Genomic DNA, 72,089 nt, shown 5'->3' with positions numbered 1-72,089 from the left:
GGGGGGGACCGAATTTGGAGGACTGATTTGAAGTTTAGCCATTTAAATGAAACGGCGCGTTTTACCCAAAACGACGCTGTTTCATATATATATAAAAAAAAAAAAGGAGGAAGATCAGAACGGTGTCGTTTTGAAAGACACTGTTCATCTTCCTCCTTCCCCCCGTTTTAGCAGAACAGAAGACAAAAAATTTTTGAAAAAACCTCCCGCGTCTCTCTCCTCGCCCCCACCACCACCACCGAAAGCATCAATGGCCGACCAGCCGTTGCGTGATTGAAGGCGCACTAACCATGGTCCCCCACCTGTTCTGCCCCTATAAATAAGAGAAGAAAACCGAAGAAGAAAAGAAGAAAAACCCGAGAGACCCGAAGAGAGAAAGAGAGAGAGAGCGACCCGAAGAGAGAGAGAAGAACAGAAACAAACCGAGAAGAGGAAACCGAAACAAAAAAAGAAACCAAAACCGAACCGAGAATAGGCAGCCACGGAGAAAGAAAAAAAACGAAGGAGAAGGGAGGAAGAAGAATTTTTCGCCACTGTTAGAAACAGCAGCAACGCCGCCCGGAGCCGCCGTCCCCGAGCCACGCCACCGTAGCCCCGCCAGCAAACCACCGTCTCCGCCGCGCCAGGTACGCTTCTCTTCCCCCCCTGCACATTTTTCTTGTTGTTTTATATATTTTGTCCCCTGCATGCAGAGGCGTTTTGCATGCAGGGGACGGGGGGGAAAATAATGCCCCCCCCGTTTTCTTTTTATTTATCTGGGCCAGATGGTGTCTGGCCCAGAAATATGTAGGACGGGCCAGAGGGATCTGGCCCAATCCGACGGTCTGGGCCGGCTCCGGCCCAGACCGAGGTTAATTAGTACCTGTTGGGCCGAGGTCGGCCCAACGACTGTTGGGGCTGGGTCCGACCCAGTTTAGTTGGGCCGGCCCACCCCCTTTTAATATATAAATATATTATAATTATATTATATTATTATTATTATATGTGTGTATATATGTTATATATATAAAAAAAATATTTTGAAAAATCTTAAAAAAGTATTGTGATTTTTCTGCATATTTTTGTCAACGTGTTTTAATGTTGGTTTGTATTTTTATACTGTAAAGATACAAAACCAGTGTTAAAAATACCCGGTTTTCGTCAAAACATCAAAGATTTTTCAGAATAAAAAATGTTTTTGCTTTCAAAAAAATTTCTAAAAAGTCCCTAAAATGTTGTTGATTTTTTTTGCATATTTTTAGCAAAGTGGATTAATATTGGGTTGTATTTTTATACCGTAAGGATATAAGCTCAGTATTAAAGTATCCGATTTTCGTCAAAGCATAAAAAAATAATATTTTCCAAATTTTTTTTTTTTAAAATACGGCCTAGTCTCTCCAATATGTATATATATTTAAATATTATAACATCATATTTTCGCACAACAAAGAAAATTTTCAAAAACAATATATGTATTAACATGCATGTTGGCTTTAATAACCAGTTTATTCAAGCCATGAGAACTAGGCCAATATTTCAAAAATTCAAAAAAAATCTTTTTGTTTTCTTTTAGTATTTGGGATTACGAATTTATACGTAAAACGTATTCCTAAATATTATTAATAAAGTTTGGTATAGACGTTAGAACGGTTAGGATTTTACCCGATAAGATAAAAGACCTTCTTACTGAGGAGGATTTTTCTTGAACCATAGACAGACCAACGACTAGAAGTACAATAACACTTTAGTTTTTTTATCAGACAATAAAACAATGCAGCTTACCTTAGGTAAGGCGTATTTGGGGTGCTAATATCTTCGCTTTACGCAACCAGTCTCCGTACCCGATCTCTGAGACCAGTTAGGTTCCTAGTGACCAAAATACTAGGTGGCGACTCCAAAGAACCAAACCAAAAAAAAATTCGCCAGTCGAACCCGCAATTGAAATTTAATTTTTTAGGGGTGCGACACTATCTTTCTGTTATGGTTCCTATATTGTAGCTGAATTTCCTGTAATGCAGTTTATAATTCCTAACTTATAGGAACTCCTTTACTGTACAAATACCAGACCTAAGGTCTGTGTTTTATTCATTCAATCAATATACGATATTCTTCTATCTCTTTCATGGTATCAGAGCAGAGTTAAGATCCTAATTCATCTTGATCCTTCACTATTCTTCGCTACATTCAAAACACCTGTGTAGCACCTTCTGCAATCATCATGTCCATAGAAGAAACATCCACAACAATCAACACAGGCCTGGGAAATCAAATGGTCGTCCCTGCAACTTCTGCAGATCTCTCAAAAACAAACATCTCGAATCCCTATTTCACTCATCACTCAGACCATCCGGGCTTGATTTTGGTCTCCAAACCTCTGAACGGAGATAACTACTCCACTTGGAAAAGGGCTATGACTTTAGCCTTGAACTCCAAGAACAAGTTAGGCTTTGTTAACAATTCAATCAAAGCCCCTTCAGAAGAAATTGATCCCGAAGGCTATGCAACATGGTCTCGATGTAACGATATGGTCCACTCATGGATCGTGAATGCTCTCAGTCCAAAAATTTCAAACAGCGTGATCTATTATTCCACAGCTCGTGAGGTTTGGGAAGATCTCGGTGAACGTTTCTCTCAAAGCAATGCCCCTCGCATCTTTGAAATCCAGAGAGACATTGCTTATCTCAAACAAGAACAACTGTCTGTCTCTTCCTATTACACAAGATTGAAAGGTTTATGGGATGAATTAGCTTCCTACGATAATGCAGTACATGGGGCACAACAGGATCAACAAAAATTAATGCAATTTTTGATGGGGCTGAATGATTCTTACAGTGCTATTCGCGGACAGATCCTCCTTATGAATCCTCTTCCCTCAATTCGGCAGGCGTATTCTTCCGTTTCCCAGGAAGAGAAACAGCGCATCCTCAGTTCATCGTACACCACCATTGAACCCAGTAACAGCGCAGCTATGGCTGTTCGAGGAAGACCCAATCCAGGCAGAAATGACCGATTCAACCGTTCATACGGTTCGCAAGAGAGGCAGATGGACAACTTCAGGCAAGACAGGCGACGACAGGGCACAGTCGTAGGTAGAGGACGACCCATTTGCTCCCACTGTGGAGAAATGGGGCATTGGGTCCAGACATGTTACGAATTAAATGGGTACCCAGTGGGCCATCAGAAGACAAAATTTCAGCCGGGCTCACGCGGCTTCCACAACAGGGCCAAGCCTGCAGCGCATAACGTGGCCGAGAATCCTTGGGCCAGGCCTGCAGCCAATAGTGTTGCCGAGAGCTCTTCCAGAGTTGATGGAAATCAGTTTATTGGGATTTCAGAAAACCAATTAAAACAACTTTTGTCCCTTGTTAGTAAGAAAGATGACTCTACATCCCAGACAAATGCTGTGAACAAATCAGGTTTGTCTAAAATCACTTCCCGCAATTGGATCATTGATAGCGGGGCGACGAATCATATTTCTTCGTCATCTAAATTATTCCGCAAAAATAAAAGTTCTTCATTGCATTCAGTAATACTGCCCAGTGGAGATAAAGTAAAGATTGTCGCGAAAGGATCACTACTTTTAAACTCTGTCTATTATCTACATAATGTGCTTTGTGTTCCTACTTTCAAAGTTGATCTGATATCAGTTAGTCGTTTGACGAGAAGCCTGAATTGCTCAATAACGTTTTTCCCTTATTGGTGTATTTTACAGGATCTGGCTACGAGGAGGATGATTGGTTTGGGTAAACAAAAAGACGGTTTATACTATCTGACGGCACTTGTGACGGATAAAACTGTAAACACCACCTCAACAGCCACAAAACTGCCGACCTGCAACATTACCATCTCATCCACCGATCTCTGGCATCATCGCTTAGGCCATGCATCATCTCCTTGTTTAAATTTTATTGCCAAGAATTTTCTAAATTTTTCAATTCGGTCAAACAATGCTTGTCATATATGTCCTTTGGCAAAGCAGAGTCGTTTACCTTTCAGTCCTAGTACTATCTCTTCAATAAAACCTTTTGAAATAATTCATTGCGATATTTGGGGTCGTTATCGACACTCTTCTCTTACTGGTGCTCATTATTTCCTTACCATTGTGGATGTTTTTTCTCGTTTCACATGGATTTTTTTAATGCGACATAAAAATGAAGCACCTTCACTTTTAAAAAAATTCTTCAGTTTTGTTCGGACTCAATTTGACTCTCACATTAAAACTTTTCGAAGTGATAACGGTGGAGAATTTATTTCTCTACGTTCTTTTTTTCAAGATCATGGAGTCGTATTTCAACATTCTTGTGTTTACACGCCTCAACAAAATAGGGTTGTGGAACGTAAACATCGTCATATTTTACAAGTGGCTCGCGCTTTAAAATTTCAAGCACATCTCCCCACACCTTTTTGGGGAGAATGCGCCCTTACTGCCGTCCACATAATCAATCGATTGCCCTCTCTGGTCCTTTCTCTAAAGACTCCTTTTGAACTTCTTTTCTCCAAACAACCATCTTTTTCTCATCTTCGCGTTTTTGGTTGTTTAACTTATGCTACTAATGTCCGCATTTCTCATAAATTTGATCATCGTTCCATTCCATCCATTTTCATTGGTTATCCCGTTGGACAAAAAGCATACAAATTATTTGATTTGGCAAATAAAATTTTTTTTACTAGCCGCGATGTCAGATTTCATGAAACCACCTTTCCCTATGCATCTATACAGCCCATTACCCCACCAGACGCAGGCCCACCCAATATCACACCCGAAACTGGCCCAATTCCCATTATGGCCCATGACATCCCTTAGCCCAATCCCACACCTTCCCCGTCAAATGCTCCACCTTTACCAAATCCCCAACCAGCCTCTCCTTTCCCAAAGACATCACACCCGTCTTCTCCACGTCACGAATCACCGTCCCCTTCGTCACTCCCACAGCCATCTCCTTCAGCTCAACCATTTGAAACCACTCCCATCCCTACTCCACAAGCTACACCCACTCCTGCCCCTATTCCTCTCCGTCGTTCACATCGCCAGACCGTTCCACCGATCCGCCTCAAGGATTTCGTCTGCAACAACGTTTACACTGACCAATCACCCTTTTTGTCGCTGGGTCCAACTAAAGGTACTCGCCATCCTTTGTCTAATCACCTCTCATATCACCGATACATGCCACATTACAAATCATTTGTTGCTCAAATTGGCTCCATCACTGAACCTAATTCCTATTCAGAGGCAGTTATTCATTCTGAGTGGCGGCAGGCCATGGCTTCTGAGTTACAGGCTCTGCAAGCTAACGGCACATGGACTCTTACTACACTTCCCAACGGTAAAATTCCCATTGGCTGTCGATGGGTTTATAAGGTCAAGCTCCGATCAGATGGGTCAATTGAACGACACAAGGCACGGTTGGTCGCCAAGGGCTTCACCCAACTGGAAGGTATAGACTATCAGGACACATTTTTCCCCACTGCCAAGATAATTTCAGTGCGCTGCTTGCTTGCCTTAGCTGCAGCCCGTGGGTGGTCTTTGCATCAAATGAACGTGCATAACGCCTTTCTTCATGGCGATTTGGCAGAGGAGATCTACATGTCTCCACCGCCTGGTCTACAGCGACAGGGGGAGAGTAATCTGGTGTGCCGTCTGCATAAGTCGCTGTACGGGTTGAAACAGGCGTCTAGACAGTGGTTTGCAAAATTCTCAGAGGCTATTTGTTCTGCTGGCTTTGTTCAATCTCGAGCCGATTACTCCTTGTTCACCAAAACACGAGGCAAGCTCTTTACTGCACTTTTGATATATGTGGATGACATTTTAATTACTGGAAATGATCATGATAGCATTGTTGACACTAAGAAATTCCTGCATAGCCAATTTAATCTTAAAGACCTTGGTAATCTTAAGTATTTTCTTGGTATTGAAGTTTCTGCATCCAAGAAAGGTATTTTTATCTGTCAGTGTAAATATGCTCTAGAAATTATTAAGGATGTTGGTTTGTTAGGGGCTGCCCCAATTAAAACTCCTATGGAAAAAGGCTTAAAGTTATCAAACCAGGGTGTTGTGTTGAAAGAACCGAGTAGGTATAGAAGATTGGTTGGTAGATTGATTTATCTGATAGTTTCGAGGCCAGATATAACATATGCAGTGCATGTTTTGAGTAGATTTATGCATGAGCCCAGAAAGCCTCACATGGAAGCAGCACTTCGGGTTGTCCGATATTTGAAAGGTGCACCGGGTCAAGGTCTATTTTTCTCGTCAAATAATGACTTCAGGTTGAGGGCTTATTGTGACTCGGATTGGGCAGGTTGCCCACTTACTAGGAGATCCACCACCGGTTATTGTGTGTTTCTTGGACCGTCATTAATATCCTGGAGGTCAAAATGACAGAAAACAGTTTCCCTTTCTTCCGCCGAAGCTGAATATCGCGCAATGATAGGAGCCTGCTATGAGTTGACATGGCTGCGTCAACTGTTGAGAGACTTGGGTCTAATACATCATGAAGCAGCTCTATTGTTTTGCGATAACAAGGCTGCTTTGCATATAGCAGCCAACCCAGTCTTCCATGAGCGGACTAGGCACATTGAGATGGATTGCCATTTCATTAGAGACAAGATTCAAGATGGTTTAGTGATCACGAGATATGTGAATTCCACACATCAGCTAGCAGATATCTTAACCAAGTCTTTGGGAAAGGAAAGCTTCGTCCCTATGATCCGCAAGTTGGGAGTCCAGGACATTCACTCTCCAACTTGAGGGGGAGTGTTAGCGAACATTATCTTTATATGGAAACAGATAATTAGTACATATTATCTTTCTGTTATAGTAATTATCTTTCTGTTATAGTCATACTATCTTTCTGTTATGGTTCCTATATTGTAGCTGAATTTCCTGTAATGCAGTTTATAATTCCTAACTTATAGGAACTCCTTTACTGTACAAATACCAGACTTAAGGTCTGTGTTTTATTCATTCAATCAATATACGATATTCTTCTATCTCTTTCATATCCAGAAGTTGTCTAGTTGATGCTTGGAAGGGAAAACCGGTATGTATCAAGTCTCTTTATAGTTATCTCTCTCGTTTTCAATTGATAACAACTAAATTCATGTATTTTCACAGTTTCTTCCAAAATTGAAAATTCTTGATCTTCGTCACTCTCGTGATCTCATTAGAACCCCAGACTTCTCGGGTCTCCCAGCCCTTGAAAAGCTAATACTTGAAGACTGCATCCGTTTGGTTCAAATTCACGAATCTATTGGTGATTTACAAAGATTATTGATTTTAAATCTAAGAAATTGTACAAGTCTTATGGAGCTTCCAGAAGAAATGAGTAGATTGAATTCACTTCAAGTCTTATGCAGGTACTGTTTCAAGATCTCAACAATTTGTTGTATCAACACAGCCTCGTGGTCCGCCTACAAATCATTTAAATCCTGATAGGGGAGCCCCACATGAACGGCCAAAATGTCAGATCTGTGATAAGCATAATCACATTGCTTTGGATTGCTTCCAACGTTTCAACTTTTCTTTCCAAGGCAGGCGGCCATCTTCTGAGTTAACAGCCATGGCTGCTGAAGCCAACAACACTTTTGAGCAGCAAACTTGGTATGCTGACAGCGGTGCCAATGCTCACATTACTGCCAATGCAGCAAACTTGACAACCCTTCAACCATATGATGATCATGACACTGTCGAAGTAGGCAATGGTTCAAGTTTGATCATAAAAAATACTGGATTCTCTACTCTACATACAAATCACAATTCTTTTCAGTTAAATAAAGTGTTTCACTGTCCTCAAGCTGCAACCAATCTATTATCCATTAACCAGCTTTGTCTTGATAATGACTGTTATTTTATTCTAACTGGAATGGATTTTTGTGTGAAGGAGAACAAAACCAACAGACTACTGCTTCACGGGCTGGTTGAGGATGGACTTTATCCAATCAAAGGAACCAAGAATTTCATCAATAAATTCCGTTTTCTAACATCCAAGTTAGGAACAAAAGCCACCAGTGATCAATGGCATGATCGCCTAGGACACCCTGCTATTAATATACTAGAATATTTATCTGCTTCCCTGCAAATAAAGAAACCAGTACCCAGGTCTAGTATTTGTTGCCCTTGTCAACTAGGAAAAGCAAAAAAATTACCTTTTCCCGATTCCACCAGACAGTCCACTCGACCTATAGCTTTAATTCACACTGATGTTTGGGTATCTCCTATCACTTCAGTTGGCGGTTGTCGCTATTATGTTTTGTTTATTGATGACTTTAGTCGTTTTACGTGGATGTATCCAATGCGTTTCAAAAGTGATGTTCTTTCAATTTTTCAAAAGTATAAAACTCTTGTCGAAAATTTATTTTCATGTTCCATTCAACAATTACAATCTGATAATGACGGAGAATATCTATCCAAAGAGTTTAAAATATTTTTAGAAAACAATGGCATCTTTCATCGATTAACATGTCCTTATACATCCCCACAAAATGGTGTTGCTGAACGTAAACATAGACATATTCAAGAAATGGGGTTAACTCTTTTAGCCAAAGCAGGTCTTCCTAATTGTTACTGGGTAGATTCCTTCCTGACATCAGTCTACTTGATCAATCGCCTACCCACCAAAGTTCTTAAAATGCTAGCACCATATTTTATCCTTCATAAAACTATGCCTAGCTATTCTGAACTTCGAACTTTTGGGTGTGCCTGTTATCCTTATCTGAGGCCATATGAAAAACATAAATTAGCTTTTCGCAGTAAACAGTGTATTTTGATAGGATATTCTAATCAACAAAAAGGATATCGTTGCTTAGAATATAGCACGAGTCACGTTTTTATTTCAAGACATGTAGTTTTTGGTGAAAACACATTTCCTGGATTAAACATGAGTTCTTCCACGACCAGCCCCACGACCAGTAACTCTCTTGGTATGTCTTCTCCACCTTTAATCTTTTCATTACAATCAATTAATCAAGACTTCAATATTCTTCCCATTGCTTCATGTTCGGAATTATCAACAGCCACTACACTCGTAACCTCTCCTTTGCCAATAAATGATTCCTGTCCAAATAATTCTACAATAGAAACTGCACCTATACCTTCTCTTCTGCCACCTGATGATTCAGCCACTACACCTATACCTTCTCTTCTGCCACTTGATGCTTCTCATACACATAATCCTATACCACATAGAGAAATTGTCACCCGGTCCAAGACAGGTAAACTCAAAGCCAAAGAATTTCCTGGTTTCAAAACATTCCTTGTTACACACCACCCTTTGTGTGTCTTCTCCAGTATTATGATTGAATCTGAACCTACCTGTTTTACAAAGGCAGTGACTAAACCAGAATGGCGGGCAGCAATGGGTTGTGAATTTGATGCATTGATGGCTAATGGGACATGGTCTCTTTGTCCACGGCCGCTAAACAAACGTGTTGTTCGTAACAAGTGGGTTTATAAGATTAAAAGGCATCCTGATGGCCGTATCGAACGCTACAAGGCAAGGCTTGTCGCTAAGGGGTTTGATCAAATTTCTGGAATTGATTACTATGACACTTTCTCTCCAGTTGTTAAACCTACTACCATACAGTTAGTTTTGGCTCTTGATGTCTCTTTAAAATGGAATGTTAAACAGTTGGATGTTTCAAATGCCTTTCTGCATGGCATTTTAGATGAAGAAGTATATATGGAACAACCAAAAGGCTATGAAGATGATAATTTTCCACAGCATGTATGTCGCCTGCATAAATCACTCTATGGTCTTAAACAAGCTCCTAGAGCTTGGTTTCAACGACTCTCACAACAATTGGTTGAGTATGGTTTTACAGAATCAAAAATGGATTATTCCTTATTTACATACATTACTGCCACTACACGCATGTTTGTATTATTGTATGTTGATGATATTATTGTCACAGGATCTAACCCCCAAGCAATTCATCACTTTATTGACTCACTGAAAACTGAGTTTCAAGTTAAAGATTTGGGTGAATTGAGCTACTTCCTTGGAATTCAAGCACTCCGAAATCACGAAGGATTACATCTGCGACAAGCTAAATACATCACTGATTTACTACACAGCACAGATATGGTTGGTGCAAAACCTTTGAACTGTCCATCCTCTTCAGGACCAAAGCTGTCATCTGTTATTGGTACTTTGTTACCTGATCCCACTGACTATCGAAGAGTTGTCGGTGCTCTTCAATATTGCACCATCACCAGACCAGATATTGCGTATTCAGTCAACCAGTTATGCCAATTTATGCACTGTCCTCGTGATGTCCACTGGAAAGCTGTGAAACGTGTACTACGCTACCTGAAGGGCACTATTGATGTTGGTCTTTATTATGTTCCAGGAGATATCAAACTAAATGCTTATTGTGATTCCGATTGGGCAGGAGATCCAGATAACAGACGCAGCACCACTGGTTATGGAGTATTCTTAGGCACAAATCTCATTTCCTAGAGTAGTAAAAATCAAGGGGTTGTCTCTAGATCCAGCACTGAGGTTGAATACAGAAGCATGGCTCATACAACTGCTGAGTTGTATTGGCTTCGTATGAGTTTTCATGTTTTGAAAATCACGTTGCTTGCAGCACCGAATTTATGGTGTGACAACATAGGTGCAATTGCCTTGGCTTCTAATCCTGTTTTCCATGCACGAACGAAACACATAGAGATTGATTATCATTTCATTAGGGAGAAGGTGATTAATCGTGATATCCATGTTAAACACATTTCCACAAAAGATAAGATTGCAGATGTTTTTACAAAAGGTCACTCTGCCACTCGTTTTACACTTCTGCGAGGCAACCTGTTTGTGTGTATTCTCCCCAACAGTTTGAGAGGGGGTGTTAGAGTATTGACAACTACTGCCAACAGATCAGGAGAGAATATCTCCACAGTTGCCACAGGATCAGGATTGTCATCAGATGAGGAGAGTAATTCAAATACTCTGCAGGATACTAGCTAGCTTTAAAATTCAAATCTCTAGTTTATCCTCCTTTAAATATTCAAATGTTTGTTTAGAATACAAATCTATGTAAACCTATATATACACGTGAGAATAAGAAAGATGTAATCAAGTAAAAGCAATTCTACTTTAATATACATATCTGCAAAATTCTACTCTGCTTCCTTTATTTATTCCTTTATGTTGTCGATGTTGAACTCTCGACATCAATCCTGCAACTCTGTTTTTTTTAAGATAAAGGATCTTGGTCTACTCGGAGCCCTGACTTTTGCAAAAAATTGTTAAAGGAATACAGTGATACCAACCACGAAGCAAAATATTTGAGAAAAAAGAGAGAAACAGAAATGATGTTAATAGCCATCAACTTCTCCTCTTAATTAGATTTTTCTAACTTAGTGCTTACTTGAGGATGTCAATAGACATCAACTTGTGGAGTTTATTTTCTAACTTTTTTCTTACTTCACCATGTCAATAGCCATCAATTCCTGGCACCAAAATTTTCCGATATTGACTTAATAAAATTTACTGAAAAATATTGACTCAATAAAATTTAATTAATATGAACAAATTCAACTTGTGATTTGATTTACATGATAGAACTTCATCCGATATCTACCGTGTTAATTCCAAGAAGTTTTCAGGTTTTTTTAATAAAATAATATTATTTTAATAAAAATAATTAACCCGATAATTAACTATTTCAAATTATTTTTATAATGGTGATGACGTGAGTATTTCAGTGTGTCCACACGGTCCAGCTATCCAAATAAAGGCGATTGGTGTCCAATGGTTGCATGAAGAGGAAGGAAATGATTAATCAAATAAAGAAACTTTTTCTTTTCTTTTCTTTTCGGGGTTTGATGATTTGTGTTGAGGAATGAAAATTTGGGTTGTTTATCTATTTATTAATTAGGGGTTAGTTTTGATTGTTGATTTTAAGTGGAAACTGAAATTACTGATAAAGTTACATAAAAAGAAAATGCTTTATTATTGCTTCATAGAAACTGTGTTGTGAATATGTGATGCTAGACCACAACAACAGGCAGGTTAAGAGCAATGCATGGTTCTATTCATAGCCCTCTAAGCCTGATTTAGTATAAAAACAATCATGACAAAAATAAAAGAGGCCATGACCCATATCATACCCAGTAAAACAAATTTGTAACCCAACTTTTACGAAACTAAATAATCGTAAGAATTTGAATTGAGAGCAGGATAAAAAATGAATAATTTACTGTGTTTCTTTTCAGATCAGTTCAAGCTGTGACTCAAATAAAGATGCAAGCACGAAATCAAAATATATACATTCCTTTCAGTGCTAAGAATAAAAACCCAATTAAAGCAAGCACAAACAACAAATGTATAGTGCATATTGTATAGAATTGATTTTAGAGCATTCAAAACAGCAACTGAGACATCTAGGGTTACTGGGCAAATCATTTTTTCTATATTATTCTAGACAACTAAAGTGAAAAATACAATAAATTAAATAGATGATAAAGCTAGGCAAAATACGAGCAGCCATTAGTTAGTTAATTAATTAATTAAAAAGGAAAACACAAAATTAAAACTCACTATGATAGAACTGATTCAACAGAAGAGTAGTGGAGACTGTGGAGTATCATGTGATCTTGCTTAAAAGAAGATAAAAGGGCAACTGGATAGTGGATATGTTATGAAAAACATCGATATGTTTTTGAGAAGTTTGATTGGTTTTAAAGTTCAATTGATTGGTGTGTCAGGTTGTTTTGGATCTTTATGTTTTTAAGTCTAAGGAGAGGGAGAGGTTGAGAGGCGATAGGGGGCGCGAGCTGGTAGCTAGGGTTACTAGGCAAATCAAGCGAACAGTCTATGTGTTTCTAAGTGACGATGGAAATACAAACTGTTTTGGATCTCTGTTTTTCTATTTTCTAACTCTAAGGAGACCGGAGAGCAAGGGGCGTGAGGGGGCAAGTGCTTTGGTATTAGGGTTAGCGGAGAGGCAAGAGGCAAAATTTTCTATTTATACTATAATATCTTTTTTTTAACTGATTCGGTTTGGTTTGGGTTAACCAGTTTCTGCATTGCAAAACCAAAAACCAAACCAAACCAAGATTTTTTTAAAATATTCTAATTAATTTAATCAGTGTTTTTTCGATTCGATTTTTTCCATTAATGTTTTTTCGGTTTTCAACAGATTCAAATGATGCAACAAGAATTACAGGCCCTAGTAAACTTTCCAAGTCAGATATGAAGAGCCTTTATCCTCCACGTGCCTTTTTATTACTGGTGGGTGAAGTAAGAAGAACCGTGTGAGTTGATGGGAGGGATTATGTGTTGTGTGTGTCTCTAATGTCCCTTTTGGTAATTATACCACAGCGACTTCTAAGGCTGACTTTATAGCATCTCCAACGTAATATTATTTTAGTTTTTTTATGTTTATTTTACATATTTTTTAAAAAATATTAAATAAAATGTTTTTTCTTTTCCACAAATATTATTTTTACATATCTTTTTAAAAACATCAAAACCAACAAAATAAGACCACAAAAAAATAAACCAATTAAATATAACCATATAAAAAAAACATAACATCAAACTTATTAAAAAAATAAAACATTATATTTATACTATTTAAAATATTATTTTATCAATTAAACTCTTCAAAATAACATTTTCTCCGGGAGATGGTCTTACAAGTAAAGATTACAGGTACTCTCTCTCTCTTATCTCTTTTAGAATCACTTAAATTAATTCACTGTTAGAAACTAATTATTGATGATCTCATCAACCAATTTCGTTGGTTCAGCATAGAGATTTATCATATGTATAGATATTTTTCTGAAAGGGCATGGAGGATTTGATTGCAGGGAATTAACTTGAAAACTGTTTTAAAGATAAAGTTAGATAATAATACATGAACGCTTCAACTTATTGGTGTGCTGTCGATCTTGAAAACTGTTTTATTTTGTTCAGATCTTTGAAAAGTCTTATCTTTGCTAGACTCGAAATGGCTGCTAGGAAATATCAAGAATCCTACTCTTCACGGTTTCCTAATTGTAAATATCAAGTGTTCTTGAGTTTTAGAGGTGAAGACACCCGCAAGAACTTTACCGATCACCTCTACACGGCCCTGGTTCAAGCAGGGATTCACACATTTAGAGATGATAATGAAATTCGGAGAGGAGAGAATATAGATTTCGAGCTCCAGAAGGCAATACAACAATAAAAAATATCGATAATCGTGTTCTCCAAAGACTATGCTTCGTCGAGATGGTGCCTCGATGAACTTGTAATGATCATGGAACGTAAGAGGAATGCTGACTGCATAGTTTTGCCAGTATTCTATGATGTGGATCCATCCCAAGTCGGACGTCAAACAGGGAGCTTCTCTGCAGCATTTGTGGAACATGAAAAGAGCTTCAACGAGGAGATGGAGCAGGTGAATGGGTGGAGGATTGCTTTAAAGGAAGCGGCTGATTTAGCTGGAATGGTTCTAGGAGATGGGTAAGTTGTATCTCTTTATGAAACAATACATAGCATAAGACTAGAATGCTGGTTGTGAACTCTTAATTTCTTTCAGTTAAGTGTACTGATAAGAAAACATGTAACAAAAACAAAAAAAAAAAAAACTCATGATTTCTTCATTGTTTTTTTTTCCATTCATGATTTTGTTTAAACTATCAAATCATCGACACACAACCTGCTTTAATTTCATAGCTAAATGTTGTTTATTTCTATTGCTTATAGAGAGACTACTAATTATCGTACATTGTATTTTACTTTTTGATGTAGGTACGAGGCACCGTTTGTCCAATCTATTGTGGAGAAGGTCTTAAAGAATTTGGATCAAAAAATGTTTCATGTACCCCCTCATTTCATTGGAAGAGATCCTCTAGTACAAGATATCAACTCATGGTTGCAAGATGGATCCCATGGTGCTGCCATTGCTTTACTCTATGGAATTGGTGGAGTTGGAAAGACAACCATAGCTAAGAGTGTCTTTAACCAGAACTTTTATAAATTTGAAGGAAAGAGCTTTCTATCAAATTTTAGGTCAAAGGATATAGTTTGCCTACAGAGGCAACTTCTTTTCGACATCCTAAACAAGACTGTTGAGATAAATGATTCTGATGAAGGAATTCTGAAGATTAAGGATGCATTATGTTGCAGAAGAACTCTTATTGTTCTGGATGATGTGGACAAAAGGGACCAATTCAACAAAATCATTGGCATGCAAATTTGGCTTTGTAAAGGAAGTAAAATCATTGTAACAACCAGAAATAAGGGTCTGTTTTCAGCTAATGATATTGAGGGGGTCCGGTGCAAAGTTGAACCGCTAGATGATGAAAAATCACTTGAGCTTTTCAGTTGGAATGCCTTTGGACAAGCTGACCCTGTTGATGGTTTTGTAGAAGACTCTTGGAGAATAGTACATCATTGTAATGGACTTCCATTAGCTCTTGGAGTTATTGGCTCTTCATTGTCTGGAAAAGAAAGAGAGATATGGGAAAGCGCATTACAACAAATGAAAGTGATTCCTAATTTTGAAGTTCATAAGGTTCTTCGAATAAGTTACGACTTTCTTGATGGTGATTATCCGAAGAACTTATTCCTTGATATCGCATGTTTCTTCAATGGAATGGATGTGGATGATGCGGTTAGGATACTGGATGGGCTCCATAAAGGTGCAAGATTTGGGATTGATAATCTCATCGATAGATGTCTTGTTGAAATCAACTATGATCAAAGGTTGTGGATGCATCAACTAGTAAGAGATATGGGTAGGGAAATTGCTCGCCAAGAATCACCCAAATGTCAAAGAATATGGCATCATGGGGATGCTTTTACAGTTTTGAAAGGAACTAGTGTAAGTAGCTGAATTTTTTTAAATGTCTACTTAAATGGTTTGTGGTGCCTTGACATATTCATTCATCTGCTTTCCTTTCTCATGTACTTTTAATATTATTATGCAGGATGCTGAAAAATTACGTGGCCTTAGCATTGATATGCATGCATTAATGGAAGATCATTATGCAGAAGTTGTTTGTACTGATTCAATGGTCGTTTGTCGCAAGCGCCGCAGGCTTAACTTCTTTCAACAATGGCTTTCCAATTTTTCCAATGGGGGAAAATTACAAACTGGCCAAACAAGTTTGTTTCCCATCCTCAGCACGGATGCTTTTAGAAAGATGCCAGATGTAAAATTTCTCCAACTAAACTACACTAATTTTCATGGAAGTTTTGAGCACTTTCCCAAGAATTTGATATGGTTATGTTGGCATGGATTGTCTTGGAGCTCCATACCAAATCACGTATGCTTGGAGAAGCTGGTGGTTCTTGATCTATCCAGAAGTTGTCTAGTTGATGCTTGGAAGGGAAAACCGGTATGTATCAAGTCTCTTTATAGTTATCTCTCTCGTTTTCAATTGATAACAACTAAATTCATGTATTTTCACAGTGTCTTCCAAAATTGAAAATTCTTGATCTTCGTCACTCTCGTGATCTCATTCGGCCTCCAGTAGCAGCGGCCGGCTCGCCGAACGCCGGCAGAATCGCCAACAGCAGCAACCCACAAGCCAGCAGACCCAGCCACCACCTCTCAGCTTCTTCACCCGACCGAGAGCCAGCCGTCCATAGATCCACCGGCCACCGACAGTTGCAGACCGGACAAAACCCGAAGAGCCAGCAGCGCCGTCCACACCCCCTCGGCCGGCTACCAACAACAACGGAGAAGCAGCTCCACAGATCGGCCATCAGCCGCCCAATCTACCTTCTCCACCCAACAAATGAAGCCGCCCACCACCGCCGCTGCCACCTGACAACCCCCCTTGACCACCGCTAGATCTGCCATCGGCAGAAGCAAAAAAAACAAGCCGGGAGGAGCCGAGGACATAAGTTTTTGAGCAGATCTAAAAATAACAAAATAAAATCGACTGGTGTGCGTTTCTTTTCTTGCTCTGCCAGTCGCCGGTGTTTTAGGAAGACACAGGAGAAGAAGGCGGTCTGAAGCCTCCATGTTTCTCGTTCTTTTGCGTGGGAAGACGTGCCGCCACTGTTCTTGCTGTCCATTGGCTTCACAAAATTGGTCCCAGCACTGTTATGGAGTTTTTGAAGGGGTTATTTTGTAATTTTCAAATTGTTTAATGTAATATTTGTTTATTTTGAATTTTTTATTTGTATTTTGTAATGTGATGTACAAAAAGAACAAAAAAGAAAAGAAAAGAAAGAGAATAATAATAATAATAATAATAATAATAATAATAAAAGAGATGTTTGTGTGTGCTTGTATTTTTCTATGTATGTTATATGATAAAAAAAAAAAAAGGATTGAATGTTTTAATTTATATGCACAAATATCTAAAGGACATATAAAAATCATGTTGTATTTTTTCATGAAAATGTAGAACATGTATCTACATATATTCTGAGAATTAATAACTGATTTATCAACGCTTTAGAATTGAGCTAAAATTTTATTTTTAAAATCACATCAAGTTCTTGAAAGTGAATGTGTGGTGTGTATTTTGTTGATGAATGTTTTTTTTTATTATGATAAAATTGCAAGAATAAAGAAGAATTTAATATTCTGATTTGCTCACGGATAAAGAATTATGAAGCTACACGTAAGTTGTATTTTCTAAAATTCGATGAATGAACCGAATTTTAAAACTTCTTTAACACATCAAGTCTACGAAGCAGCTTACCTCAGGTAGGGTGCGTTAGGGGTGCTAATACCTTCCCTAACCACAACCAGTCCCTTACCCGTGAATCTCTGATGAGACCAGTACACCCGGGTTTCCTAGTAGCCTTCAATGAAATACTAGGTGGCGACTTCAACGAACCAATCAAAGCAAAACAAGAAACGAGAGATGAAAAAGTCGCCGAGCCCGATGCCGTGCGGATTTTCCGACGTGTGACATCCCTCACGGAGAAGGTGCTGCCGGAGCCCCTAGCCCCTCTGATTTATTTTTCTTCCTCTCCCCAGCGGCTCACCCCCCATCCAAACAGAAACTAGACCCGACCATCTCCTTTACTGGTCGTCCCTCTCTCCCTCTCGGCCAGCACCCTCTCTTTGCCAAAGACAAACCGAACCTACTCCCTTCCCTTGACAAAAAAAACCAAAACTGGCCGCCCCCTTTGCTTGATTTTTTGACCCCCAAACAGCAGCCACCTGATCCCTGTCATCTTATCCAACTCGTTTCTCCTCTTCTTCACTGCCGCCACACCCCTCACAAAACCACAACTTCCCAGCCCCTACACACCCAGCTCCTTCACTCATCTCCTGAACCGGCCTCCATTTTCCCTTCATCTCTCTGTCGGTTGCAGCCAAAGCAGAACAACCCTGGTCTCTTTCCTCTCAGCGCCATCCTTCTCCTTTCTCGACCGACCCAGCCAGCAGCGGCAGTCTCTGCCCACAACCAAAGAACCCAGCGGCGTCGTCCCCCTCCATCCAAGTTGTTCCCTTCCATCGGCCTCCCTCCCCAGCCATCTCACAGATCTCCAACCAACCGGCCAGCAGTAGCGTCTTCTTCCTCGCCAAGCACCGGCCGAGCCATCACCCTCCTCTGTTTGCCTCAATAGTAGCCCGAAGCTACACAACCGCCGGATCTGTTAACTGCAAAAGAAAAAATCAACGAACCAAAAGAAAGAGAGAAGCCAGAAGAGAGCAAATCTAAAAGGGGAGGAAGAACTGAAACTTTGCTTGCATTTTTTCTTCTTTTTGCAGATGATGGTGGTTGTCACCGCCGGCAGGAAAAAGGAAGGGGAGAAGAGGCTGAGCCAGATCCCACTGTTTCTAGTTGCTTGCAGCGGCGCGTGAACCCATGCGCCGCTAGTGGCGGTGGCGCGTGAGGAGACGCGCAGCCACTGTTCATACGATTGCAGATGGCTTTCCCTGCAATTTTTGGAGTTTTAGGGACCATTTTGTAATTTTTTAAAATTATGTAATGTAATTTTTGTTTAGTGTTGAATTTTTTTATATAATTTGTAATGTGGATGTACAAAAAGAAAAGAACAAAACAAAAAAAAGAAAAAGAAAACAAAAAAAAGAAGAAAAGTATAGTGAAAGTAAATGTGTGGTGTGTATTTTGCTTATGAATGTTTTTTTTATGATAAAATTCCAAGAATAAAGAAGAATTTAATATTTTGATTTGCTCACGGATAAAGAATTATGAACTTACATGTAAGTTGTATTTTCTAAAATTCGATGAATGAATTGAATTTTAAAACTTCTTTAACATATCAAGTCCACGAAGCAGCTTACCTTAGGTAGGGTACGTTAGGGGTGCTAATACCTTCCCTAACCACAACCAGTTCCTTACCCGTGAATCTTTGACGAGACCAGTATACCCGGGTTTCCTATTAGCCCTCAATTAAATACTAGGTGACGACTCCAACGAACCAATCAAAGCAAAACAAGAAAGAAACAAAAAAGTCGCCAAGCCCGATGTCGCGCAGATTTTCTGACGTGCGACAAGATCAAAAGTCCAGGTCAGTGTCAGAATGTTCCTATTTACGATGGGAAATCAATTAATTCATATTGACTTCTACATTTTAATGTTAAATGGTGTTGATGCTATTTTGGGAGTGACTTGGCTACAAACATTGGGTCCCATCCTATGGGATTTCAAAGCCAAATCCATGGTTTTTAAACAGAATGGCAGAGTTATGGAATTACAGGGAACTGATAGCCTCATTCTACTCCAACTGTATAACTTCAAGCTGCAGAAATGGAATCACCTTTTGAAACGGACCTTGACAATCTTTTGACTAAATTTGATGCTATATTTCAAGAACCATAGGGCCTTCCTCCCGCAAGATCCTATGATCATCACATCAATTTGGAGCCAGGAACACATCTTGTCATGATGTGTCCATACAGATATCCTCATGCACAGAAAGATGAAATCGAAAGGCAGTGCAAAGATATGTTAAAGCGGGGCATCATAAGGCCTAATCAATCTCCTTATTCCTCACCGGTCCTTCTGGTCACTAAAGCAGATAACACATGGCGATTCTACATAGATTATAGAGCCTTGAATTCTAAAACCATCAAGGATAAATTTCCTATACCAGTGATTGATGAGCTATTGGAGGAATTGCACGGTGCAAAAAAATTCACAAAACTGGATTTGCGCTTAGGGTATCATCAAATCAGAATGTATCCGACAAACATAGAAAAGACAACATTTCGCACTCATCACGACCGCTTTGAGTTCTTGGTGATGCCTTTCAGCCTCACCAACACACCTAGCACGTTCCAAGCTTTGATGAATGAGGTATTCCAGCTATACCTATGAAAGTTCATTCTTGTGTTTTTTATGATATTATTGTCTGTAGTCACTCCTAGTAGATCATTTAGCACACTTGCGGCTTGTCTTTGATATCCTTGCTACTCACCAATTATTTCTCAAGCGATCCAAGTGTTGCATTGCTCAACACCAAGTCTCCTATCTTGGCCATATTATATCAGGAGAAGGGGTTGCTGTAGACAAAAGAAAAATTGTCGCCATGATTGACTGGCCAAAGCCGACCACTGTGAAAGGTTTAAGAGGTTTTTTAGGCCTCACAGGCTATTACCGGAAATTTGTTCATAATCATGGCACAATTGTTGGTCCCCTTACATCCATATTATGTAGAGATTCATTCAAATGGACATAGGATGCAACTCAAGAATTTGAGCATTTAAAAATTGCTATGACCTACACTCTTGTCTTGGCACTACTCGACTTCACCACCCTGGTCATTTTAGAATGTGATGCATCCGATACAAGAATGGGAGCTGTGTTACAACAAAATGGGTAGCTAATTGCATACTTCAACAGACCTCTGGCAATTCGTTATAAAATTCTTCCGGCTTATGAAAAAGAGCTCATTGGCTTAGCTAAAGTTGTTCGACATTGGAGAGCATATTTGTGGGGGTGTCACGTTCTCATCCGGATAGATCATTATAGTCTCAAGTTCTTACTGGACTAATGGATCATCACTTCACCCCAGCAACACTGGTTAAGTAAACTCATAGGTTTTGATTTTGCAGTAGAATATCATGCAGGTAAACATAATAAAGTGGTTGATGCTTTATCTCGTTGCTTGGAGGACCAACCAAGTCTTACTTTCATTTCCATGCCGCTCTTACCTCTTTTCAATTCTATGCATGGAGCCTCAGAATTCAGAATAATTACAACTGTTGCTGTGTAATATACAACAAGGTGAAGCTGTTGGACCATGGGAATACAAGGATGGTCTGATTTTCTTTAAACGACGAGTTTATTTGCTGCACACTTCTCCTCTTGTTCCATCCATTATTTCAGCTCTCCACGATAGTGGCCATGAGGGCTATCAGAAGACACTCCATTGTGTTGCACATGATTTGTATTGGCAAGGGATGAAGACTTCTATTCAGACTTTTGTGTGTCAATGTATTGTCTGCCAAAAACTCAAAACTAAACATTTGCATCCTGCAGGACTTCTCCAGCCTTTTCCTGTTCCACTTCAAATATGGTCAGATATCTCTATGGATTTCATTGAAGGCCTACCTCCCTCCCAAGGGAAGTCGGTTTTATTGGTTGTGGTAGACCGTTTTTCAAAGTATGCACATCTCCTTCCCCTTGCTCATCCATATACTACGGTGAGTGTCGCTTGTTTGTTCTTTGACAATATTTTCAAACTTCATGGCTTGCCGGAGACTATTGTGTGTGATTGTGACGTCACATTCACAAGTTTGTTTTGGACTGAATTGTTTCACTTTAGTGGAATCAAATTGGCTTTTAACTTAGCTTATCATCCTTAGAGTGATGGTCAAACCAAGGTTGTCAACCGCACTATCGAGATGTATATGCGTTGCTTTACCAGTGACCGTCCTCGCCACTGGTTTCAATGGCTGTCTTGGGTAGAGTACTGTTACAACACTACGTAATATTTACCAACGCCAGAGTTGGAAATATCCGTAGTTGAATATTCACTGGCGCCAGAGTCAGGAATATTGTACACAAGAAATCATAGTATAAACCAATAAACATGTTAGCAATTAATAACAAAGATCAGCAATGCAGCCTATCTTAGGTAGGACGTTTAAGGGGTGATAATATCTTCCTTTTTACGTAACCAGTCTCGGATCATAGAATCTCTGTTGACCAGTTAGGGTTCCTAGTGACCATAATACTAGGTGGCGACTCCTTAAACAAAGACAATTCCCCATTAAAGAACGGGATGCCAGAAATCTGTTCTTTCCAAAGATTTAATAATTTTTAAGGCCGCCGCGATGTCGGGTGCGACAACACACATTTGTAATATCTCTTCTAGACATGCTGAATACAGTAAGAGCAAACATGAGTGCCGAGGAAAAGGAAAAAACAAATGAAGACGCAACTTAACACAATGATCTCCTCGTATGGGCCAAAATCAGTTCAAATTAAAGAGACAGTACTGAGAGGACAATGGTGCTCATGGCAAGAGAAGCCAAAATCACTAAACTGATTAACCAATCAAGACGGTCATGAAACAATTTGATAACTTCTCTGTTACTGTCTCATGGTGGCATGATGCAGTCCCCTAAAAAATCTTTTTTTTATTGGCTTAGCCATACACTTTACATATTCCTAGCGATTCACATGACATTAACAAATGATATAAGTTTTGGATAAGAATCTACAACATGCTAAAACATCCTTGTTAATGATCCTTTACTCCGACATCATCTAGGATTCCTTGAACAATGAGATAGTAAAAACTTAACTCTTTCCCCTCATTTTGCTAGGTGCTTGGCATACTGGGTAGTGGGTAGCTATTTCCTGGTGATTCCTCCGAACAGGTAGACAAAAAGTAATCCAATTGGCTCAGGCAATGATCAACATGATACAGAGAACTTTCAACTTATATACCTGGTTGCAGCAGGATCATGGTCTTGTTTTCTACTTGTGTCTGCAATGACTACCACTTTCTTATCCAGTTCAAATCCATCACTCTGAATAATGAGAAAGCCTATTTTATCAAGGACACCATACATTCGGTAAATACCACCCATAAAAGCTCATGCCAGTTAGCTCACAAATATGCAACAAATATGTCTTTTCAGTATTGACTCATGCAGAAATAAATTATGAGTGATTTTTTTTCCACCATTGGTAATCAATCAAATCTATAATCTATGCAACTTTCCTCGTCCAGAAGCGAGTAATCTTATACATGTTCTGTAACTCATCGTCTAGTTGATTGACTGATCTGTGGCTCTAGAACAAGATTTGCACTTAATAAAATTAGGATGATTTTGAAGCTATTGGGTTTATACCAAGACTACAAGATTTATACTTAATAAAATTTGCATATTTCACAATATATAAAAGTTTGGGCACATCAATTTTTTAGTATCTTAGACTGAGAGATTTCATTATGAATTTTGTAATATATAAATTTTCTTTTAGTCTATTCCCTTTCAATAACATGCTTTTAGTTTATTCAATAATACTATGACCTCACTTAACTCTAACTTGATAATAAACACTTATGCAATTACCTATAATTTACACAAATAAGTTGTGTGCCCATTCCATATGTGTGCTTTTACTGTAAGTTATAAACTACTAAATTCACTTTCTTGGTTATTGTTAGGATTGCAAGATGTGTGCTTTTGCAAATAGTTTAGGCTTCCAGATGGGCATCCTTGTGTGCTTGTAAATGCTGGTAACAAGTGCTGATAAAATACGTACAAATATTTATCCGAAATAGCCTGGGGAGTTGATTTCTGGGAAATAACTTGAAAAAATGCTTTGACGAAGAAGTAACATGATAATATATAAATACTTCAGCTAATTGGTGTGTTACAGAATCTTGAATTATCGACAGTTGATCTTTGAAATTGTTTTCTTTGCTAGATTCAAAATGGCTAATGGGAAACATCAAGAACCCTCGTCTTCACGGTCTTCTCGTTGCAAATATCAAGTGTTCTTGGGTTTCAGGGGCAAGGACACCCACAAGAACTTTACTGATCGCTCTTCACAGCCCTTGTTCAAGCAGGGATTCACACATTTAGAGACGATGATGAAATTAGGAGTGGAGAAAATATCAAGTCAGCTCCGACAGACAATACAACAATAAAAGAATTGTGGAGGAATCTTGGAGAATAGTACGTCATTGTAATGGACTTCCATTAGCCCTTTGTGCTATTGGTTCTTCATTATTTGGTAAAAGTAGGAAAGTATGGGAAATCGCATTACATGAAATGGAAGTGATTCCAAATTGTCAAGTTCAAAATGTTCTTGCAAAAAGTTCCAACTCTCCTGATGATGATTATCAAAAGAACTTATTCCTTGATATTGCTTGTTTATTTAATGAAATGGATAGAGATCATGCAATTAGGACACTTGATGGGCTTGGTATAGGTGGACGATTTAGGATTGACTATCTCATCAACTGATGTCTCGTAGAAATTGTTAAAATAAAAAATGATAAAAAGTTATAAATGCATCAACTCGTAAGAGATATGGGAAGGGAAATTACTCGTCAAAGTTGAGAATAATGGAATGTGTTGGGTTGTGCCTTAGCCAACCTTGCTATTTATATAGAGGCAGCATAACACTGCAGTAACTGTAATAATTACAACATCCTATATTAGAATCCTATTCTGATAGATACATGAGTAACTGTAATGATTACAACATCCTATATTAAAATCCTATTCGATAATATGCCCCCTCAAACTGATGAATCTCCTAATTTCACGAAACCGCGATAGAGAAAACAAATTGGACAGTGGCCTGTTTAATAACTGGATTGAAGGTTTCAGAATAATCAATACATTCCTGCTGGGTAAAACCTCTAGCAACAAGGCGCGCTTTATAGCGCTCAATACTACCATCAACACGACGTTTGATCTGATATACCCATCTACTACCAACAACATTCATCGAAGGATGAAATGGAACCAAAGACCAAGTGCGATTTTCGTGTAAAGCGGTGATCTCATCACACATAGCATTATGCCAAACTGCATACCGGTCAGCATCAGAGAATGCAAAAGGCTCAGAAGAGGGAGAATACAGTACCCGTGTGGAGGTAGAAGTAGTGGCAGCCGAAGCAACCAGATTAGCTGTTTTTGGTTGCCGCGGTCTAAGAGTCATAGGATGTCTGTTGTGTGTTGATGGAGATGCAGGGGAAGACGGTTGTAGCGAGGAGACTTGTGGAAGCTGATAATAAGACAAATCAACCATAAGTTGCAGACCAGCAGGAGAGGATGATAAAGAAGCAGCCTCAAGCACAGGACTGTCAGTAGAGGAGGGGCTGGAAGTATAGATTGTAGCTGAGTGCTGGCCAGGGAGGGAGAAGCAGAGAAGGGGCTAGAAAGTGCCCCAAGACCATGAGGAGAGGAGACCAATTGACGATCTGAACCTGCATCATAAGGGTTAGATAAACAAGCATGGGATGATGGCCAAGGGATGGGTGGAGGTTGTGGTCAGGTGGCTGTTTGGAGTGTTGTGGGCTCTTTGGGTGGCTAGTGAAAGTAGGTGGCGGTGGGTGGTTTAGCAAATTTGGGAGGGTGACAGTAGCGGGTGGGGTGGGGATTGTGGTGGAGACCTTTGCAATCTGTTCAAAATGATCAAATGGAAACACATGTTCATGGAAGCGGACATGACGGGAAATATAAATACGGTGAGATGCAATATCAAGACATCAATAACCAAGATGCGAGGAACTATATCCAAAAAACACACATGGAGAGGAACAAAAATCCAATTTATGTTTATTATATGGACGTAGAAAAGGAAAATAGAGACACCCAAAGGTACGTAAAAAATGATAATCAGGAGACCGTTGAAATAAACAATCAAACGGAGAGCGATGGGCAAGAATAGGAGTAGGCATGCGATTTATAAAATAAACAGAGGTTTCAAAAGCATAATTCCAAAATCGAAAAGGTGCTTTACATTGCCCTAAAAGAGTAAGACCTGTTTCCACAATATGCCTATGACGACGCTCTATTGTTCCATTTTGTTCACGAGTGTGGGGACAAATCAGACGATGATGAATACCAATGGTCTGAAAAAATATGGATAGTTTTCGGTATTCACTACCCCAATCAGTTTGAATAGATTTTATTTTTAATGAAAATTGACGTTTGACAAGAGTCTGAAATTGATGAAAAACAGAGTAAACATCAGACTTGGCAACGAGAGGATAATACTGTCGCACCCCCAAAAAATCAGACGCGCGGCATCGGCTGGCGACTTAAATCTCGTATGTTGCGTTCGTTGCTTGAATTGGTTCGTTGGAGTCGCCACCTAGTAATTTATTGAGGGCTACTAGGAAACCTGATGTACTGGTCTTGTTAGAGATTCGCGGGTACGGGACTGGTTGTGGTTAGGGAAGGTATTAGCACCCCTAACGCACCCTACCTGAGGTAAGCTGCTTCGTGGCTTTGATGTGTTAAAGAAGTTTTAATAATTGTCTTTTCATCGGAAATTAGAAATATCACTTACGTATAAGTTAATAAATTCTTAACCGTGATCCGATCAAAATATTAAATTCTTCTTTAATATATTTGCAATTTTATCCTGAAAAAATAAAATAAATAAAATAACAAATTCATAAAACAAATACAAACACACACATACACTTTCACTATTTTTATTTTTTGTTTCTTTTTTCTTTTCTTTTCTTTTCTTTTCTTTTTCTTTTACATCCATATTTACAAAATACAAATTACAAAAACAAAAAACTAAACAAAATATTACATTAAACCCTTTGGAAATTACAAAATGGTCCCTAAACAATCCATAACAGTACTGGGAAACCCTTCAGGAACAGTTCTGGGCTGCTGAACAGTAGCGGCACGTGGACCCCACGCACCGCCGTGACTGGCGGCGCGTGGGCCCCGAAAATCAGGCAGCGTGAGGGGGCTGTAATGCTTCCTCCTCTCTTCGGTCTCTTCACCTGCAAATCCAAAAAAAAACACACAGCAAGGGCAGTCGATTTTAAGTCTTTCTTAGTTTTTCAAATCTGTTTTTTGTTCTTTCTTTCTCCGCCGTCTTCGATCTGCTCCTCTTTCTCTTCTTCTTCGTTGCAGATCAGTCCGTGGGTTTCTTCTTCTCCTCTGCTTCAGGATGGCAGATCGGATGTGTGGGTGTGTCTCGGTCAACGGCTGCGCAGTTGCTGGCTGAAGAAGCGCCGCTGGTCTGTGGCTGTTGCAGTGTTCCAGCTGGTCTTGAGTTGGCTGCTGTGGGGAAAGAGACGGAGGGAGTGAAGGCCGCTGGGTCTCTAGTGATGGCAGCGCCGTTGTTCTGGCCGCTGCTATTGGAAGCCGAATGGAGGGGGACCGTGAGAGGGTCTGAAAAACAGAGGAAGAGGAGGGCGGTGGCTGCTGTCCTGATCGCCGCTGGGGAGCCGAATGGAGGAGATCGGGAAGTGGGGAGGCGATCTGAAGTGGGGTGCTCGTTTAGGTGCTGGAAAATGTGTTCTGGGCGATGGGTGTTTGGCAGGGCTGTGTTGATGAATGGAGAGGAAGCTCTGGTGAGGAACCGATTGTGAGAGGGAGATAATGAAATGGGGAGGCTGAAGGTTGGTTCAAGGGACGCCGGTCTGCTTGGGGAGTGGCTGAAGGAAGAAGGAACCGAATCAGGCAGGCCGGTTCATGAGCTGTAGGGGGGCGGTGCTGGTTGAGAAATGGGAGAAGATTGAATCAGAAGCTGCTGGGGGAAAGGAGGGAGAACCGGCTGTGGTGGCTGGAAAAGGTGAAAAAATCTAGGGAACAGCGTGGGTAGAAGCTGAGGGGAAGGGCTGTTTGGCTTTGGTTTCTGGCCGGCGGCTGTAGCAAAAAAAAATTAAAAACCAGGGGGAAGGGGGGCTGCAGGCTTGGTAGAGATAGGTTTAGGGTTAGGTTATTTTTTTTGTATTTTCTGATATTTCAAAATTGCCCCCCCTTTGCAAGTGTTAGAAACCAGTATTTATAGGCAAAAAATATTACCAAGTTTTTCAACATTGGTCCCTTAACTTTCTTTTTTTTTGTAAAATTTGATTTTTCTTGTTTTTTTGTAATTTTTTGAAAATGAGCAATATCAACGTCGACTCGATGCGGAAAATCAATGATTTTAAAAACGACGCGTGAAAAGTCGAACGCGTTTGAAAGACCCTTAAAAAATTAAATTCTTTTTTAGACGACGTTGAAAATGCTAAAATGACGAAAATATATTAAAAAACATATTTTTGATTTTCTTTGCTTTTCTCAATTTTTTTGGATTTTTTGAAAATATATCAAAACATGGGTCAAAAATTGGGTAGCAACAGATGCCCCCTCTTTACAATGCTTACGAAGCAAAACTCCTCAAAATTTTGCATAGTAAGCTTTGTAAAGAAAACAAAAGGAAAATGATTTCATTATCTTGGGCGACTTGCCCACACACTCACACTAATCTATTTTCACGGGCGACCTGCCCACACATACTCACCCTAGTCTATTTTCACGGGCGACCGACCCACACTCTCCCAATAGTCTATTTTCACGGGCGACCTGCCCACACATTGGGTTTACCTGAGATCCCATCTGGCGACCTCATTCAACTGGAACGAAATATGCGTAACTCGGTTAACCTGAAATCCCATCTGGCGACCTCATTCTGGAGCTAAACTGTGTGTAACTCGGTTAACCTGAAATCCCATCTGGCGATTCCCTTTAACCAAAGCTACATGAGATCCCATCTGGCGACCTCATTCAATGGAACGAAATATGTGTAACTCGGTTAACCTGAAATCCCATCTGGCGATTCCCTTTAACCAAAGCTACATGAGATCCCATCTGGCGACCTCATTCTGGTCTCATTGTACGGGTGACGAACCCTAGTGCTGGTCTCATTGTACGGGTGACGAACCCTAGTGCTGGTCTCATTGTACGGGTGACGAACCCTATGTTGGTCTCATTGTACGGGTGACGAACCCTAGTGCTGGTCTCATTGTACGGGTGACGAACCCTAGTGCTGGTCTCATTGTACGGGTGACGAACCCTATGTTGAAAGAATATGAAAAGGTGGTCTCATTGTGATGGGCGACCTACCCAAATAGAAAAATGTGATGTGCGGTCTCATTATAATGGGTGACCTACCCAAATGGAAAAAATATGATGAAGTGTGGTCTCATTACAATGGGTGACCTACCCAGATGGAAAAAATATGATGAAGTGCGGTCTCATTGTCATGGGTGACCTACCCGAAAATGGAAAAAATATGAAGTGGGGTCTCATTATAATGGGTGACCTACCCAGATGGAAAAAATATGATGAACGGTCTCGTTGTGATGGGCAACCTACCCAAATAGAAAGAATATGAAGTGCGGTCTCATTGTAATGGGTGACCTACCCAAAAATGGAAAAAATATGAAATGTGGTCTCATTGTAATGGGTGACCAACCCGGATGGAAAAAATATGATGAACGGTCTCGTTATGATGGGCGACCTACCCAGATGGAAAAAATATGATATGACAAGTGTGAAAAATAGGACTTACCTGGCGAAGTCCTGAGGGGATGATAGAAGAAGGGCTGGAAAACTTGGTGCTTCCTGATAAGTCCCGATCATAGGATTTGAAAACTCGGTGTTTCCTGACTGCGAGGGTTGAAAACTCGAGGCTTCCCGATTGCAAGGTTGATCTTGTCATTTCTTTGGGATTTTCCTAATGTTAGGGTTCATCCCATTGTCCTTTTATTCCATGATCGAAACCGATTCTTTATTATCATCACCACCATGCTTCTTTCTTTTTCCAATATCTTGCTGGACCTCCTTAAGGATTTTCCTGTAACAATTCAAAAATATATGCAAATTTTTTTTTTGTTTTTTTGTTTTTTTGTTTTTTTGTTTTTTTTTTTTTTAGGTTAGATGACATGCATGCATCCTTACCTGTTTTGAAATATAGGTCCCCCCTCTTTGATGCTCCATCGTCATAGGGTGCCTTTGTTTTCATTCCAAAGCTTTCCTTGCTCTTTCGATGCATTGACTCATTCATGTGCAAGCCATCCACTCAGCTGTAAATGTAGTGCCCAACCTGGGCTGTCTTCGACAATTACTGCTTGCATCGTTCATCAAGCTTGACCCTGCCCCCCAGTGTGGTACTGCTTGATTCATCATGAAGGATTTTCTCCGGGCTTCTTCTGAGAATTATCCTCTGATTGATTGTGTGCATCATGCCAATACCCATCACAATTGTTAATCAGTCATGAACTTGCCTCTATTTGAAACAGTACTCTTTAAGTACATGTTATCATCAGCCTTCTTGGAACTCATTCAGTCATCCAATCATGCATCTTATAGCTTGCAGTACAAAGGCTCATGGTTGTATGCTCAGTGCTCTTCTCATAGACTCCTTTCAACTCTTCTAATCAGAATGTGAAAAGAAATGCCTCGGCCTCATCAATGATGCTACTTCTATCACCCATACTCATGCGGTGAAGTGCTCATCTAGCTTCAAAACAAATTGTCCCACACAGTCAGTCTTCGGGGTGGGTGCCTTTCTGACATTCATTCAATGCAGTTGTGTGGTAATGTCTGTCGATAACCATGTTTCAAAGGATGACAATATAAGATTGTCCTTCAAGTGCATCATTGTTCCACAGTCAGTCTTGGTGGTGTGCATATGTTCGATGTTCATTCAAATGCACTCACCCGATAACATCTGTCAGGAGTCATAGCCATGTTTCAGAGGGTGACCCAAGATGGAGATATGAAAATATCCTTCAAGTGCAGCGTTGCTCATCAATTGCTGCTGAAGTTCACTGAATCATGGATTGTCTTTGAGCAACATTGCCCCAGCAATGATATGAATGCTCGTTCATCAGTTTATACTCAATGATGTTTTCCTTTGTCATTGTCAGATGATAATCATAACTTTCCGGGACTTTGATGACTCATCATCTGATTCTTTCTTTGCCCCCAGCTGATCTGGATACTGTTTGTTTCCCTTCTTAAGGTCCACTGTATTGCCCCCAGCTGCTCAACTTTTCAAGGAGTGTCGAGGACTTCAATGTCATTTCTATCAACGATTTTGCATACTCAATCAATGTTCTTCTGTGTTTGATAATCTTCCTTGTTCTGGAATCAACTCTCATATTTCAAAAATCATGTCTATTCAAAGTCTAGTTTGTTGAAATGAAATCAGAGATGTCCTTTTTTGGAAATCTTTTGAAAATCAAGCTTTTTGATTGTTTACTGTTCAGCAGCCCAGAACTGTTCCTGAAGGGTTTCCCAGTACTGTTATGGATTGTTTAGGGACCATTTTGTAATTTCCAAAGGGTTTAATGTAATATTTGTTTAGTTTTTTGTTTTTGTAATTTGTATTTTGTAAATATGGATGTAAAAGAAAAGAAAAGAAAAGAAAAGAAAAGAAAAAGAAAAGAAACAAAAATAAAAATAGTGAAAGTGTATGTGTGTGTTTGTATTTGTTTTATGAATTTGTTATTTTATTTATTTTATTTTTTCAGGATAAAATTGCAAATATATTAAAGAAGAATTTAATATTTTGATCGGATCACGGTTAAGAATTTATTAACTTATACGTAAGTGATATTTCTAATTTCCGATGAAAAGACAATTATTAAAACTTCTTTAACACATCAAAGCCACGAAGCAGCTTACCTCAGGTAGGGTGCGTTAGGGGTGCTAATACCTTCCCTAACCACAACCAGTCCCGTACCCGCGAATCTCTAACAAGACCAGTACATCAGGTTTCCTAGTAGCCCTCAATAAATTACTAGGTGGCGACTCCAACGAACCAATTCAAGCAACGAACGCAACATACGAGATTTAAGTCGCCAGCCGATGCCGCGCGTCTGATTTTTTGGGGGTGCGACAGAATGGCGACTCCGCTGGGGAGCCGAATGGAGGAGATCGGGAAGTGGGGAGGCGATCTGAAGTGGGGTGCTCGTTTAGGTGCTGGAAAATGTGTTCTGGGCGATGGGTGTTTGGCAGGGCTGTGTTGATGAATGGAGAGGAAGCTCTGGTGAGGAACCGATTGTGAGAGGGAGATAATGAAATGGGGAGGCTGAAGGTTGGTTCAAGGGACGCCGGTCTGCTTGGGGAGTGGCTGAAGGAAGAAGGAACCGAATCAGGCAGGCCGGTTCATGAGCTGTAGGGGGGCGGTGCTGGTTGAGAAATGGGGAGAAGATTGAATCAGAAGCTGCTGGGGGGAAAGGAGGGGAGAACCGGCTGTGGTGGCTGGAAAAGGTGAAAAATCTAGGGGAACAGCGTGGGTAGAAGCTGAGGGAAGGGCTGTTTGGCTTTGGTTTCTGGCCGGCGGCTGTAGCAAAAAAAATTAAAAACCAGGGGGGAAGGGGGGCTGCAGGCTTGGTAGAGATAGGTTTAGGGTTAGGTTATTTTTTTTGTATTTTCTGATATTTCAAAATTGCCCCCCCTTTGCAAGTGTTAGAAACCAGTATTTATAGGCAAAAAATATTACCAAGTTTTCAACATTGGTCCCTTAACTTTCTTTTTTTTGTAAAATTTGATTTTTCTTGTTTTTTTGTAATTTTTTGAAAATGAGCAATATCAACGTCGACTCGATGCGGAAAATCAATGATTTTAAAAACGACGCGTGAAAAGTCGAACGCGTTTGAAAGACCCTTAAAAAATTAAATTCTTTTTTAGACGACGTTGAAAATGCTAAAATGACGAAAATATATTAAAAAACATATTTTTGATTTTCTTTGCTTTTCTCAATTTTTTTGGATTTTTTGAAAATATATCAAAACATGGGTCAAAAATTGGGTAGCAACAAATACCATACATATTTAGTATAAGCATCAACAAAGATAACAAAATAACGATAGCCATCTAAAGAAAAAAGAGGAGCAGGGCCCCATACATCACTAAAAATTAATTCAAGTGGAGCAGAAGTTTTGTGACTCGTAGGTCCTAAAGACAAACACGATGATTTTCCTAAAGGACAACTTTGAGATTGAAAATTAAGACATTTATTGTTACAAATGATCTTATTTTTTGAGATTAACAATTGAAAAATACGTGAAGTAGGATGACCTAGTTGACGATGCCATAAATCGGTAGAGGCAGAAGTGCAAGGAGACCAATAGGCTTGAGGAACTGATGTGACAGAAGACTTGGTCAGGGCATAGAGACCATATTTACTCTAACCTGAGAGAAGGACTTCATGGGTATTGAAATCCTTGACATAAAACACACGAGGGTGAAATTCAAAATAAACACTATTATCAAGACAAAATTTCTGAACAGAGAGCAGAGGTTTTATGATTGCAGGAACATGAAAAACATTAGATAAGGTGAAAGAACGATGTGGTGTATATATTTTTGTATGACCAAGATGAGATATAGGAAGGCCCTTACCATCACTGATTAGTACTTAAAAGTGCATGTTTATCAAGGTTTTATATCATCATTTTGCACTTGAAGTATCAATAACTCCTTAACTAAAGTATGTTTTATAATAACAAGTTTGATATTATAAGATACCTTAATTTATGGTAAATGCTCATTTTAAATGCAGGACTATCACATAAATAAAAGGATTGATTGATGAGTTTAAGCATTGAAAGTTAAAGGACAAAGAGATGGCCAAACTTAGAAAAGAGATGTCGGTGCAGGCCAAACCGGAACATTGCTCGGTAATTGGATCATATCTGGAGCTCTAGATTTCGGATTTAGGTCCACTTTATATGGATGGAAAGGTAAGACAAAATCCTACAACTTTCATGAGGAGCCCAAGATTTGAAAAGGTCGTTTTGAAGTCCAAATTGAAGGAACAACGAAGAAGTCCGAAGCTGTCCTGCAGCCCAAACACTATTTAGTGTTCAGCCCATATCTTGAGTTCTAGAAGTCCAAATGACCTCATCTTTTTTTTGTTGGAAAGCTGAGACAATTTCCTAGAACATTCTTGAGGATTCTGGGCAAATTATGATGTTAGCAATGACGTCTTGATCAGACAAGAAGATAAGGATTGTTATATAGTCAAGATGTGGCCACCCACTCATCAATTAGTCAACAAATCAATAGTTCCAAATTTTGGCCTATAAAAGGAGGCACTTACCATGTATTGAGGCATCTTGGTTTCCAGATCAAGATCATGCTCTTGCTTTCTCTCTTTGTATTGCTTATGTTTTTCTTTCATTAATATCAAGTTTATGCACTTCATTTCCTTTCTTTTACTTAGTTAACTTCTTTCTCATTTATGTTATTATCTTGTCTATTTATGTTTCTTTCTTTCATTATGTCTAGCTAAGTTAATTATGTCAAGGTGAAAAGGGTACACTAATGGTGTAAGAATAAGTATAATATAAACTTAACATGGACCTTAACGTTGGATACTAACATGTTTTATATTTGTTATCTTGTTCACTTTTAATACTTTGCTTGTTAAATAGTTAATCTAGATTTATGTTGTATAACACTTGGTACAACAAATACTTGGTACTTTCATAGCCCATACTGTATGGTATAACCGACACCTGAGCTATGAAAGGGACTTGATTTGTTGTTAACATAAGTTATAATCATGAATGCCTGCCAACATTTACAAGTATTAGCTTTATTCGAATAAGATAACTAATGTAATCATGTTAACAATTTATAATCTGATTGGAACCTCTTTTATGTGTGGTTTCCAATTGAGTAATAAGAGTTTATATTATACTTGTTTGAAGTACCATTAGTGGATCCTCTAACCTTGACATTCGTTTATATCATTGTTTAATCCTTACATTAATCTTCCAACTCAAAGTTCTCATTAATTTCTTCATCTTCTGTTATTATTATTATTATCATTGTTATTATTATTATTATTTATATTCTGTTTATATTATATAATATATATCTTTGATCTTTTCATAAAGTCAGTATATAGGCTGGAAACCTGTGACCCGATCTTTAGATCATTCTCAGGTATAACAACGCCACGTACTGAGTATTATTATTGTTGTTGTTGTTGTTGTTGTTGTTGTTGTTGTCTTGTTATTTATAATTTATACAATTAACCTCTCTGTGGTTCGACCCCGGTCTTGCCGGGTTATTTATTACTTCGACACTCCTGCACTTGGGAAGAGACATCAAGCTTTTGGTCGTGTCAAGTTTTTGGCGCCGTTGCCGGGGAAGTAAATTCTTGTATAAATTATAATATTTAATTTATTTTCTCTTTTTCACTTTTCATTTTATCTATTTTTGTTTCCTTTGTTTTGTTTTGTTTCTTTTTCTTCTATTTTTCTTTCTTGCTTTTATTCTCTTCTTACACGTGCATGAGAGTTTGGTCACGTACATTAAGTGGTAGACTTTGTAGGGTATCCTCATCATTTTCAGAAAATATGGCCGAAGAAGATAATCAATCACTTCATAATGAGAATAATGAGAATAACCGTATGAGAACACTTAGAGACCACATGAATCCCACAAGAACAAGTGCACCCTCATGTATAGTTTTCCCTCCTGATGCATCTCATTTTAATTTTAAGCCAGGCATTATTCAACTTTTACCATCTTTTCATGGCTTAGACTTAGAAAATCCATACTTGCATTTAAGGGAATTTGAGGAGGTCTGTAATACCTATAATGACTCAAATTGTAGCATGAACACCATTCGATTAAAGCTTTTTCCTTTTTCATTAAAAGATAAAGCTAAAAACATGGCTACAAAATTTGAGACCAGGATCCATTCGTGCTTGGGATGATATGCAACAACAATTTTTTAAAGAAGTTTTTTTCCATCTCACAGAACAAACTCTTTCAAAAGACAAATCATCACTTTCACTCAAAAGCCAGGAGAAACATTTTACCAATGTTGGGATAGGTATCGAGATTTGCTTAATACTTGCCCACATCATGGTTTTTGAAACATGGAGATTGGTTTCACATTTTTATGAGGGTTTAACACCTATAGATAGGCAAATGGTTGAATTGATGTGCAATGAAACTTTTGAAGATAAAGACCCTAATGAAGCAATGGAGTACCTAGACTTGCTAGCTGAAAATACTCAAAATTGGGACACCACAGGTACTTATGAGGCACCAGGTAAAACTCAACCTCATACATCTAGTGGGGGTATGCACAACCTTAGGGAAGATCATGACCTCCAAGCCAAGTTTGCATCTTTAGCTAGAAAAGTCGAGGCACTAGAATTAAAAAAGAGTGGTCAATTAAAATCTGTTCAAGACATTGTGTGTCAAATCTGTGAAATAAATGAGCATGCAACCAATGATTGTCCAACTTTGCCTTCTTTCAAGGAATGCCTCCATGAACAAGCTCATGCTTTAAACAGTTTCCAAAGACCCAACCATAACCCATACTCACAAACATATAACCCTGGTTGGAGAAATCACCCAAATTTTAGTTGGAAGAGTGATAGCAACAATGCACAAACTTCACATCCACCGTTTCAAGCACCTCATAATTTTCAAAATTCTCATGGATATGCACCTCCTTATGCTCCACCTCCTAGAAAAAATTTTGAGGAAACATTGCATGCATTTATTGAAAAGCAGGAGACAATCAACACTCAACTTGCTCAAAGCATGACAGATTTTAAAGATGCTCTTGCAAAATTAACATCTGCTCTCAGTTTCCAAGAGAAAGGTAAGTTTCCATCCCAACCACAACAAAATCCAAAAGGGCAATACAATGCAAATGCCAGTAGTTCTGGAAGCCAACACATGGATCAAGTCAAATCAGTCATCACTCTTCGTAGTGGTAAGGTTATTGAAAAACCTATTCTTGAACCTTGTGAGAAAGATGATGAGTCTATCTCTGAGGGTAAGGAAGGGGTTGAACCTGAACATTGCAAAGAAAAGGCTGATTCCCCGCCAGCACTTCCATTTCCTCATGCCATGATCAAACAAAGGAAAGTTAGTCACAACTCTGAAATCTTTGAAATTTTCAAACAGGTAAGGATCAATATACCTTTGTTGGATGCTATTAAACAGGTTCCTTCCTATGCTAAATTTTTGAAAGATCTGTGCACTGTGAAGAGAAAATTGAATGTGAAAAAGAAAGCATTTTTAGCCGAACAAGTAAGTGCCATTCTTCAGAACAATAATGCTTTGAAATATAAAGACCCTGGTTGTCCTATAATTTCTTGCTTTATTGGAGAACATAAAATTGAAAGAGCCTTACTTGATCTTGGAGCTAGTGTGAATTTACTTCCATATTCAGTTTTTCAGAGTCTCAATCTAGGTGAGTTAAAACCAACCTCTGTAACTCTTTTACTCGCCGATAGATCTGTAAAAGTGCCTAGAGGAATAATTGAAGATGTGTTGGTACAAGTTGATAAATTCATTTATCCTGTGGATTTTGTTGTCTTGGACACGCAACCTGTTGAAGCATGTAATTCAATTCCTGTCATTTTAGGACGTCCATTTCTTGCCACTTCTAATGCATTGATTAATTGTAGGAATTGACTGATGAAGCTATCATTTGGAAACATGACATTGGAGATGAATATTTTCAACATTTACAAGCAACCTGGAGATGATAATGATTTACAGGAAGTGGACTTTATTGAAAAATTAGTTCATGATCAATTTCAAACCACTTCTAGTGAAACTGAGATTGATGAATCTGATGATTTGCAAATGGTCTACTTTCAGGAATCAAAGGCATGCAATTGGAGACCACAAATTGAAGAATTGCCACCACGATCAATTGAGCCCATACCTTCAAGTGTTCAACCACCAAAACCTGAATTGAAGCCGTTACCATTTAATCTCAAATACTCATTTTTGGGAGAAAATGAAACTTTTCCGGTAATAATCTCTTCCAAACTTAATGCGCATCAAGAAGGTAAGTTATTACAGACTCTGAAAATGCACAAAAATGCATTAGGATGGACCATAGCTGACATAAAAGGAATTAGCCCTTTGATTTGCACACACAGGATTTATTTGGAGGAAAATGCTAAACCCTCTAGAGAAATGCAACGAAGGCTTAATCCTAATATGAAAGAAGTAGTGAAAAATGAAGTCATTAAGCTTCTAGATAATGGAATCATTTATCCTATTTCTGATAGCAAATGGGCAAGTCCTACCCAAGTTTGTACCCAAAAAGTCTGGAGTCACTGTGATAACAAATGAGAAAAATGAGTTAATTCCAACTAGGACTGTTACGGGTTGGCGCATGTGCATTGACTATAGGAAACTTAATTCAATGACTAGAAAAGATCATTTCCCTTTACCTTTCATGGACCAAATCCTAGAAAAGAGTTGCAGGTCATGAATTTTATTGTTTCCTAGATGGTTATTCAGGTTACAATCAAATTGAAATTGCATTGGAAGATCAAGAGAAGACTACTTTCACATGTCCATTTGGTACTTTTGCATATCGAAGGATGCCTTTTGGATTATGTAATGCAACCAGCCACGTTTCAAAGATGCATGCTTAGCATATTCAGTGATATGGTTGAACGTTTTCTTGAAATTTTTATGGATGATTTTTCTGTTTTTGGTGATTCATTTGATGATTGTTTGACTAACTTAGAAAAGGTTTTGAGCAGGTGTGAAGAGAAGAATCTTGTACTGAATTGGGAAAAATGTCACTTTATGGTAACAAACGGCATTGTACTTGGTCACATTGTTTCATCGAAAGGAATTGAGGTTGACAAATCTAAAATCGAGTTAATTGCCAACTTACCAACACCAAAATCTGTTAAAGATGTTAGATCATTCTTAGGACATGTTGGTTTTTACAGAAGGTTCATCAAAGATTTTAGTGTAATATCTAAGCCCTTGAGTAACCTTCTAACAAAGGATAATATTTTTGAATGGACTGAACATTGTGAGGAAGCCTTTGTTAAACTTAAAAACTTGCTTACTTCTGCTCCTGTCATTCAACCTTCTGATTGGTCATTACCTTTTGAAATAATGTGTGACGCTAGTGATTATGCCGTGGGTGCTGTCTTGGGACAAAGGAAAGATAAGAAACCTTATGTGATTTACTATGCAAGTAAAACTTTAAATAGTGCTCAAATGAATTACACTACCACTGAAAAAGAATTACTTGCAGTAGTATTTGCATGTGACAAGTTCAGATCTTATCTTGTTGGCTCACCTGTTATTGTTTTTAGTGATCATGCAGCATTGAAATATCTTCTCTCTAAGAAAGATTCTAAGGCTAGATTGGTGCGGTGGATTTTGTTACTTCAAGAATTTGATATCACAATCAAAGACAAGAAAGGCACCGAAAATGTTGTCGCGGATCATTTGTCAAGATTGACAACCGATTCGAGATCTGACATTACACCAATCGATGACTACTTTCCTGATGAATCTTTATTTTCTGTCTCTACGATGCCTTGGTTTGCTAATATTTGTTAATTTTCTTGTTTCAGGACAATTGCCAGCTCATTGGAGTACCCAAGACAAAAGAAAGTTCTTGAACGAAGTAAAGAACTTTTATTGGGATGACCCTTATTTATTCAAATATTGTCCTGATCAAATATTTCGAAGATGCATTCCTGACAATGAGGTAAGTAGTGTCATTAAATTTTGTCATTCTGAGGCATGTGGGGGTCATTTCTCATCAAGAAAGACAACTGCAAAAAATCTTACAAAGTGGATTCTATTGGCCCACCATGTTCAAAGACTCACATGCATTCTGTAAGATTTGTGAAAATTGTCAAAAGTTGGGATCTATTTCGAAACGTCACATGATGCCTTTAAATCCTATTCTTGTCATTGAGATCTTTGATTGTTGGGGTATAGATTTCATGGGTCCATTTCCTCCATCATTTGGTTTCTTGTACATATTGGTCGCAGTAGATTATGTTTCAAAATGGATAGAGGCAATTCCAAGTCGAACCAATGATCACAAAATAGTGATAAAGTTTTTGAAAGAAAACATTTTAAGTCGATTTGGAATCCCTCGAGCCATGATAAGTGACGGTGGAACACACTTTTGCAACAAGCCATTTGAGTCTTTAATGAAGAAATATGGAATCACACATAAAGTTGCCACCCCTTATCACCCTCAGACAAGTGGACAAGTAGAGCTTGCTAATAGGGAGATCAAACAGATCTTGGAGAAAACAGTGAACCCTAATAGGAAAGACTGGTCTTTAAGACTTAATGATGCACTTTGGGCTTATCGAACTGCTTATAAAACATCATTAGGTATGTCACCTTATAGACTAGTCTATGGAAAACCTTGTCACTTGCCTGTGGAAATTGAACATAAAGCTTATTGGGCTATTAAAGCTTTCAATTCAAGCCTTGATGATGCTAGTCAGCTGCGAAAATTGCAAATAAATGAGCTTGAGGAAATAAGAAATGATGCATATGACAATTCAAAAATTCATAAAGCAAGAATTAAAGAGTTTCATGACAAGAAAATACTGAGAAAAACATTCAATGTTGGTCAAAAAGTCTTGCTTTATAATTCTCGACTCCATTTATTTCCTGGAAAACTAAGAACAAGATGGAGCGGTCCTTTTATTGTGAAACATGTGTATCCATATGGGGCCTGTGATATTGAGAATCCAAAGAATGGCAATGTTTTCAAGGTAAATGGGCATCGTTTGAAAGTTTATTTTGACAATTTTTCGGTTGAAAATGACTCTATTGAATTGAGTGATCCTGTATATAAAGATTGATTCTTTTTCTCACATTGTTTTGTGTTTTGTTGTTTTGCTAGTCTCTCTTTCACCCCGGTCAAATGGCGGATAACGGTACTCCGTGACTTAAGTCGGTTCTTTCAGTTTCCCAAATAACTGATATCTGTATATGTTTGTATAATTCTTAGCTCTTTCTTCCTTCTTTGAATCGCTTCTCTAATTCTCTTTTGAAAATGGACACCACTCTTGAAAAGTTGAAAAGGTATTTTCCCGCTTTGCCTCCACATGCGATTAATAAAATTTACCGTGCTAGGTGTGCAAGATTGAGGTTGTTAATGAATCATGGAATTCCTGAAGATATCCGTTGGTTAATTGAAGCAAAGGTTCGATTATCAGGTGAGTCATCCAATTCTTTCATTTCACACATGCCTGGAACAGGTAAAAGCACTTTTGCAAAGAAACGTCGTGCAAAACGACTGAAAGTCTGTCATCGATGTGCCAGATGGACTTGTAATATGACATGTCGTTCTTTAGGAATGGTATCTGTAAACCGTGAAGATAAAATACAATTCATTAAGGATGGCCTGAGTAAGGGGTCTTTAGATAATCTTTTATTGACCCTTGAGACGCATCCTAGTGGAGATGTGCATCGTGTAATTCATGATTTATGGCCACAATTCCATAAAGAACATGATCGACTTAGTCTTGGGAATCTGACTAAAAAAGACCCTGTTTGCCAGTTTTTAAGAAAACTGGATGGGAAGCCTATCCCCGACCCATAGAGGGCGTTTAAGCCGTTCTTGGACGTAAAACCAAGGGAAGATGTGAGCCACAATCACAACTACCTGTACATACACATGCTTTTTCAAAATAAATAATTAATACAGAGAGAGAGAGAGAGAGTTTGTGAGACTACAGCTGGCCTACATATAGGTGGTATGATTGCATTTTCAATTTTCATCTATAAATTCTTCTCTTCCTTCCCTTCATTTCTACTCATCCCATACATTCATCAAATATAGAAGTGTGTAGAAATGGCAGGTTCCTCAAGTCATCACATAAAAAATATTTGTGTTTTCGGTGGATCCAGTCCTGGGAAAGAAAAAGAGTTTTTAGAATCAGCAAATCATCTTGGTCGGGTACTAGCTAAGAGAAAGATTCATTTAGTGTATGGGGGAGGTAGCCTTGGGTTAATGGGAGGTGTGTCAATGGCTGCATTTTTTGGAGGCAGTCAAGTTTTGGGGGTTGTCCCCAAAGCTTTAGCAAATGGGGACATCATTGGAAAAACAATTGGAGAAGAACTACAGGTCCCAACAATGTCTGATCGACTGAATACCATGTTTAACCATGCTGATGCCTTCATTGCCTTACCAGGTGGTCTGGGCACATTGGAAGAGATCTTTCATATTTCATCTTGGGCCCAACTGCACATTCACCATAAACCTATAGGTTTGTTAAATGTTAATGGTTTTTATGATAAGTTGTTGTCTTTCCTTGATCAAGCTGTGGAACAGGAATTTCTAACATCTTCGACACGACGAATCATAATCTCTGCTGCTACTGCTGAACAATTGATTGACCAACTACAATCTTTCATCCCTGTCATTGATCCCTGCATGAGTCGTCTAGATTGGTCAACTAAGGAAAGCCGTAAAAAGCTTAGATTAGATTTGAGCCTTCATCTGTGAAACCTTGTGTCTTTTGGTTTTATTAATAGCATATTATTTTGTTTTGTTACTTCTTATGTTTGTTTAAGTGTGTTTCAGGTTTGTCATTGTTCGCTGTTTCAGGTGATGTCTTCTATACTCTATCTTTCTACCTTCGAACATTGAGGACAATGTCTCGTTTTGGTTGGGGGGAGAGGGTAGTAGTTTAAAAAAAAAAAAATACTAACTTGCTAACTGTTTTTGCTATTATTAAAACCATTTGACAAAAATTGTTATTAGGATGGCAGAGTATGGAATCAATTTTATTGACTCTAGAGACGCATCTTAGTAAGTTTCATTACCAAGGTCTATCATAATACTTCTTGAAATATTCAGGTTTACAAACTCTCACATTGTTATCACTTGATTCTACTTCTATACTCATTTAACAAGTATTATTAAACCTTCATTTTCACACACACACTTTAACATATGATTGTGGGTTGCGCATTGGATTATTACATTAATTATGTTCTTTTGTTGAAGGTAACAACTAAGGGAAAAGGATAGTATATAATTTGCAAAGAAAAAAAAATAAAAAAAAGATAGTATTGATGATAATAAAACGTGGATAAGTTTGGTTTCGTAGCCTCCATAACCTAAGCAATTAAGCCCGAAGGGGTGTTTTAACACCTAATACCCTAAAGTCAACTGACTTGGGAGCTATTGGCCCAAAGCTTGTTACATGGGTTAAAGAGAAAAGCTTAAGGGAATCAAACATTGCACTATCTACGTATCAGTATCTGCAACCCGAGTTGTTAAGCTCGTAGGGGTGTCTCAACACCTAATGCCCTAAGACCAACTGGTCTGGGAGTCATTAGCCTAAAACTCGTTACATGGGTTAAAGATACATTGTGTTTTAAGTTGTATGTGTATATAAATAAAAAGAAAATAAAAAGAAAAAAAAAAGAAGAAGAAGAAAAAAATCCCAACCCAAGGAAGTTCACCTTAAACATTTGAACATAATATTGTTTTCTTCCAACAAAAGCCCCATCATCTATGTTTTCATTGAGCACACAAAAAGAAGGTTTATTAATATCTTGTTTAAGAAGTATGAAGCAGGAATATAAATTTAATGAGAGTTTGTTTATCTGGATAGATTAATGGAAGTTGAATGATGAATGCCTTGCTTTGTGGAACTTGCAAATTGTTTCTCTATTTTAACGCTTTAGATTACTAGGGACTAGTAATAAGCTGGTTGGGGGGTGTGATTAGTACTTAAAAGTGCATGTTTATCAAGGTTTTATATCATCATTTTGCACTTGAAGTATCAATAACTCCTTAACTAAAGTATGTTTTATAATAACAAGTTTGATATTATAAGATACCTTAATTTATGGTAAATGCTCATTTTAAATGCAGGACTATCACATAAATAAAAGGATTGATTGATGAGTTTAAGCATTGAAAGTTAAAGGACAAAGAGATGGCCAAACTTAGAAAAGAGATGTCGGTGCAGTCCAAACCGGAACATTGCTCGGTAATTGGATCATATCTGGAGCTCTAGATTTCTGATTTAGGTCCACTTTATATGGATGGAAAAGTAAGACAAAATCCTACAACTTTCATGAGGAGCCCAAGATTTGAAAAGGTCGTTTTGAAGTCCAAATTGAAGGAACAACGAAGAAGTCCGAAGCTGTCCTGCAGCCCAAACACTATTTAGTGTTCAGCCCATATCTTGAGTTCTAGAAGTCCAAATGACCTCATCTTTTTTTTGTTGGAAATCTGAGACAATTTCCTAGAATATTCTTGAGGATTTTGGGCAAATTATGATGTTAGCAATGACGTCTTGATCAGACAAGAAGATAAGGATTGTTATCTAGTCAAGATGTGGCCACCCACTCATAAATTAGTCAACAAATCAATAGTTCCAAATTTTGGCCTATAAAAGGAGGCACTTACCATGTATTGAGGCATCTTGGTTTCCAGATCAAGATCATGCTCTTGCTTTCTCTCTTTGTATTGCTTATGTTTTTCTTTCATTAATATCAAGTTTATGCACTTCATTTCCTTTCTTTTACTTAGTTAACTTCTTTCTCATTTATGTTCTTATCTTGTCTATTTATGTTTCTTTCTTTCATTATGTCTAGCTAAGTTAATTATGTCAAGGTGAAAAGGGTACACTAATGGTGTAAGAATAAGTATAATATAAACTTAACATGGACCTTAACGTTGGATACTAACATGTTTTATATTTGTTATCTTGTTCACTTTTAATACTTTGCTTGTTAAATGGTTAATCTAGATTTATGTTGTATAACACTTGGTACAACAAATACTTGGTACTTTCATAGCCCATACTGTATGGTATAACCGACACCTGAGCTATGAAAGGGACTTGATTTGTTGTTAACATAAGTTATAATCATGAATGCCTGCCAACATTTACAAGTATTAGCTTTATTCGAATAAGATAACTAATGTAATCATGTTAACAATTTATAATCTGATTGGAACCTCTTTTATGTGTGGTTTCCAATTGAGTAATAAGAGTTTATATTATACTTGTTTGAAGTACCATTAGTGGATCCTCTAACCTTGACATTCGTTTATATCATTGTTTAATCCTTACATTAATCTTCCAACTCAAAGTTCTCATTAATTTCTTCATCTTCTGTTATTATTATTATTATCATTGTTATTATTATTATTATTTATATTCTGTTTATATTATATAATATATATCTTTGATCTTTTCATAAAGTCAGTATATAGGCTGGAAACCTGTGACCCGATCTTTAGATCATTCTCAGGTATAACAACGCCACGTACTGAGTATTATTATTGTTGTTGTTGTTGTTGTTTGTTGTTGTTGTTGTTTTGTTGTCTTGTTATTTATAATTTATACAATTAACCTCTCTGTGGTTCGACCCCGGTCTTGCCGGGTTATTTATTACTTCGACACTCCTGCACTTGGGAAGAGACATCAAGCTTTTGGTCGTGTCAATCACCAACATGCAAATTATCATTACCAAGATACGATTCTGAAGCGGTCAAGGTGGCAAGATGAGGTGTGATGTGTTGATTGGCACCGGTATCTGGAAACCAATCAACATAACCTGTTGAGGAGAGATTGTGCTGCACTAGGTTGGCAGTAGGTTGTTGGCCATAACCTCGCTGCTGGAATTGAGGGCAATGGGGAGCTGTATGGCCAAAATTCTGACACAGTTGGCAGCGTGGATTCTACCCCCTATTGCGCTGTCAAGAGCCTTGCCTATTGTCACCGAAGGATGAGTTTTGGAAGCTGCGGTGATCAGGTCTAGAGCCGGCAAAACGGTTGCCTTTGCTGTTGGACTGGTTGGGATGCCAGCCACCGTTGAAGCGGCCCCTGCTACGGTCAGAATTGCCAAAAGTCTGGCGCTGTGCAACAAGAGCAGAAGATGGAATGCTAGTGTGGGCAGCAGAGGAGCATGTATGGTAGCAGAAGATTTGTGAAGAAATTCATGTGTGAGGAGATGGCTGTGAAGATCTGCATATGATAAAGGTTCAACCTTGGTAATAAGACTGGTAACTAAGTCTTTAAACTCTCCCCGAAGACCACGAAACATATATAAATTGAAATCTTCAAGCGAAACTGGCCGACCAGCAACGACTAATTCATCAAATAAGGCCTTCGCTTTTTGCATAAATTGAGTTACTGATTCATCACCCTGTCAAAGATCCTGAAGAGAGCCATGAAGTTGCATAATATAAATAATTGGTGTTTGTTAATTTGAGGGAGATGACTTGATGAGTGTGAGAAAGGGAGATCATGCTTGCGGCAGTAGAGGCAGCAGACGTGGGCTGCAAGAGGAGGCGTTCACCAGCCATGGCAGAGGAGAATCCAGGTTGTGACGCAAAAGAGGAAAGCAGAGGAGGCGCTGCAAGAGAAGAGGGTTGCACTGTCGGAGAAGAAGAAAGCTGGACTGCTGGTGCTGCAGAATTTAAAGATGTATGTGGCGGCTATTCCATTGAAGAAGGGAGGCTGGGAGGCTGTGAAAAAAATAGGTTTAATTTATTTTAGGGTTTTGTGGCTCTGATACCAAGTTGAGAATAATGGAATGTGTTGGGTTGTGCCTTAGCCAACCTTCCTATTTATATAGAGGCAGCAGAACACTGCAGTAACTGTAATGATTACAACATCCTATATTAGAATCCTATTCTGATAGATACATGAGTAACTGTAATGATTACAACATTCTATATTAGAATCCTATTCTATAACAGTCAAGAATCACCCGAATGTCAAAGAATATGGCATCACATGGAAGCTTTTACAATTTTGAAAGAAACAAGTGTAAGAGTAACTGGTTTTGTTTTCCTATCTACATGGTATTTAGGTGTCTTAAAATGTTCATGCTTTTAATTTCTTTTCTCATTTACTTTCAATATTTTGGAAGCATGATGCTGAAAAATTGTGTGGCCTTACCTTGTATATGCATGAATCAGTACAGAATTTGTTTGTACTTGATTCAATGTTTCGCCTGCAACCGCTGCAAGCTTAACCTCTTTTAACAATGTTTTCTTCCTACACTCCTCTCTCAATAGTGGATTTCCAAGTTTTTCTTGGGGGAAGAAGTACAAATTGACAGAACAAGTTTACTTCTTATCCTCAGCACGTATGCATTCAGAAAGATGCAAAATGTAAAATTTCTCCAGCTAAGTTATACAAGTTCTATGGAAGTTATGAGCACTTTTCCAAGAATTTGATGTAATTATGTTGGCATGGATTCCCTTTGATCTGTCATATTGGACATCGCGGCGATCGTGTAAAAATTAAATCTCAAAGGAAAAAGAACAGACATTTAGTATCTTGTTTTTTTTATGAGGAATGGTTTTGCTTGAGGAGTTGTCATCTAATATTATGGTCACTAGAAACCCTAACTGGTCAACAAAGATTATATAGTATAGGACTGGTTACGTGAAAGAGAAGATATTATAACCCCTTAAATGTCTTGCCTATGATAGACTGCATTGCTGATTTTATCTTAAATTGTTAAAAATTTGTTGGTTTATGCTTTGATGGTTTGCTTGTAATCTTCCTTACTCTAGTGTCTATGAATAATTAACTACGAATATTTTCAACTTTGGCTTTAGTAAATATTACGTAGCTAGAAAATAATAATAACAAAATATAACAAAATAAATTTAAATAAATATTTTTATTCATGACTCTAATACAGTAAATACACCAATAAAACAAATTTATTTTTTATGCATGCATGCATGCATATATTTATTTTATTTTATTTTACTTGTTTTCATTTTTTATTTTTTTTATCTTTATTTTTTTGGGTTAGGTCTAGCTCAGCTTGTGACCAGGCAGCCCAGAGCGAGTGACCAGGCAGTTTTTACCCGCAAGCATGCGTGAATAGTTCACGCACGCTTGCTACAGTTACCATGTAATTAAATCTCTAATACACAGGGTTGGTGAATTATTTTGTAAAATTGGACACTTACCTAGGAGTAGGATGAAGGCGATGGCATGTTGTTCCTCCTTTTGTTTACTTTTCCTCTGGTTCTTTCTTTTCTTTTGCTTTCTCTCGGTGCAACCTTTGCCTATGTTTGTTTTCCTCTGTTTTTTTTAGTCTCCCCGTATATGCTCTGTTCTTCTATGCGGATTCTATGTTTCCTACTTTCATTCCCTCTCCTCTGTTCGACTGTTTTTTTTCTTTGTCCTCCCAGTGTTTCTACCTCTGTTTCCTTCTCGAGTTCTTTTGGTTTTCCTTAGTCCCCTGGTTTGTTCCCTTTTCCAGTTCTTCCCTCTGTATTTTTTGGTCTTCTCAAGCAATAACAGCAGTGGCTGCTGAAAATGGAGCTTTTGGAGCTGCCACCAAAGAAGAAGACAAGGGCGTCCCTTTAGTTTTTCACTGATGTTCGTTCTTTCTCTCTGTTTTTCTCTTCAATCTCTTCTCTGTCATCCCTTGTTTCTCTCTTCTGTTTTTTTTTTTATATATTCTTCTTTACGTTTCTCCTTCCCCCAGTTCTTTCTCTGTCATCCCTTTAGCTTTTGGAGCTTTTGGAGCTGCCACCAAAGAAGAAGACAAGGGCGTCCCTTTAGTTCTTTCTCTTCTGTCTTTCTCTGGCTTTTTATATAGCCAGAGAATGCCATGCAGTCGACTCTAAATAATGAGGCGACCGACCGTTGTTATTGCAGGAGTAATTGGGATCGTGGGGAGTCTGTTTCTGGTTTGGTTCGCTGAAGAAGATGAACAGTGTTGATGGCCATTTTCGTTTTGGTCTGATGTTTTGAAAGCTTTGTAAGCAAGCCCCCTGGATAAACTTTAATTGGACTCCTACATCTCAACGCCATTTGCAAATGGGTTCTTGGATTTTAATTTCTTGCAATTTTAACTAGAATCAACCCTAAACTTTTCATTAATTAACTAATTTGAAGTTCATTTAAGTCCCAAACTTATCAATTCCTCAATTAAATTCTTAATTTGGTTAATAAAACTAATACAAAGTTTAATTAAATCCTAAAACTTGTACTTGCTGTTAATCCAAATTTTAATTCATTCTTTATTTATTTTATCTTTTTTCAAGGAAAATAATAATAATAAATTAAAATAAAAGGGTTGGTTTTTACATGATCCAAACCAAAGCACTTCTGCTTAGAGAAGCTTGTGGCTCTTTATCTAATCCAGAACCAGTCTAATTGTTGCTTGGAAAGGCAAACCGTTATGTATCTAGTCTCTTTTATTTTCAATGGACAGCAACCGATTTCAAGTGCTTTCACAGTCTCTTCCAAAATTTAAAATTCTTGATCTCCGTTGTTCATTTTATAAGTTCTGCTTTATTTAAACTCTACGTTTTTGTTCTTGTATATCTAGAAAATTTTCCCTTTGCTCATTTTATAAATTCTGCTTTGATGGAACAGATACAACTTTAGGGCAACAGATTCAACATTGTCCTTGAATATGATGAAAATGAGATGTTAATGTGGTTTCACGAGGAGGAAGAACAGGAGTGGCTACTTTAGAAAGAGTTTGTAGAGTACTTGTCATTCAAAATATCCAGTGGATATGTGGCTTTGATCTATTCATATGGTTTTCTGTTATGTCATTATGCAATCCTTATCGTCTGGGTTTCTTACCCCTTAATTTTTCGATAGAATTTTTGGCCGAAATGATGTGAATTGTTGGGATGACTTGTCTTAAAATTACAATCCACCCTTTCTCTCTCAATTTTAAAACCATGCCCATGTATTGGGCCCAGTTGTACACATTCCGACTTTCTGCACGGAAAATTCCTCACGCGGAAACGTTCCATACCATAGAAAGAGAGTGGACTTGTAGGGATGACTTGTCTTAAAATTACAATCCACCCTTTCTCTCTCAATATTAAAACCATTCGCCCATGTCTTGAACCGGTAGGAACTTGAGTGTATTTGTTTTTGAGGTAGTTTTTATAGTTATAGTTTGAAAAATATAAATTTTAAAAAAGTATGATTAATTAAAGTTAGTTGAATTTAGATATGTGTTTGGTAAAAATTATGATTGAAGTTTATGGAAGAAAAAAAGATACAACAAGAATTACAGGCCCTAGTAAACTTTCCAACTCAGATATGGAGAGCCTTATCCTCCACGTGCCTTTTTCTTACTGGTGGGTGAAGAAAGAAGAACCGTGTGAGTTGATGGGAGGGATTATGTGTTGTGTGTGTGTCTAATGTCCCTTTTGGTAATTATACCACAGCGACTTCTAAGGCTGACTTTATAGCATCTCCAACGTAATATTATTTTAGTTTTTTTTTATGTTTATTTTACATATTTTAGAAAAATATTAAATAAAATGTTTTTTCTTTTCCACAAATATTATTTTTACATATCTTTTAAAAACATCAAAACCAACAAAAATAAAGCCACAAAAAAATAAACCAATTAAATAAAAACGATTGGTGTCCAAATAAAGGCGATTGGTGTCCAATGGTTGCATGAAGAGGAAGGAAATGATTAATCAAACAAAGAAACTTTTTTTTTTCTTTTCTTTTCAGGGTTTGAAGATTTGTGTTGAGGAATGAAAATTTGGATTGTTTATCTATTTATTAATTAGGGGTTAGTTTTGATTGTTGATTTTAAGTGGAAACTAAAATTACTGATAAAGTTACATAAAAAGAAAATGCTTTATTATTGCTTCATAGAAACTGTGTTGTTAATATGTGATGCTAGACCACAACAACAAGCAGGTTAAGAGCAATGCATGGTTCTATTCATAGCCCTCTAAGCCTGATTTAGTATAAAAACAGTCATGACAAAAATAAAAGAGGCCATGACCCACATCATACCCAGTAAAACAAATTTATAACCCAACTTTTGCGAAACTAAATAATTGTAAGAATTTGAATTGAGAGCAGGATAAAAAATGAATAATTTACTGTGTTTCTTTTCAGATCAGTTCAAGCTGTGACTCAAATAAAGATGCAAGCACTAAATCAAACTATATACATTCCTTTCAGTGCTCAAGAATAAAAACCCAATTAAAGCGAGCACAAACAACAAATGTATAGTGCATACTGTATAGAATTGATTTTAGAGCATTCAAAACAGCAACTAAGACATATAGGGTTACTGGGCATCATTTTTTCTATATTATTCTAGACAACTAAAGTGAAAAATACAATAAATTAAATAGATGATAAAGCTAGGAAAAATACGAGCAGCCATTAGTTAGTTAATTAATTAATTAAAAAGGAAAATACAAAATTAAAACTCACTAAGATAGAACTGATTCAACAGAAGAGTAGTGGAGATTGTGGAGTATCATGTGATCTTGCTTAGAAGAAGAGAAAAGGCCAACCGGATAGTGGATAGGTTATGAAAAACATCGATATGTTTTTGAGAGGTTTGATTGGTTTTAAAGTTCAATTGATTGGTGTGTCAGGTTGTTTTGGATCTCTATGTTCTTAAGTCTAAGGAGAGGGAGAGGTTGAGAGGCGAGAGGGGGCGGGTGCAGGTAGCTAGGGTTACTAGACAAATCAAGCGAACAGTCTATGTGTTTCTAAGTGACGATGGAAATACAAACTATTTTGGATCTCTGTTTTTCTATTTTCTAACTCTAAGGAGACTGAAGAGGAAGGGGCGAGAGGGGGCAAGTGCTCTGGTATTAGGGTTAGCGGAGAGGCAAGAGGCAAAATTTTCTATTTATACTATAATACCTTTTTTTTAACCGATTCGGTTTGGTTCGGGTTAACAGGTTTCTGCATTGTAAAATTAAAAACCGAACCAAACCGAGATTTATTTTAAATATTCTAATTAATTTAATCGGTTTTTTTTTCGATTCCGTTTTTTTCTATTAATGTTTTTTCGGTTTTCAACAGATTCAAATGATGCAACAAGAATTACAGGCCCTAGTAAACTTTCCAAGTCAGATATGAAGAGCCTTATCCTCCACGTGCCTTTTTCTTACTGGTGGGTGAAGTAAGAAGAACCGTGAGAGTTGATGGGAGGGATTATGTGTTGTGTGTGTCTCTAATGTCCCTTTTGGTAATTATACCACAGCGACTTCTAAGGCTGACTTTATAGCATCTCCAACGTAATATTATTTTAGTTTTTTTATGTTTATTTTACATATTTTTTAAAAAATATTAAATAAAATGTTTTTTCTTTTCCACAAATATTATTTTTACATATCTTTTAAAAACATCAAAACCAACAAAATAAGACCACAAAAAAATAAACCAATTAAATATAACCATATAAAAAAAATAACATCAAACATATTAAAAAAATAAAATATTATATTTATACTATTTAAAATATTATTTTATCAATTAAACTCTTCAAAATAACATTTTCTCCAGGAGATGGTCTTACAAGTAAAGATTACAGGTACTCTCTCTCTCTTATCTCTTTTAGAATCACTTAAAGTAATTCACTGTTAGAAACTAATTATTGATGATCTCATCAACCAATTTCGTTGGTTCAGCATAGAGATTTATCATATGTACAGATATTTTTCTGAAAGGGCATGGAGGATTTGATTGCAGGGAATTAACTTGAAAACTGTTTTAAAGATAAAGTAAGATAATAATACATGAACACTTCAACTTATTGGTGTGCTGTCGATCTTGAAAACTGTTTTATTTTGTTCAGATCTTTGAAAAGTCTTATCTTTGCTAGACTCGAAATGGCTGCTGGGAAATATCAAGAATCCTACTCTTCACGGTTTCCTAATTGTAAATATCAAGTGTTCTTGAGTTTTAGAGGTGAAGACACCCGCAAGAACTTTACCGATCACCTCTACACGGCCCTGGTTCAAGCAGGGATTCACACATTTAGAGATGATAATGAAATTCGGAGAGGAGAGAATATAGATTTCGAGCTCCAGAAGGCAATACAACAATCAAAAATATCGATAATCGTGTTCTCCAAAGACTATGCTTCGTCGAGATGGTGCCTCGATGAACTTGTAATGATCATGGAACGTAAGAGGAATGCTGACTGCATAGTTTTGCCAGTATTCTATGATGTGGATCCATCCCAAGTCGGACGTCAAACAGGGAGCTTCTCTGCAGCATTTGTGGAACATGAAAAGAGCTTCAACGAGGAGATGGAGCGGGTGAATGGGTGGAGGATTGCTTTAAAGGAAGTGGCTGATTTAGCTGGAATGGTTCTAGGAGATGGGTAAGTTGTATCTCTTTATGAAACAATACATAGCATAAGACTAGAATGCTGGTTGTGAACTCTTAATTTCTTTCAGTTAAGTGTACTGATAAGAAAACATATAACAAAAAAAAATATATATATACTCATGATTTCTTCATTGTTTTTTTTTCCAATCATGATTTTGTTTAAACTATCAAATCATTGACACACAACCTGCTTTAATTTCATAGCTAAATGTTGTTTATTTCTATTACTTATAGAGAGACTACTAATTATCGTACATTGTATTTTACTTTTTGATGTAGGTACGAGGCACCGTTTGTCCAATCTATTGTGGAGAAGGTCTTAAAGAATTTGGATCAAAAAATGTTTCATGTACCCCCTCATTTCATTGGAAGAGATGCTCTAGTACAAGATATCAACTCATGGTTGCAAGATGGATCCCATGGTGCTGCCATTGCTTTACTCTATGGAATTGGTGGAGTTGGAAAGACAACCATAGCTAAGAGTGTCTTCAACCAGAACTTTTATAAATTTGAAGGAAAGAGCTTTCTATCAAATTTTAGGTCAAAGGATATAGTTTGCCTACAGAGGCAACTTCTTTTCGACATCCTAAACAAGACTGTTGAGATAAATGATTCTGATGAAGGAATTCTGAAGATTAAGGATGCATTATGTTGCAGAAGAACTCTTATTGTTCTGGATGATGTGGACAAAAGGGACCAATTCAACAAAATCATTGGCATGCAAATTTGGCTTTGTAAAGGAAGTAAAATCATTGTAACAACCAGAAATAAGGGTCTGTTTTCAGCTAATGATATTGAGGGGGTCCGGTGCAAAGTTGAACCGCTAGATGATGAAAAATCACTTGAGCTTTTCAGTTGGAATGCCTTTGGACAAGCTGACCCTGTTGATGGTTTTGTAGAAGACTCTTGGAGAATAGTACATCATTGTAATGGACTTCCATTAGCTCTTGGAGTTATTGGCTCTTCATTGTCTGGAAAAGAAAGAGAGATATGGGAAAGCGCATTACAACAAATGAAAGTGATTCCTAATTTTGAAGTTCATAAGGTTCTTCGAATAAGTTACGACTTTCTTGATGGTGATTATCCGAAGAACTTATTCCTTGATATCGCATGTTTCTTCAATGGAATGGATGTGGATGATGCGGTTAGGATACTGGATGGGCTCCATAAAGGTGCAAGATTTGGGATTGATAATCTCATCGATAGATGTCTTGTTGAAATCAACAATGATCAAAGGTTGTGGATGCATCAACTAGTAAGAGATATGGGTAGGGAAATTGCTCGCCAAGAATCACCCAAATGTCAAAGAATATGGCATCATGGGGATGCTTTTACAGTTTTGAAAGGAACTAGTGTAAGTAGCTGAATTTTTTTAAATGTCTACTTAAATGGTTTGTGGTGCCTTGACATATTCATTCATCTGCTTTCCTTTCTCATGTACTTTTAATATTATTATGCAGGATGCTGAAAAATTACGTGGCCTTAGCATTGATATGCATGCATTAATGGAAGATCATTATGCAGAAGTTGTTTGTACTGATTCAATGGTTTGTCGCAAGCGCCGCAGGCTTAACTTCTTTCAACAATGGCTTTCCAATTTTTCCAATGGGGGAAAATTACAAAATATATTAAACAACTCTTGTTTTCAACTGATAACAACTAAATTCATGTATTTTCACAGTTTCTTCCAAAATTGAAAATTCTTGATCTTCGTCACTCTCGTGATCTCATTAGAACCCCAGACTTCTCGGGTCTCCCAGCCCTTGAAAAGCTAATACTTGAAGACTGCATCCGTTTGGTTCAAATTCACGAATCTATTGGTGATTTACAAAGATTGTTGATTTTAAATCTAAGAAATTGTACAAGTCTTATGGAGCTTCCAGAAGAAATGAGTAGATTGAATTCACTTCAAGAGTTGGTTTTAGATGGTTGTTCAAAGCTTAACAGCCTGAATATGGAGTTAGAGCATCATCAGGGGCGCAAGTTGCTTCAAAGTGATGGAATTGTTGCAAGTACATCATTCATTTCATCTCTTCCATTGAAGCTATTCTTTCCCTCTAGGTTTTCAACGAGGAAAATGTTGAGATTTACCTCATTTTCACTGCCACGCTTCTTGGAGAGTCTAGATTTAAGTGGAACTCCAATTCGTTTTCTTCCAGAAAGCATCAAGGATCTTGGTCTACTCAGAGCCCTATATTTAAGAAATTGCAAAATGCTTCAGGCACTCCCAGAGCTTCCATTCCTTTTGGATTTGTTAGATGTGTCCTTTTGCTATTCACTGCAAGGAATTGCAAATTCAAATAGTTGGACTGAAGGAGATGGTTGTGATCACTTAGTCGAGTTCCAAGATCGGATAAAGCAAGAATTAATCCAAAAGTTAGACTCTCAAATGTTCACAATAATGGAAACGGTTAGTGCTCAAATACAGCCATCGAGATTTCAGGTCCTCCTTCACCCCTTTTATTGTTTTGGAAATCTACATTTGAATACTTTTCTTTTTCTCATTTTATAGACATTGTTTTGGTGGTACAGATATCATTTATAGATGGCACATTCAACGTTGTCGTATATGTATTTGATGAAGATGAGATGTTAAGGGGGTTTCATGAGGAGGATAAATGGCTAATTCAGAATGAGTTTGTAGATAACTTTTCATTCAAAATATCCTCATCACCTCCTGCGCACCGAATATGTGGCTTTAATCTGTTCATGAGTTGTGTGACGTCAGCATACCGTGGCTTTAGTAATGTTCATATTGAAATCAGAAACAATACGAGTGGTCGATCCTTGCTTTGTCAATCCTTTGTCTTCCCTGTGAGGTACGCGCGTGGTGTTCGGGAAATCCAATCGCTATTGCACAGAAAATTAGGGGGCAATGACACTACATTTGATAATGGTGATGACGTGAGTATTTCAGTGCGTCCACGTGGTCCAGCTATCCAAATAAGGACCGTTGGTGTACAATGGTTGCATGAAGACGAAGGAAAGGATGAAGTTATCACTGCCCACAACAGTAGCGATGATGATGATGATGATGATGCAGCACACGTAGCCGAAGTAGAAATAGCTTCTCATATAGTTAGAAATTATAATTGTGCTCTCCATGGTAAACGCAGGGCTCGCAATTTCACTTTTTGGAATTTTGCAAAGAAGGGTCTAGAACCTGTATTATTTTAGGTTTCATTAAGTAGAGGTTTGCTTTTTTAGATTTCAACCGTAAAATCAAAAAAGCTGGAAAGCTTTTGAAATAGTTTTTTCTTTTTTTCTTGAAAAGCTTATCATGAAATAGCATGAGATCTTTTATTTATAAATATTTATAAGGGCTTTCATATTCAAAAAATGTAATATGATATTATTTTATTAATTTGCATTTATAATAGGACATATTAAATATAAGTTAACCTTCCAATTTTCATGTTATTTTATCTATTTTATTTCATTTTTTTATATAAAAAATAAAATAAAAATAACACATGATAAAATTTAATTAGTTATTTTTTATCTGACGAGCCCATTTGCTGTTTTCTCTTAAACAACTAAAAAACGCTCGAGTTCTCTTCCAATTTTCTGACGAGCCAAGTCAACGGGAAACCTAACACACTCTTTTGACAACAGAATCCTATTACTATCACTCCATGGAACCTCCATTCTTATAAAACCCCAACTCAATAACCCTCTTGCCATCAGCACTTGGTAGCCGACCCTGTAGCTGATTCAGAGTCATGATCCTCCACGTGCCTTTTTCTTATTGGTGGGTGGTGTTGATGCTGGTTTTGGATGCGAGAGGATAGAGATACGGCCAGAGCAGGCGCACAGCGAGAGTGGATGAGTTGGGTTATGCGGGTGTCTAATGTCCCTTTTGGTAACTATACCTCGCATTCCTATATAATATTGGACTTGAAGGGTTGTCTTAAAATTTTGGAGCAGAACCGCTTAGATTACTGATACAGAACAGCAGCCACAACTGAAGAGAGAAGGGAAGGGAAACTTGCAGGTACTCTCTCTTTCTTATCTCTTGTTTACTTTGGTTCCAATCCAGCTGCTGTCTTGTTTTCTTTGTTGATAATCGCTTAGATTAAACCACCGTTAATGAAGAAAATTAAAAAATAAAATCAATACAAAAAATGATATAAAAAATAACAATTAAAAAAATTAAAAACTATTAAATTTTCATTTATATTCCAAAATCTTTATATAAGACAATCAAAAACAAACGACCGCATCATATCATAAATAAAGTTAACAGAAAGAAAAGGCTAGAATCAAGAATGATGCTTTCCAAGTCAGATATGAAAGCCTTATCCTCCACGTGCCTTTTTCTTACTGGTGGGCGAAGTAAGAAGAACAGTGTGAGTTGATGAGACGGATTATGTGTTGTGTGTGTCTCTAATGTCCCTTTTGGTAATTATAACAAGAATTACAGGCCTAGTAAACGCGAGATAAATGATTTGAGCAAATTAAGGCCCCGTTTGTTTGCTGGAAAGTAGTTTTTTTTTTAAAAGTGAATTCCGAGAAAGTATTTTCCAATGTTTGGTAGTGTAATGGAAAATAAGTTGGAAAACATTTTACAGTGTTTGGTTATGTCATTGAAAATGAGCTGTAAAATAACTTATTAATATTTTATTTTTCTCAAGTTTATTAAAATAATGAGGAACAAATCTTACAAATTAAAAAGTTGAATGAGAATGAAATTGAAAAAAACATTTTCATAAATTATCTCAAATAAAATAAATAATAATCAAATTAATAGAGATCAAATCTAAAAAAATTTAAAAAAATGAAAGATGAAGAAATTAAAATAATAATAATCAATATTTCATAAATTATTTCAAATAAAATAAGTAACAATCAAAAGAATGAGGACCAAATTTGATAGATAAAAAATTTCAATAAAAAAATGATAAGGAAAAAGCAAATAGCAATTATAAAAATAAGAACCAAAGTTAATATAAAAAATAAAATTTTAAGAGATGAAATTGAAAAATAAATATTCAAAACAAAATATATATAGCAATTAAAATTTTGAGGATCAAATTTGATATAAGCAGCAAATAATGACATTTCTAAATTTTTCACAACTTATGGAAAGTGTTTTCCCCCTAAATTTTTCAAGAAAACACTTTCCTGAAAACCAAGCCAAATTTTCCTTTTACTGGAAAGTGTTTTCCATTTACTAGATTTGATTGGATTGCTGGGAAATAACTTGAAAACTGTTTTAAAGATGAAGTAAGATAATAATATATGAAAACTTTAGCTGATTGGTGTGCTGTGTTAGAGTATTGACAGCTACTGCCAACAGATCAGGAGAGAATATCTCCACAGTTGCCACAGGATCAGGATTGTCATCAGGTGAGGAGAGTAATTCAAATACTCTGCAGGATACTAGCTAGCTTTAAAATTCAAATCTCTAGTTTATCCTCCTTTAAATATTCAAATGTTTGTTTAGAATGCAAATCTGTGTAAGCCTACATATACACGTCAGAATAAGAAAGATGTAATCAAGTAAAAGCGATTATACTTTAATATACATATCTGCAGAATTCTACTCTGCTTCCTTTATTTATTCCTTTATGGTATCAGAGCAATAGGCAAACGCCTCATTCGTTTCAATCGTTTCCGCAATCTTCCTTATTTGCATCATTCCTACTATATTCAAAACAGTTTTCATGACTTCCCCTAATACCACACATTTTTCCTCTCCATCTACTCAACATTTTCAGTCAATCTCACAACCCGTAAGCAACAAACTTGAAGGACACAATTATTTGACATGGAGTGTTCAGTTTCAAGTCTTTCTTCGAAGTCATGATCTGAATGGTATGATTGATGGTTCTGAAGAAGCACCATCCAAACTTCTTTCAGATAACTCTCCTAATCCAGCCTACACAATTTGGTTCATAAAAGACAATTGTGTTTTAAGCTGGTTTCTAGCCTCTATTTCTGAAAAGCTAGTATTTACTATCTTTAATCTGAAAACTTCCAAGCAGGTCTGGGATTCTCTTCAGACTCGTTTTCCAGCTACCTCAAGATCTCGTATTGCTCTTCTTAAGAGACAACTTCAAACTATTGTTCAAGGAAATCGGTCATGCTCAGCATTCTTTGAAGATGCTAAGCAATTGGCTGATCAACTTGCTGCCACAGGCCAACCTGTTGATGATCAGGATTTCATCACCTTTCTACTTGGTGGTCTTCGTGCCACCTATACTCCATTTATTACGTCTTACAATTTTGCTTGCAGGGACAAGGAATTATCTCTTGATGATTTTCAATCTGAACTTTTCAGTTTTGAGACAATGGTTGAAGCACCTATTCTGATGCAAAATCAGAATTTTGCATTTGCTGCTAAACATTCTAATTATCCCAAAAGAAAGCCTGCAGGTACTGTTTCAAGATCTCAACAATTTGTTGTATCAACACAGCCTCGTGGTCCGCCTACAAATCATTTAAATCCTGATAGGAGAGCCCCACATGAACGGCCAAAATGTCAGATCTGTGATAAGCATAATCACATTGCTTTGGATTGCTTCCAACGTTTCAACTTTTCTTTCCAAGGCAGGCGGCCATCTTCTGAGTTAGCAGCCATGGCTGCTGAAGCAAACAACACTTTTGAGCAGCAAACTTGGTATGCTGACAGCGGTGCCAATGCTCACATTACTGCCAATGCAGCAAACTTGACAACCCTTCAACCATATGATGATCATGACACTGTCAAAGTAGGCAATGGTTCAGGTTTGATCATAAAAAATACTGGATTCTCTACTCTACATACAAATCACAATTCTTTTCAGTTAAATAAAGTGTTTCACTGTCCTCAAGCTGGAACCAATCTATTATCCATTAACCAGCTTTGTCTTGATAATGACTGTTATTTTATTCTGACTGGAATGGATTTTTGTGTGAAGGAGAACAAAACCAACAGACTACTGCTTCATGGGCTGGTTGAGGATGGACTTTATCCAATCAAAGGAACCAAGAATTTCATCAATAAATTCCGTTTTCTAACATCCAAGTTAGGAACAAAAGCCACCAGTGATCAATGGCATGATCGCCTAGGACACCTTGCTAGTAATATACTAGAATATTTATCTGCTTCCCTGCAAATAAAGAAACCAGCACCCAGGTCTAGTATTTGTTGCCCTTGTCAACTAGGAAAAGCAAAAAAATTACCTTTTCCCGATTCCACCAGACAGTCCACTCGACCTTTAGCTTTAATTCACACTGATGTTTGGGTATCTCCTATCACTTCAGTTGGCGGTTGTCGCTATTATGTTTTGTTTATTGATGACTTTAGTCGTTTTACGTGGATGTATCCAATGCGTTTCAAAAGTGATGTTCTTTCAATTTTTCAAAAGTATAAAACTCTTGTTGAAAATTTATTTTCATGTTCCATTCAACAATTACAATCTGATAATGGCGGAGAATATCTATCCAAAGAGTTTAAAATATTTTTAGAAAACAATGGCATCTTTCATCGATTAACATGTCCTTATACATCCTCACAAAATGGTGTTGTTGAACGTAAACATAGACATATTCAAGAAATGGGGTTAACTCTTTTAGCCAAAGCAGGTCTTCCTAATTGTTACTGGGTAGATTCCTTCCTGACATCAGTCTACTTGATAAATCGCCTACCCACCAAAGTTCTTAAAATGCTACCACCATATTTTATCCTTCATAAAACTATGCCTAGCTATTCTGAACTTCAAACTTTTGGGTGTGCCTGTTATCCTTATCTGAGGCCATATGAAAAACATAAATTAGCTTTTCGCAGTAAACAGTGTATTTTCATAGGATATTCTAATCAACAAAAAGGATATCGTTGCTTAGAATATAGCACGAGTCACGTTTTTATTTCAAGACATGTAGTTTTTGATGAAAACACATTTCCTGGATTAAACATGAGTTCTTCCGCGACCAGCCCCACGACCAGTAACTCTCTTGGTATGTCTTCTCCACCTTTAATCTTTTCATTACAGTCAATTAATCAAGACTTCAATATTCTTCCCATTGCTTCATGTTCGGAATTATCAACAGCCACTACACTCGTTGTTGTAACCCATTTTTGGGGTCCCCATGAAAAATAAAATAAATAGCCAAAAGAGTTTAGAAAAAATAACAGAAGGCAGAAGCGCTCAGGAAACGGTCAGAAAATTGGTCAAGGAATTTAGAAATACAAGGATTGAATTTTTTTTGACAGTATATTCTTGAAGGAGGAAAGCCCTATTGAGAAGGAAAATTTTAATTTTGAGGAGAAAAGCCCAAATTTGGATTTTTATGGACTTAATTGGATTTTTAGGGACTTAATTGGATTTTTATTTGAATTTATGAAGGATTTGATTGCAAGAAAAATTAATTTTTAAGTCAATTTGGGCTTTAATTAGAAGAAATTTAAGTTCTGGGGCCAAAATATATTTTTTAGGAATTTATTGGGTCAAATCAGGGGCTTAATTGCATAAATATTGAAGTTTAAGGGCCAATTAGGGATTTAATTAAGAAAATCCGAAACCAGGGACCAAATTAGAAGAGGCGCGTAAATGGAGGGGCTGCAATTTTTCGGTTCAGGGGCCTAATTGAAGAAATTGAAAGTTTATTAATCAATTGAGGGCTAAATTGCATAAATCAGAGACCAAGGACCAAAGTGAAAAAGGCGGCCAACAAGAGGGGCGGGGACCGAGTTCGGAGGACTGATTTGAAGTTTGGCCATTTAAATGAAACTGCGCGTTTTAGCCAAAACGACGCCGTTTCATATATATATATATATATAAAAAAAGAGGAAGACCAGAACGGTGTCGTTTTGAACGACACTGTTCATCTTCTTCCTTCCCCCCGGTTTAACAGCAACAGAAGGCAAAAAAAATTTGAAAACCTTCCCGCTTCTCCTCGCCCCCACCAAACCACTGAAAGAACCGACCAACCATGTGTGATTGAAGGCGCACTAACCATGGTCTCCCACCTGTTCTGCCCCTATAAATAGAGAAGAAAACCGAAGAGAAAAAAAGAAGAAAAAACCCGAGAGACCCGACGAGAGAAGGAGAGAGAGAGCGACCCGAAGAGAGAGAGAAGAACAGAAACAAACCGAGAAGAAGGAAACCGAAACCAAAAAAAACCAAAACGAAACCGAGAATAGACAGCCACTGAGAACAAAAAAAATCGAAGGAGAAGGGAGGAAGAAGAATTTTTCGCCACCGTTGGAAACGGCAGCAACGCCGCCATCCACGAGCCACGCCACCGTAGCCCCGTCAGCCAACCACCGTCTCCAGCCTCGCCAGGTACGCTCTCTCTCCCCTGCATTTTGTTTTCTTTCTTCTGTTAGGTTTCGTCCCCTGCATGCAGAATTGTTCTGCATGCAGGGGACGGGGGGGGAAATTAATTCCCCCCCGTTCTGTTTCCTCTTCTGGGCCAGACGGGTTCTGGCCTAGAAACATGTATATGGGCCAGAAGGATTCTGGCCCAACCCGGTGGTCTGGGCCGGGTCCGGCCCAGACCAAGTTATTTTTCTTGGGCCGAAATCGGCCCAGTTATTTTTTCTTGGGCCAAATCGGCCTAGTTACCCTTCTTGGGCCGAGATCGGCCCAGTCACTTTCTTGGGCCGATCCCGACCCAATGACTTGTGGGGCTGAGCCCGGCCCAGTTAGTTGGGCCGGCCCAGCCCCCTTAATAATTAATATATAATTATATTAGATTATTATATTATATATATGTATGTATATGTTATATATGTATAAAATATTTATAAAAAATTAGGAAAAAATAAAAAAATGTTGTTATTTTCCTTTCATATTATATATATATATATATATATATTTTTTAAGGGTGTTTGTATTTTTTTTTACTGTGGAGGTCTAAATTCAGTATTTAAAATATCTGATTTTCGTCGAGACACCCGAAATTTTCAAAGAGATTTTGTTTTTTTCGCTTTCAAAAATTTCTAAAATTCCTCAAAAATATTGTTGATTTTTTTCGTACATCTTTTTAAAATGACTTAATATTAGTTTGTATTTTTATTTTGTGGAAATACAAATTCAGTGTTTAAAATACCCGGTTTTCGTCAATACATCCGAAATTTTCAAAGATAATTTTTTTTTTTTGCTTTCAAAAATTTCTAAAATTCCTTAAAAAAATATTGAGGATTTTCCGCATATTTTTTATGACTTAATATTAGTTTGTATTTTTTATGTTGTGGAGATACAAATTCAGTATTAAAAAATACCTGATTTCGTCGAAAAAAAAATATATTTGTTTTTTTTTAAAAAAACTATTTTCTTGGGTGTTGCATATGGCCAATACTCTAACATGTTTTGAATATTCTTTTTTATAAACAAATATATTGGAAGCTTCGAAAGTGTGTTTTCACATAGATTTCTTAAACACAAATTATTTTCTTGCATTTCTGGATTTTACAACGTGTTTGTAAAATTCCAAAGGGTATTGGCCAATATTCAAAAAACTATAAAAATCTTATTTTTGGAAAAGGAATTTATTTATTATTTACCGCTAATGTTTGGATAAAGAAATCCTTAAAAGGATGAATATCCAAAATATTATTGGGAGTAATAGATCCGCACACATTCTTGAAAGAAGCCTTGATTATAATCGAGGACATTTCAAAATTTAATTTTTTTTTATTATTATTCCATGATTTATGAGTCGCAAACTTTTGAAATACTAAGGGAAAAAATGAGCTTTCAAAGCACATGGAATCTCCTTAGATTTCTATCAATTGACGAGCCTAGAAAATACCAACACCATAGCAATTATAAAGCAAACCAAACACCAAGCAGCTTACCTTAGGTAGGGCGTACTAGGGGTGCTAATACCTTCCCTTTACGCAACCAGTCCCTTGCCTTAGAATCTCTGAAAGACCAGTTAAGGTTCCTAGTGACCAAAATACTAGGTGGCGACTCCAAAGAACCAAATAAGCAAAATAAAACAAAACGAAAGTCGCCAGTCGAATGTCGCAAAACAAATTTTAAAATAAAAATTTGTATGTTTTTTGGGGTGCGACAGGATGGCGACTCCACTGGGGACCCTTGGACTAAGCTTGATTTGTTTGTTTGCTTATATGTGTAATTGGTTTTTGTTTTTTTTTTATGATGCTTTGTTTAAAAGCTTTAGCATATATCTTTACATTCTATCATACATGGCATAGTCATGCATCACTTTATTATTGTTATTATGTTTTGGAGTGCACACACATGTAACTTTAAGTTTAAGTGGGGGACTAGCAGCTTGCCTTATGACTTGAGTCAAGGTTTAAGTTTGTGTAAACCCCAACTCTTTGCTGAGTGTTTAGACTGATTGTGATTGGTACACGTACCATCCCACTATCTGCTAGACCTCCATATCGCCTTTACGAAGGTTGATCACTGGAACAACAAGAGACCCTCTTTTAGAGACCCAATAGTAAACCTACCCTATGTCTCACGTAGAGAAATTAGAACCTATCCTTAGGGTGTATGTTCCAACATATCTTTTGCATCCAAACAAAGTCTAAACCCCAATGCATTTTGAATTGCAGGACTTGTGAACGAAATGGCCATCATCACTAAATCTTCCATCTTAGAATATGGAAAAAATTCTGAACTGTCACAATTGACTGAAGGAGACTGCCTTAGAAGCGATGCTAAGAAGATGTCACCAATCAAGAACCTGAATTGCGTATTGAATGAGGTGAACAAGTTAACGACTCATTTTCAGAATGTTGATAAAGACGCATTTTTTAGGAAATACGGACGTTTGATGGAAATTGCAAAGGTAGAAGTTTTAAGCCCAGCGGTGCGAGCTTTAGTCCATTTTTGGGATCCAGACTACCGATGTTTTTCCTTTGGAAGCATAGACTTGTGCCCCACGGTTGAGGAATATGGATTGTTGACCGAGTTTCCCAACGACCTGTATCGGATTTATTCTCCTTTAAGATCCGACAAGATCATCCCTGAACTGTCAAAGCTGCTCAGAATCTCCAACTTGGAAAAGTTTCAAGAGAAGAATGGTACCGGTTTGAAATGGAGGATGTTAGAATTGGAAAAGAAGTCAGTAGTAGAAAAAGAGAGATTGATTGCCCTAGGTATATTTGGCCTTGTGTTGTTCCCAAGTCAGATTGGTTTAGTGAGTTTGGAGGCCGCTGCTGCTTATTTGGAGTATGAGAATACACGAATCAATCCAGTGGCTGCTATCTTAGCCGAAACAATTTTGACACTTAACCATTGTAGGAGGGCCGGAAAAGGAGCAATGAGATGCTGCACACAACTGTTGTATATTTGGATGGTCAGCCATATCGAGACAAAGAAACCTGTCTTCAATAATTTTTGGTGGTTCACCCAAAAACCCCTCAAGTTAGTAGAAGAAGAAGAATGGGGAGATCTAGACAACCAGGGTTGGGTTGATAAATTAGAAGGTTTACCTAATAGCGAGTTTAAGTGGAGGGCCCCATGGGTAACGGCAGTGAAGGTCCTAATGAGTTGTGGACAAAGGCGTTGGGTACCATTGGTGGGGATCACGGGTTATGTGAGTTATGCTCCTGCCTTAGTGGTAAGACAACTTGGGGGCATGCAGTTCGTTCCCAGGACTATGGGAATCACTCAATTCTCTGGTTTGTTCAAAGATCCCATGGCAGAAGAGGTTTTGGAAATCATCAAGCAAGATTGGAAGCATCTAGTATTGGTGGAGATAGAAGGGTTGAGAGATCCAAGTGTGAGCGAAGGATATGTAAAATGGAGAGACTCAGCCACTTCAGCCACCCCTCGCGTAGAAGCTAAATCTCCTCAAGATGTAGCGGAGCCTATTAAGAGAAAAAGGGTGAACATTGAAGATGAAGTCAAATCTTCAGCCACTTCAGCCATGCCTTAGAAGTCAAATCTTCTCCAACTGAAGAGGAGCCTATCAAGAGAAAGAGAGTTAGTAATGAAGAAGACTTGAGAAGGCAAGTGGAGAGACTACAAATAGAATTGAGCAAGAGTAGAAAAGACAAAGCAATGTTGGAAGAAATGATGCTAGAACAGGATAAAATGAGAACATTTCTAGATGAGCAAATACAGTCTAGAGATGAGAAAATAACAAAGCTGGAGCTAAAGTTGGTTGAGGAGAAGATTGCTAAGGAAGGAAGTGAGAAGGAGCTTAAAGGGATGAGTTTGGATTGGATGCAAAGTTGCTCTGAACTTCAAGCAATGGAGATGGACTTTAGCGATTGCCAAGAAAGTGCAGAATATTACCAAGAAAAATTTACACAAGTGCAATTCGAGCTGATGGATAGGATTAGGAAGTATGAGGATTTGAATAAGAAATATATGGATTTGGAAAGCAAAAAGGGAGGATTCGAGGATGTTAAAGCAGAGTTAGCAGTCAAGAAGAATGAGATAAAAGTCATGAGGATAAAGCTTGACAAAGAACGGGAAAAGTCGAAGTATTTAGACGAAAAGCTAGTAGCAATGGAGAAGCACAAAGATCAAATCGACGCCAACAACACTGCTTTGAACAAAATCAACATGTTGCTCATAGAAAAAATGACCAAAACAGATGAGCAAATGGACGAAGCTGCTGCACATGCTCGAATGGTCAGAATCAATTCGCGGAATGTGGGGGGAGACATCATTCGCTATCGCCGAAGCCTAGCTGAAACCGATGCCTTTCTAGGGAAGATTGAAAACCGTGGTTTTGCTTTCTTACCTTTGGCCAAAGAGTTTAAGGAGGAAAGGGATTAGCATGTTGTATTTCTTTTATTTCTAAATGTATTTTTATCCAAGCATTAATGAAAAGGGCGTTGACCCATCTTCTTATGCAAAAATCCATCTCTTGGTGAACATGATTCAAGCAAATGACTAGAAAGGCAGAACTCCTATCAAAGCAATGTGACAAGAGAATGCTTATAATGTGATGGTTGTTATTCGTTCACAATAAATACATTTTTATTGGCTGCATCCATACCCAATAAATACATTTTCCAATCATGCATCCATCACAATCATTTTTTCTCATACATCTATGCATGCATCTGCAGATTAAGAAACATAGGTCCCCCTCCTAGAATCCACAACACTCGACAAAGAGCAAGAATGGAAAACGAAGGAAGGTCACAACCAGAATCTCAGTACCAAAGAGAACTCGAAGGAGTTCGGAATGATGTGGCACACTTAACCAGTATGTTAGAGCAATTATTAAGAGCCAGAGATGGAGAGGGAACATCTACTCAACCTAATGAAGCACCAGCAGCAGCTCAAATTCCTGTCGCACCTATAAACATAGGGGCAAATACACCAACTAAGCAGAGTCCTGCTCGGCCCATCCAAATCCCTATTACAATGGATTTAACAAACGAAGATCCATATGACTTTAAATTCTCTAATCATGAAGGAGATGACAAGTGGACTGCCCTAGAAGAGAGGCTAAGGGCCATTGAAGGAAATGATTTGTTTGACCCAATTAGGGCCGCGGAGGTATGTTTAGTACCTAATATTGTCATTCCAAAGAAGTTCAGAGTGCCGGAGTTTGTTAAGTATACTGGGATTGAATGCCCGAAGACCCATCTCCGCTCCTACTATAACAAAATGGCAGAGGTTATCCACGACGAAAAAATGTTAATTTACTTTTTCCAGGATAGCCTGACCGGATCAGCCCTCAGTTGGTATATGAGGTTAGACAATATTAGGATCAGGAAGTGGACAGACTTGGCGGACGCTTTCTTAAAACAATACAAGTTTAACCTAGAGATTGCTCCTGATAGGACCAGTCTGATTAGCATGGAGAAAGGAACTCAAGAGTCCGTAAGGGCTTATGCTCAAAGGTGGCGTGACCAAGCTATCAATGTGCAACCTCCGCTGATAGAGACAAAAATGGTGACTTTGTTTGCCAATACTTTCAGGGCTCCATACTATGAACACCTTATGGGTAGTTCAGCACAACATTTCTATGATGTCGTGCGGATCGCCGAGAGGATTGAACAAGGGATCCGAAGTGGAAGAATTGCAGAACCTCTAGAGAAGAGAGGTTTCATTGGAAGGAAGAAAGAAATTGAGGTGAACAACCTCGAAAGGAGAAGCAAAAACTATCAAATACCTACCCCTCGAGTCACTAGTATTAACTTTTCCAAACCCCCCACTCCAAACCAGCCCAATCCAGTAAAATTCCCAGCAAATAACCACCACAATTACCAAAGAAAGGATAAGCAACTATCAGAAGAACAACTACCTCCTTTACCAATAACCTTGAAAGAGTTGTATGCCAAGCTGTTGAGTATTGGGCAGATAGCTCCCCTACCCATACCACCTATGCAGCCACCTTTCCCTGCCTGGTACAACCCCGAGGTAACTTGTGAATACCATGCTGGTCACGCAGGCCATAGCATTGAGGCTTGCTTTGCTTTTAAAAGAAAGGTATTACAACTGATCAAAGTGGGATGGGTCACTTTTGAGGATTCACCTAATCAGAATTCAAACCCTTTACCTAAAAATGTCGATGGTAGGGGAGGAGTGAATACCATGGAGATTGGTAGCAAAAAGAGGGTGTTGAAAGCGACCATGGCCAAGCTATACTTGATGTTGGTACAGTCTGGACATTTGGAAGAAACGACTGAGTACTGCACAGGGGAAAGTAACTTTTGCCCTTTACATAAAAAGGAAGGGCATCACATTGATGAATGCATGGAATTTCATCAAAAAGTTGCAAGAATGCTAACTCTAGGAGAGTTGAGGATAGAGAACATAAGTGACAATGAAGAGGTAGAGATGATAGAGAAATGTAGAATCCAATTAATAGCTAATGGTCGCTCAAAACTGGTATTAACCAGGCCCTCATATGCAAGCAAAGTAGACTATGGAGCGATGCCTGGAGATTATGGTTATACCTCGAATATTGAAGCTCCTTTGCCGCTGTTCCAAACGGAGATAAGTGGGCTAACTCGGAGTGATCGTTGTTTCACACCTGAAGAACTAGAAAGACAAAGAAAGACAAAGGCAAGGAGGTGCTGGACCTCGATAAAGAGTTTGAGGTGAATAAACTTGTGACTGAGGAAGAAACAAATGAGTTCTTGAAACTGATGAAGCATTAGTGAGTACAGTAATAGTGGATCAGTTGAAGAAGACCCCTGCTAAGATCTCCATCATGTCTTTAATACTCAGCTCGGAGCCACATCGTAATGCTTTGCAAAAAGTACTGAATGAGGCCTATGTGCCCCAAGATATTGAGCAAAAGACTATGGAGCATCTAGTAGGGAGGATCCATGCTGCCAATTACTTGTATTTCACGGAAGATGAACTCAATGCTGAAGGAACTGGACATAACAAGCCCTTGTATGTCACGGTCCGATGCAAGGATTGCCTCGTCGGCAAGGTTCTCATTGATAACGGCTCGGCCCTGAATGTGTTACCAAGGCATGTGCTGGATGAAATGCCAATAGATCCCTCATATATGCAACCCCAGTGTGATAACGGCAAGAGCGTATGATGGCTCATCAAGGCCAGTTGTAGGGTCAATTGAGGTCGAACTAGTTGTGGGTCCACAAGTCTTTCTAGTAACCCTTCAAGTGATGGATATCCACCCTTCCTATAGCATGTTGTTAGGAAGGCCATGGATACATTCTGCGGGAGCTGTCACCTCTTCGCTACATCAATGTTTAAAGTACATTGCCAACGGTGTCCTGGTTACTGTTAAGGCTGAGGAGACTATATCGATATGTGAGAAATGTGACATGTCTCCATTCATTTGAAGTAGAAGATTGTAGGGGACGGAAACCTTATGCATTTGAGATTGTGAATACCGAGTGAAGGTGCCCGAGAACACTGTGTTTGAGGAAGCCAGAATCTCTGAAGCCACTAAAATGGCCGCTAAAATCTTTTTGAAAAAACAAGATTCCTTTTCCCATACGAGCATATGAGCGAAAGGAAGGCCTGAATGGAGGGGTAATAATCAAATTGAAAGCTGCAGAACAGAGGTTTGGGCTTGGATATAAGCCCAAGAAAGAGGATTACAAACGAGCTGCTGGTGCAAGAAGGGAGAAGAGAATGGCAGGATGAAGGAAAGGAAGCCTGTAGAAGAAAACTGTAGCCATTCCTCCAATCAGGATTTCATTCCCAAAGCCGGCATATGTGATCAAACCTGATGGGGGATATGGAGACCTCTTTCAGAGCTTTCTTCAATGAACAAAAACACTCTGAAAGGAAAATCAAGTCAAGACATTGCTGAAAAATCGAATCCGAAGCGAGGATTGAAGACTGCCACAAATTGACCATCCACACTTTGAAAGAAAGTCACCGTCGAAGACATTTTGTCCGGAGCTGAGCCGAAGGGAGGAAGTTCCAGAATTGGGAGACCCAAAAGCTCCATTGTTTCAAAAAATGTAATCCCAACAATTGATGCGTTGGATATATTTTTATCTATGGTTGTTTGCCTTTTTCTGGTTGTTTTTTTATTCATTGACAATCGAGGCTCAATGATGTCAATGAATTTTATTTTGTTGTGAGCCATTCTTTTTATTTTTAATTGAAGAATCATACATTTTTCAAATTCATTATCCGTTCTGAGAATAGTGTCGTCTCTCATCATTACCTAACCTAATGCATTTTTAACACATCACTTTCGCTTTCAGGAACTCTGCAAACCGAGACCTCCACAACTACACCCTGCACTTTACTCAATTGATGACACATGAGTGAACTCGGCCCCAACAATTATACCAGTACGCTCACATGACTATGGGCTGTCAAGAAGTATGACGGAATGAGAGGTGTGGTGACCGAAAAAACATATGGGAATTCACAAACACCATTAGAACAACACGAACAGCTGGAGCATCCGCTCCTTATAGCAGGGAAACACTCTGGCACAACCATAAATGTAGGCAATGAAGAAATTCAACGAGAGTGAGATAGGGACTTTGATCACCCCCGAAGACAATAGGGAAGAGTTGATTGCACGCTCAAGGATTATGTTTGATGTCTTCCTGGTCTACAGAGGATATGCCTAGTCTGAACGGACATTGTAGTGCATTAGAATACACTGATGGAAGATTGCAAGCCGATTAAGCAGAACTTAAGGAACTCATCCGGAGTCTTAATCAAGAGTTAAAGGCGAAAATTGAAAAACAATGGGACGCTTGGTTTTGGACAGTAGTAAGTATCCACAATGGGTGTCAAAACATAGTGTGGTACCCAAAAAGGAGGTAAAAATTCAGTATTTCGACGTACTCTGGACTTTAGGGATTTAACACCGGCTAGCCCTAAAAATAATTTTCCCTTACCACACATAGATATGTTAGTGCATAATGCAGCGCGCGGAGCAGTACCATGTCCACAATCATTCCCGTTTCATTGGATGGGTTTCTCAGCGCTATCCCATTCCCAAATAAGTACATCTGCGCCTATGAGCATGATAGGACGAGATGACCTTTGTTATACACACCTTGGGAACCCCTTTACTGCCTGACGCAAGTCATCGCCATTTGGTTTAAGAAATTCAGGTGGCCTACTTTACCAAACAAGGGCCTATGGGGACTTATAGTCTTCACCACATGATGCACAAAGAGATTGCACAGCTCATCACATGTGGAAGATGGATCATTGGTTGCTTAAATAATACTAAAGAGGCGCGAAAGAGAAATCATGTTCCCAAATAATTGAAAGAAATTGATTTGAAAGATTAAGATAAACTATAAGCTGAGACTCTAACTCAGCAAATCGCTTCACTTCGGGTCGAAATCCGGGTAAGCTGTTGGGGTTGTTGTTGAGTGACAACCCAGGATAGGAGAGTGGATCCTGAAGAAGTATAAAAGCTATTCAATCTATGCCACCCCCCCTAAGACTGGAAGGACCAGATGGAAGAGGTTTCTTAAGGAAGGCTTGAATACATCGCCGGTTTATTATTCCCATTTAACCGCGACTTGACCGACAAGGCGACAACACCCCACGATCTTTCTTTATTAGGAAGAAAACCCTGAATATGAATGAAGAGTGTGATGAAAGCTTTTGAGAAAATCAAGCAAATACTTGCTTAAATCCACTCTGCCTTGTACCCTCCCGTATACCCGACCACCAGTAAATAAGACCACTTGTTATTCTCACCTATTAACCTAACGAGTAACCGAGAACAGCAAGGGATGTGTGCGTCTGGCAACTATTATGAAACCGAAAGAAAGGGTCTCAAGTGGACCACTGTTATGTACCCCTAAAGCAAGAACGATTTCATCGGAATATGAAGTCTATCGCTATGGCGGACTCCATCCCCTGATTTGAGCAAGCTGTGCTGATTTGTCCTCTACTGCAGACCAATCCGTGTAAGGCTAATGCAAAGAAATTTACTGGTCACGAGTACTATGTTGTATCACACTACATTGGTTAAAAT

General features: G+C 38.1%; 2 protein-coding genes and 2 pseudogenes across 2 annotated transcripts in view; all 4 read left to right on the top strand.

The window, feature by feature from the left end:
- Nucleotides 1-13,543: 13,543 nt before the first annotated feature.
- On the top strand, nt 13,544-56,592 carry LOC140956157 (disease resistance protein RPV1-like; annotated as a pseudogene).
- On the top strand, nt 35,797-41,230 carry LOC140956107 (uncharacterized; annotated as a pseudogene).
- Nucleotides 51,873-54,373, top strand: LOC140956141 (disease resistance protein RPV1-like; the record flags this gene model as incomplete). The annotated part of the gene is made up of 3 exons (XM_073412608.1): nt 51,873-52,755; nt 53,043-54,117; nt 54,224-54,373. Coding segments are annotated over exons 1-3 (1,815 nt in total), but the record flags the coding sequence as incomplete, so codon positions are not given.
- Nucleotides 56,593-66,004: 9,412 nt separating the features above from the next.
- LOC118063028 (uncharacterized) overlaps nt 66,005-72,089 on the top strand; it is a 6,793-nt gene continuing 708 nt past the window's right edge. The window contains exons 1-4 of the mRNA XM_035076939.1: nt 66,005-66,162; nt 66,757-68,742; nt 68,873-69,083; nt 69,151-69,443. Coding sequence (XP_034932830.1) covers nt 66,005-66,162; nt 66,757-68,742; nt 68,873-69,083; nt 69,151-69,443 — 2,648 coding nt within the window. The remainder of the gene's footprint in view (nt 66,163-66,756; nt 68,743-68,872; nt 69,084-69,150; nt 69,444-72,089) is intronic.

This window comes from Populus alba, chromosome 11 (genome assembly GCF_005239225.2).
Source record: "Populus alba chromosome 11, ASM523922v2, whole genome shotgun sequence".
Classification (NCBI taxonomy): Eukaryota; Viridiplantae; Streptophyta; class Magnoliopsida; order Malpighiales; family Salicaceae; genus Populus; species Populus alba.
This window is presented reverse-complemented; position numbering and strand designations above follow the sequence as displayed.